Source organism: Erpetoichthys calabaricus, chromosome 10 (assembly GCF_900747795.2).
Source record: "Erpetoichthys calabaricus chromosome 10, fErpCal1.3, whole genome shotgun sequence".
Lineage (NCBI taxonomy): Eukaryota > Metazoa > Chordata > Cladistia > Polypteriformes > Polypteridae > Erpetoichthys > Erpetoichthys calabaricus.
In genome coordinates this window covers 134,418,588-134,490,676 of record NC_041403.2, presented here as the reverse complement: position 1 = coordinate 134,490,676, position 72,089 = coordinate 134,418,588, and the positions used below count along the sequence as shown (strand labels likewise).

The 72,089-nt window shown below is 39.2% G+C and overlaps 1 protein-coding gene across 1 annotated transcript; it reads right to left on the bottom strand.

The window, feature by feature from the left end:
* Nucleotides 1-25,513: 25,513 nt before the first annotated feature.
* On the bottom strand, nucleotides 25,514-57,176 carry pfdn4 (prefoldin subunit 4). Its single transcript, XM_028811922.2, has 4 exons — nucleotides 57,063-57,176; nucleotides 52,964-53,071; nucleotides 45,728-45,868; nucleotides 25,514-25,858 (listed from the first exon to the last, which is right to left on the bottom strand). The coding sequence occupies exons 1-4, from the start codon at nucleotides 57,087-57,089 to the stop codon at nucleotides 25,727-25,729; spliced, it is 408 nt and encodes a 135-aa protein (XP_028667755.1). The 5' UTR covers nucleotides 57,090-57,176; the 3' UTR covers nucleotides 25,514-25,726.
* Nucleotides 57,177-72,089: the final 14,913 nt, after the last annotated feature.

Below are 72,089 nucleotides of genomic sequence, written 5' to 3'. Positions count from 1 at the left end.
ACAAACTAGTCTCTCTTCTCTCATTTCTATCTAAAACACTGGAATATGCCGTCAGGTCTCCTCCGTTCTTTTTCTTCTTCAGAACAGACCGTTTGATTCTAATCAGCCTGGCTTCAAGAAGGGACATTCCACAGAGACTGAGAGTGTCCTCGAGTTGTTTGAGTCCTACCTCTTGGGTAGATCCTACTATGTGTCCTGGCATGGAGAGATGTCAGGGGTGCATAGAAGGACCCCAAAACTGCATGCTGCCCCTCATCCTTTTCGCCCTATACACTTCCTCACTGGGCCCTATCATTCAATCCCATGCTTTCTCTCACCAGTGATATGCTGATGATGCACGGCTGTACCTGTCGTTGCCCACACAGAACCAACTAGAGTCTCTGCATGTCTCACTGATATTGCAACTTGGATGAAAGAACATCATTTCCAGCCTAACTTGGCAAAGTCAGACCTTCTTGTTATCCCTGCTTGCCCATCTGTCCAGCCTCCCATCTCTGTTCATCTTGGATCTTTATCACTATCACCAACTTATGCAGCAAAACTCCAGTTCCTGGCTTTAGTCTTGTCACATCTGGACTACTGCAACTCTCTGCAGACAGGAGTACTGGAATGTGTCACCAAGCTGCTGCAGATAATTCAAAATGCATCAGCATGCCTGGTGTTCAACCAGCCAAGGTGGGTACATGTCACTCCTCTCTTCAGATAAATACATTTGCTCCCTGTAGTGGCATGCATAAAGTTTACATCCTTGATGCTTTCCTACGGAGTAGCCAATGGGTCAGTACCTATGTATATGGAGACACTTGTGGGGTTTTATCTCCTTCTTGAATACTGCTGATGAGTGGTGTCTGGTGTTGCTACCTCTGCATGATATTAAATATCAATACAGACACTTTTCATGTGTTGCTGTTACTTGGTGGAACAAGCTGCCCACCTCCATTCAGAATTTTAATTTCCTAAATGTGTAGAAGTCTCTCGTGTTTGGTGAATTTCTGTCTAACTGAGCTGTTAGGTTTTTATAACATATTAATTGTAACTAAATAAGATTTTGTTTTGAGGTCTTCACTTGTGATGATCAATTTTGTTACCTTGCCCTATAATACTTGTTCCCTAGACTGATGTTTACCTGATTATGCTGACCTAATTTGTAAGTAGCTTTTGATAAAAGTGTCTGCTTACATTCTATATATGAGAGGAATACTGAAACACAGAGAAGAAAACCTGCTAATACATGGGAAGAATGTGGAAATGCCACACAGAGAATGACCAGGCTAGGATTCAAACAAAGACATTGAGAAGGTGACACAAGAACACCTACTAGTTGTCAAAGGCTAGAGAAAAGAGACCCAAAAAATTCAAGAAAAGACAATGATCCTCATGGGCAAGTACTGTAGATGAGAATTTACAATGGAAAGGCAGAGACCTCTAGAACACGTCCACTGTGTCACGCACAGTACCCATAAGTATAACAGGCAGGGAGAGCAGTTCAAGAAAGTGAGTGAGTGGCTCCCTAGAAAGAAATGGGTAGTGCTCTTCAAGAATGCTAAAGAGTAGGCAAAGCAGCAAACAAAACAGTTACCTGCTTCAAATGATTAGAGTGAAAGAGAAGCCATGACAGGTGGCTAAACTTGCTAACACATAGCATTTCACAGCTTCTAAACTAAGAGTGCAGTAAATCAGTTCAGATCACCTAAGCAGAGCTACCCGGAAGAAACTGGAGTCAAGAACAAATAAAACAGCATGGGAGGAAAAAGTGACATCACTGATTTCAAGGTTTGATTGATTTCAAGGGGGACTGAATTGGATGCAACACCTGCTGCTTGATTGACTGACTGACCTGCTGCTTACACTCAGCCCAAGCCCATCTCTACAAAATGTTTTGTAACCAGTGTTACAAAACTCGTCAACTGTGTTTCATTGCTTAGCAAATTCTCCAATCCCCCAAACTCCTCGATTGTTGATCATGTGTCATCTCCTTGCACTGCTTGATGCTTTGCTGGATACCCCAAGTGCCGTATTGTCAATCGAATGTCTAATCTTCACAGGGGACACATTTCTGTATTATAATAAAAAAATCCTGGGGTGAGACAAGGCTTTTTAGCCTGTGACGAGACGGGACTTTTTCAGAGAGATACTTTCATGTCCTGCGAGACGAGAATTTGTGCCAAGAGATTTAACCACACAGGAAACCCCACCACACCGGGCCAGAAATAAATGACAAAGAGTAGATGACAAAGTAGAACATCGTAAAGAATTCAAAAACACTGGCACGATACACATACAGAACAGGTTAGAGATAATGAAAGTACTAAAATTCGAAAGTATCAAAAAAATTATAGTAAAGATCGCATTAGTGCAAACAATTGTAAATTCTTACTCGGTGAAATAACGGAACAGCGAAAAGAGACTGAGTATATTGTTCGGATTTAAACTTTAAGTCTGAGATGTGTAGATCGTCTACTTCGTGTTGCCATCAGGGAAAAGTAGAGTTTCCTCCCAATGAAGAGGCCTATCTGTGAGAATGAAAAGATTTGTTGTTTCGTGAAAGTGAAATCCACATACGTGAGTGGCAGAGACGTGAAGTGGCTGGTGCAGGCCGGGGGGGGTTAGCAAGCAAAGCGAGCAGGGGGCAAAGCCCCCTAGTTTACAAGATTATTGAGATTCATAAAGGTAAATTGCTCAGTTTGTATTCAAATTTTATCCACTGACTTAATAGTTTATTTTTTGCATTCCATTTGTTCACCTGCAGTACTGTATGTTGTTCAATTTGTTGTTCAAAAATGAGACATTTGACTTCTTCATCTTCAAATGTGATATTACTTTTGTACGGGGTACAAAAATAAATCAAACATTTTCTAGAAGTGCAGGGCAAAGAAAAAGTTGAGAACCATTAGTGTAGAACAACACCCTGTCTACTATAGACTGGTAAAACTTTTCCAGCAACTTCCCATCAGGAAGTACAGTCTACTCTGGCCCTTCTAATAAACTGCTACTGTGTTGTCAGGCTAGTCAAGTTTGTTGTTTATGTGAACCCCCAGGATCTTGTAGCTCTGTGTCACTTCCACATCCTCCCCATGAATGGTGACTGGTCTCAGGGGCATGGCAGAAGTCCAAAACAAACTGTTTTGTCTTACTGATGTTCAGCTGAAGGTTTTTCCCAGTACACCACAAGACAACATCCTCCACAAGCTCCCTGTATCCCGACTCATATCCATTATTTATACAGTGTGTTATGGAAGAGTCATCTGAGAATTTCTGTAGATGTCAAAAGTTGGTATTGCAGTGGAAGTCAGGAAGGGAGACAAGATAGTTCAATGAGGTGCTCCATTATTACACACTACCATTTCTGACACACACATAGACGCAGCCAACTGTGGAACCATACAAGGTTTGTATCTCTTCATTGCCAAATCAATTTTCCATAGCATAAGTGATTCGTCAACAGCAGCACTCTGTTCAGGTATGCAGACCCAGTGCAGTCTGCAATTCTGCAAAGGATCAGTATCTGATAAATAATCTACCTTGCTTCCTAGGGATTGGTGAACAGCAGTTTAAAATTGCCCAGTAGTCTTGTCCCACTGCACACATTTAGAAATGGCGTCAGAGTTTACCATTTGTGCCAAATCATCAACTCTGTATCACTAGAACCTGAATTTCTGAAGAATTGTCACTATTATAATACAACTACTTTATTTTTCTTCACACGCTTAAAACTTATCTCGTATTCAGCTTACTATGCTGCCGCAAATGCTTTTCCAACAGCCGTCATCTGTCGCTACAAGCAGTTCACTAGAAATGTGAAAACTTGAGGATTTTGGTGTGTGTCACTAATGGTGGACTGGTGATCTTGGGAATAAAGGTAAAGTGATTAAAGAGGACTCAAACAGGCAGTATAGTGGTAGGAATATCTCTGTCAAAAACAAAGAACACATTTTTTCACTTATCTTGATTCAGTTTGGGCCCCTGCAGCTCGTCGTGTTCTAGACTGCATAACTCCAGCTGTGGTAATATGGAGGAATGCATTACAAAACACATCTTGGACCTTTCATCCTTGGGTCAGTTGGCTGGACGAGCAGGTTCAAGAGGCCCATTTGCTTCACTAATGAGAAGTGCCCTCATTCATGTATCCAACCTCTCCCTTTGCGTTGACTACTAGACAAGCTGGCAAAATATTTGCCCAGTTTCCTCTTCACAAGGTCAGTCATCGGCCTGCAGTGTAATGACTTGCTTTGCAGGCAGAGAGGCACGCTTAGGCCACACGGAGGAAGACATGTACTGTATTGAGTTCCTCTTCACCTCTTTTTTATCAGTGTATCAGTTCATTTCCGCTTTCATTAGCAATGAATTGTTTGCATTTGCTACTCCTGTGTACTGTGGAACACTCTGTAACCTGTCATTAACCCAAACCTGAGATAACCTGATAAGAAGGACAAGCCTTTGCAAATCTAATCAGAGGGTTTGATGTCACAAAGTAAACAGTGCGTAGTTTTGAGCTGGAGGAAAATACACAGGAACTCAAAAAACACTTGCCACTTTTGAAAGGTTGAAAGGTGGCATTATGGGTCACCTGCAGTATGAGTGCTGTTTTGAACATGACTACCTCCAGCATACTGCAGGCTGTTGCAAGGCCACATTTGTGTCAATATATGCTGTTTGAGAAAATACATATTGACAGGATAAAAGGTTGCCTGGTTGGCAAAATGGTGCTAGGCACAGAAATGGCATAACAGGAGCACAGGGCAGGTGAAGTGAAGAAAGTTAGTGACATGGACAGAGGAGAGCTTCTCATAATGCCAGCTTGTGAATGCATTTGAATGTGGGTAACATTTTAGGGAGATTAAGGAGAATATGAAGTGGAAATGAGAGGGCATTGAGGGGAGTGGGGAAGCCACCTGTCTTCTTCATGTAATTTGTCATTTTGTAACCCGCTTAATCCAGACCATCGTCACAGTGGGGAGGGGGATAGGTTTTGGTGCCTATTCCAGCTAGCACAGGACACAATGCAGGAACAAACCCTGGACAGGGGGCCAGTCCGTCGCAGGGCCAATTTAATTTCCCTTGACCTGCATGTCTTTGGACAGTGGGGAGGAAACCCACTCGGACATGGGGAGAACATGGCAGGAAGGACCTGGGAAGCAAACCCTGGTCTCCCTACTGCAAGGCAGCATTGCAACCATTGCATCATCATGTTGCGTCGCTCCTGTTCAGAGCCCGATTAACCATTTGTATAGCCAGACAGGACAGAAATTTATTTGCTGTTTTAATTACTTTGATAGCACGTTTTTTCATGCAACCATCCCTCTCTTCTTTATTTTCATCAATAAACCTTTATTATTCGTGCTTATGAGCCCTCTGTAGCTTTATCATATGATTCCTTACCCAAACCTGCCTCCTGATTCAGTTTGGCCATGGAGGGGAAGGTTTTTAAACCTTCTAGCTATAATTTTTGAGAGTATCTTAACATCATTATTCAGGAGTGAAATTGGTCTGTATGATGCACATTGTAACAAATTCTTATTTTGTTTAGGAAAGACAGTGATTAATGCTTGACGAAAAGTTTGAGGTAGAATTTGATTGTCTCTAGCTTCTGTAAATGTTGCCAATAAGAGGGGAGCTAGCTGAGTGGAGAATTTCTTATAAAATTCTACGGGGTAACCATCAGGGCCTGCTGATTTCCCGCTTTGAAGTGACTTTATAGTATCTAGTAATTCTGATAGGGTCAGAGGTTTATCCAGTTCCTCAGCACTTAAAGCATCTATTTGTGGTGTCTGTAATGTATCCAGAAATGCATTAGATTATGTGTTGTCTTCTTTGAACTCAGTAGAATATAAGGATTTATAATAGTCTCTAAATGTGTGAATTATATTTTTATGGTCAATGATTTCTTCTCCATTCGTGTTGGTGATTACTGGGATTGCATTGCGAACTTCTTGTTTGTGAATTTGTTGAGCTAAAAGCTTATTAGCTTTTTCTCCATGTTCATAGTAATGATGTCTTGACTTATAAATAAGTTGTTCAGTTTCTTTAGTTGTCAAGATGTTGAGTTCTGTATCCAGAGCCTACCTTTTCCTATGAAGAGCTTCACTTGGATGCCTGGCTTGTTCTTCATCTATTCTAGTAATTTCGCTTCTTAGCTCTAACACTTTCTTGGTTTCTAATTTATTTCTGTGGGAAAGATATGAAATAATCTGTCCTCTTAAGAAGGCCTTTAGAGTTTCCCAGAGTGTTCCTGCAGAAACCTCTGAGGATGTGTTTGTCTCTAGGAAGAAGCTGATTTGTTTGGATATAAATTCTGTGCAGTTCTTGTCTGCCAATAGAAGAGGGTTAAGACGCCAACTGCGAGGTGAGTGTGAGGGGCTTAATGATTTTAGCTCCAAGACTAGAGGGGCATGGTCGGAGATAACAATTGTGTCGTATTTGCACGATTTAATCGTAGGCAAGAAATTATTATCTATAAAAAAATAATCAATTCTTGAGTAGCTATGATGCACTAGTGAGTAGAACGAATATGTTCTTGAGTTTGGGTTAAGAAACCTCCAGGGGTCTGATAAGTTGTGGTCAGTTACAAACAGTGTAATTGTCTTTGCAGTGTTAGATGTTGTCCCCCCGTCACAGGAGTCCTATCTAAGAGTGGATTTAAAACACAGTTAAAGTCCCCAGCCATTATAATTTTATGAGTGTTCACATTGGGAATGGATGCAAATAGATTTTGCATGAATTCCTTATCATCGACATTGGGTGCATAAACATTTATCAAAATCATTTTACTGTTAAATAAGTTGCTCATGACCATCACATATCTCCCTTCAGGGTCCGATACTACATCTGATGCTATAAATGGAACTGTTCTGTGTATGAGAATTTCCACCCCTCTAGTTTTCTTTGTAAAGCTAGAATGGAACATTTGGCCAGTCCAGTCTTTTTGTAGTCTCGAGTGATCCTTGCTTAGTAAGTGGGTCTCCTGTAAAAATACTATTTTACACGTTTAAGCCTGTTAGGTGAGAGAATACTTTCTTTCTCTTTAATTCGTGATTCAGGCCTTTAACATTCCAGCTCACAAAGTTAACTGTCCCATCATGGAGACATTGATTCTGAGTTTTTAATGTCATTTTATAGTCTTAACTGGTAGTGAGGCAGTTTTAATCTTAATTTCAAATTTCCCCACAAGTTATTGCCATATATCCTATTGTTACAATGATATTTATAGTTATAAGGATTAGAAGAATAGATTAGATATAGTCTGCTCTCCTTCTCTTTCCCCTTTATCCCCCCACCCCTCCCCCCATTTTGCTTCCCCACATGAGGCTTGATCCCACTTCGCAATGTTCCAGTCCTCTGACATACAAAGAGACAGAGCATGTCCAAAACAAAACAAACACCCCCCTCCAACCCCCCGCAGCGGCGTTTGAAAATTAAAAGAAAGTAGAGATATCTATTGGAAAGTTTTTAAACCACCAAAACAAAATCAGGCTGCTGTGCTAACAGCTGGCAGCCTGGTTAGGCCTTGTTGATTTCCCATCATTCCTCAATGCCATTTGTCCTTCCTTGGTGCACTTGGAAGCTTTCTGTTTGGAGTACTCTATCTTTTGGAAAGAAACTGTTCTACCCACACCAGCATATGGGGGCTCTCCACTTGCAAGTACTGTATCAGTTCATTTCTATTTAGATCGCTACTTCTGGATTTCTTTCACCTGTCCCGTGTCAGGCCATTGCAACTTCTGCTCTAGCAACTCATTCACTCACTAATTTTCCACCCCATGTACCAAGTATATAGTGAGAAGAGCTGGTGCCCACCCAGGCAGCACTGGTTGCAAGGCAAGTACCACCCTTGGATGGGGCACCAATCCATCACAGTACACACTCACACAATCACACTTACTCATAATGACCCAATTCAGTGTCACCATCAAGGCTTACATGTAGCTTTGTTATTATTTCAGACATCTAGGCAAAGGATGTGATCCTGTCATGCTAGTATTTGATCGCTATGCAAACCTTTTAATTAATAGAACAATTGTTGTGATTGACTGTTAATTCATTCTCTTCTTGAAGTCCTGTTGGATTGGCCTAGTATTCATTCCTTTCATCATATTCCATAAATCTTGGCGTGCTGAGTTTCTAGGAAGGTACGTTGTGCAGGTCAGATTATTCTCTAGTATTTGCTAAGTGACTGTGGGCACAAAGGGTTTGTTTTCTTTGGTCTCTGCATTGTTACCATGTGGCTGTAATTTAAGTATATGCTTACTGGGAAAATTATTAGGAACACCTGCACACCTGCTTCTCCATGCAGTTATCTAATCAGCAAATTGTGTGGCAGCAGTGCAATGCATAAACTCATGTAATGTCAGGTCAGGAGCATCTGCTAACATTCATATCAAAAACAAGAATGTGATTGTCTGAGAATTTCTGTAACTCCTGGGATTTTCACGAATAACAGACTCTAGTTTTTTTAAAAATCCAGTAAGTGGCAGTTCTATGGAAGGAAATGCCTTGTTGATGAGAGGCTCAGAGGAGAATGGTCAGACTAGTTCAAGCTGACAGAAAGACTAGGGTAACTCATATAACCATTCTATGGTGATGAGTAGAAAAGCATTTCAGAATGGACAACATGTCAAACCTGGCAACTACAACATCAGATTCCACACCTATCAGCCAAGAACAGAAAGTCGAGGCTCACCAAAACTGGAGAGCTGAAGAAAAAAGGGTCAGAATTTGGCATCGATGGCATGAGTCCATGCACCCAGCCTGCCTTGTGTGGCACACTTTGTGTCCAGTAATACCAATCAATCACTGTTTGAATGCCAAAGCCTATTTGAGTATATTTCTGACCATATGCATCCCTTCATGGCTGACATTTACCCACTTTCTAATGGCTACTCCTGACATGATAATGCATCATGTCAGAAAGCAAAAATCATTTTAAACTGGTTTTATGAACATGACAATAAGTTCAGCTTTCTTCATTGGCCTTTCCAGTCACTGGATCTAAATCCAACAGAACACCTTTGGGGTGTAGTAGAACAGGTAAGTCATAGCATGAATGTGCAGTAGACAAAGCTGTAGAAATTCCATGATACAACCATGTTAACATGAACCAGAATCTCAAAGAAAAATTTCCAGCATCTTGTGGAATCCATGTCTCGAAGAACTGAGGCTGTTTTGAGAGCAAAAAGAGGCAGTACCCAAGTATTGGTATAGAGGTCTTAACAATTTGACAGTTGGCTAGTGTCACGCACGAGCGCATGGAGATTGGTTTAAGGACCCGACGGACGCCGCGACAAGTCATGCCAGGGAACAATGGCGGGGTACTAACCTCTCTTTCTGTCTTTCTCCAGAAAACAAGAAGCACCATTGCCATAACTATTCCCCCCTGGAAGACTGCTGATTCCACCCACTTCTGGGGTCCTTTCTTACCTCTGGTCCCCTCCTGATGATGTCATTTACCCATCCATCACCACGGCTTCCCCATCATCTCATCACTTCCTGCTCATCATTATAAATTGTCCGCCCCTCCATTTTTTGAACTGTCTGTTGTACATAGCTGAAAACACTGACAAAATCCTTTTTGCTTTACGGTATACGGGGCCTAAAAACCCCAAACCTTTATGCTGTGTTTGCTTGTTTAACTCCCATATACCAAAGAAATGTATCTCAGCTCAATTGCTGTTTCAAAACTGTTCAAATATGGATGAATATAGGGGTGTACCTGAGAGTGCATTGTAATGGAGTGTTACCCCATTCAGATTTGCTTCTTGCATTATTCTTGATGTTGTCAGGATGTGCCAAAGATATCTGTGATACTTAATGTAAATTGGAAAAGTGTTCTTGAAAGATATCTTGTATATACAGTACACCTAGTTCCTAGAGCACCCGCGAATTGTGAAAAACCACGACTTTTGGGTGTGGTTAAAAAATGCCTTTTAAATGCCTGTTTTTATAGTTTAAACCCTAAATACAATATGCCCCCAAAGCACTTTAATTTCATTGCAAACTCAGCTTAATACATTAATACATTACCTAAAAAATTACCTTAATACATTACCTAAAAACAGAATGTAAAGGTAAACCCATTTACTGTACAGTACTGTACTGCTATGTCTCCCACAGTGCTAGAATGTAAAATACCGATGTTACTGCTATACGTACTGTAATTCATGCAAGCGCATTTTCTTTGGTATGCGCTGTCGTTTTCTTTGTTATAAGTAGAGTAAATACATAATAATTTCATTTAATTAAAATACAGTAAAATGTACAGGTACTCACCAATGATGAATGATACTGATGATGATGAAGTAGCTGTGCAGTACGATGCAGAGGATTTAAAACTCCTCGGGTGGCGCCTCTTCTTCAGGCGCTTCAGGAGGAGTCGCATCTTTTGACGGGTCTTCTTCTGGTGGGGTTTCGTGCTGGCTTTTCTTTGTAGGTTTCAGGAACATTGTGATGGGAAGTTGCTACATTGTCTCTTGTAGCGAACTGCTGGTACAATTTCCGTGCTTTCTCACGGATGATGTTACCGTCCAAGGGGATGTTCTTCTTCCTGCAGTCGGTGATCCACAATATTTTTATTCCTTACGGTCGTTACCTTTTTGGCACTATCACAGAAACTTACAGATACAGTACTCCAGATCGCTGCTTCATTCTTCTTTACGTAGCGTGCGCTGCTTTCATTAATGCCATAGTGGCACACTACTGCAGCATAACGTTTTAGTTCCTGGAGCAAATCCAGTAGTTCAACCTTCTCCTGGTGTGTTTTAAACTTCTTCTGGCACTTAGGCTCAGTGCCAGAAGCCTTAGAAGGTGCAGGGCGTTTCGACGAAATCTTGTGCATTTAAGAATAACAAAATGAATACAATAACAAAATGGAAAACACGAGGACACTCAGCTGGAGTCGCGTCACAGGGCAGCAATCAATCAGCAGCAAGGAGAAATGAATAACGCTCTCGGATTGGCTACTTTCACCATCCCAAACCGCGTTTCCCTCAGCAGTTGCTTCCTGTTCTCTCTACAGCACAGTATTGCCACGAATAAAGCCATAAAAAATTGTGGAGGATATTTGCGCTTTCCGCTAACAATTAATAGTTATAGTTCTAAGGAAAAATCTGTGAACGACTGAATCCGCAAACCCTGAACCGCAACTTCGCAGGGGTCTACTGTAAATGTCTATGTGTGGAAGTTTGTGTGTCTGTCTGGCCTGGGAGTGAGAGGTGGAGTCGGGGTAAGGGCTACACCTCTCAGGATACACAAGAGAGGCCAGCACGTCAGCAAATCGAAACCCCCGAATAAGAGCTCGCTTAGCTGCTAATACAGCAGCCAGGCGAGCACATCGGAAAAATGGTATCCCTTTTACTTTTCCTCCCGCTGCTAATACACAAGCAAGGCGAGCATGCCGGCAAAAGGAAACCTCTGAAGAAAGAGAGTCACTTAGCTGCTAATGCACAAACGATGCGAGCACATCGACAACACAAAACCTCCTAGGAGAGAGATGCCCAGAGTAGTTCCATTCAATGACCTCACATCTCTACATTTCAATTATTTTTCTGAGTGAGGGAGAGCTATACTAAAAATGGTGAGGCAGCAGTAGATTTAGCAGTTTAACTACTATGTTGCAAAAGTAGTGACAAAACACAAGGAGGTCATCCTGGATTTATTAATGTCTCTCCCAAACAGAACTTTTGTGGCAGAGAGGTATTTTTGGATATGTTGTCCAAGCACAAACTAAAGAGCAAGGATGAGGACCAGAAATGCAGTGAACAGACACATCCATTAAACTTATTTCCCTTTGAAATCAGAAGATGTCCAGTGGCACCTGGTGCGGAGTTTAAACTTGTCATCCCCATGTCCACCAAAATATAAAATGAAATTTATTGAGAAAGCAATTTTTTTATTCAATTGGTTAAGTATAGAGGGCATAAGGTTAATTATTTTGTAAACAATTTTTTATGAATAAAAAAAAAAAGTAAAATGCCTTTTTATTAATAAGCCAGTTTAATGTACAATGTAAGAAATCTTTTTTCATAGTGATAGTACCTAGTGCATAACTTTATTATTATTATAATACAATTTAATGAAAACTCAATTGTTTACTAGTTTCGTTCAATAGGCTTTAATCCAACAAACTGTACTTTAACATGACACTTGGAATCTCTTCTTTCTAACTTTTTGTTCTGCAAATTTTGAAATTGTGTCATCAAAATCGATACCTTCAGCTACACTATTTTCAATTAACAAAATGGCTAAGCTAGAGAGTCGTGGTTGGTTCATAGTGGATCCGAGATAATTCTTAATTAGTTTGGGTTTCGAAAAACTCCTCTCACATGATGCAACAGAAACACATAAAGTTAAGAAAAATCTTAATGCTAAAGTGAGATTGGGAAAAGAGTCTAAAAATTCATATTCAACCACAAACTCTAAGAATCTTAAGGAAGTCCAACCAAGAGACTCTTCTTTTGGAACTTTGATGGCTTTTAGAAATCTTCTTAGGCGTGGAATTTCTGTAAAAAAAAAAAAATGACGCCAAATTGCCAATTAACCAGAATTGTGACACATGATTTTGTTGTGTGTCCTGGCTTGTATATATAGGGGCCTTAAGATAGTGGGATGGGGAGGGAGATATTGTCCGTTCGCTCGTAGAACGATCCTAAAGTAAACTTGTGGTCGGTTCTAGAGCGGACAATACCTACCCACCCCACTGTCTAAAACGTTTTGCACCGACTATATTATTATGATGTTCAGGTTAAAAATATCATCTTGTTGCACAGAACGACTTGGGGCAATGATATATTTGTGGCAGGGATGAGACAATGAGTCACAGGACCGGTGGTTTGTTTACTTGAGCACCAGCACAGTTCAAAAGAAACGAGACAGAACACCCCCTCCCCCCATGCACCACACAATAATACTAAATCATTACAGCATCACATCGTTCACCCGCAATTTGCTGCAATTAGGGATTGTTAAAGCCCATATAAATTATTTGACATGTTATTTTATGTAACAAAAAGGTGCATTAATACAAAACCGGCAATTTTTTGCACCCCCTCAGAGCTGGTACCCGGTGCGGACCGCACCCACTGCACCCGCCTTCCTACGCCACTGGCACAGAATCGGCACAAGTCACTTGGATCCTGGTACACCCCTCTACAGTCTGGAGAAGTCTTATCAGAAGTGGTCTTCCTGGAAAAGCTGTGACCTCCGAGGTGGAAATACAGCCAAATGACTCACCTACACATAATAATACAAAGACTAGGGTGTAAAAAATGACAAAAGGTGCTCAGGACGGATTACTCCAATTCAGAAATGTATGGATTTTGGATTTTATAGAAGGCAGGTTGTCCCCCAAAGGGATGGAGAATACAAGAATAAATGTTTGCAGGCAACCGTGAAGCACGGTAGAGGCTCTCTATAGGCTTTGGGCTGCCTTTCCGAGATTTGAGATTTGGTCAAAATTGAAAGACCCCTCACTGCTGAGAAGCACAGACAGATTTTTTATCAATCATGCAATACCTTCTGGAAGGTACCTGATTAGTCCCAAAGACCTCAAACACACTATCAAAACCATAGAAAAACTATTGGCATTGAAGAGAGAAAGCAGGGAACCCTGCTGCAGGTGGTACAGCCACTACAGAGCCCTTTCGCAATAACATCAATCCAGTCTAGGAGCACAAATACGATTGCCAAAGTCAACAGTGGTGACCAGGCAAACACCTCCAGAAACTGAATGGAAGTTCAACTAAGAGAAGGCAAAGCATGGTAATACAGATTTAGGTTTCTTTCTGTTTATTGCACTTTCCTGGAAGTTTATTGATGAATACATTTCTTATCACAATGATGTGCATGTGCTGTATGCTATGATGACAAGCAGCAGTAAATTGGACAACCATATCTTTGGGAACATACGAGTAAAACTGTAGAAAACTGAAACTTAACACATGCAGACCATAAGGTGCTAAATCCAAGCCATCACTATGCCACCTGTGCTGTGACAGAGCTCTGATATTACAAATAGCAAATGTGCTTTATAAAACAAATTGATATTAACTAGAAAGTGTATTAGAAAATATTAATTGATCCACACATCTGTGTGGTCATTCTCATCTGTTCACAAAGTAAAGCCAGAAAGAACGGAGATGAGAATGATCAAGTGGACTTGTGGCGTGTCATGGGAGTGAAAGGAAGATTAATGCTGAATTAAGAGAAAGACTTAGTGTTGTGTGCTGACAAGGACGACTCCTGTGGTTTGGCAATGTGGAGTTAAAGGCAGGGGATGTGTGCATGAAGAGGAGCACCGAGATGCAGGTGGAGCAGGGAAGCCAAGAAGAGGTGAAAGGAGGTGGTGTGGGGCGATATATATAAAATGCCCAGCATCAAGTAAAGTGTAGGAAAATGACTTGTGGGCCAAATAGCTAAGGTAAATGTAAGTTAAATATGTTAGTGTGTTGTACATCCTGATTTCCAGAATATTAAACAGATGGTGCTGTAGCATGGATGGGTGTTACTGGTGAATGACTAAGAGATTGTTCTAGTAAAGATATTTGTTGGACTGGATTCTGCTATTGTGTGTGCCTCATAAATGTTACGGTGGAAAAACATGGAAAAACATTGTATGGTTTGGTATAATAATAATAAAAATTCATGTCAAATTTACCAAAATATCCATCCATTTTCCAACCCGCTGAATCTGAACACAGGGTCACGGGGGTCTGCTGGAGCCAATCCCAGCCAACACAGGGCACAAGGCAGGGAACCAATCCTGGGCAGGGTGCCAACCCCCCGCAGGACATACACAAACACACCAAGCACACACTAGGGCCAATTTAGAATCACCAATCCACCTAACCTGCATGTCTTTGGACTGTGGGAGGAAACCCACGCAGACAACATGCAAACTCCATGCAGGGAGGACCCGGGAAGCGAACCCAGGTCTCCTAACTGCGACGCAGCAGCGCTACCACTGCGCCACCCTGCCACCCTTACCAAAATATTGCTAAACTAAAATAATGACAAGATATGCGGTTTCATACAAAATAAAAATGTATTTAAATATTGCTGACTCTCCAACACAATGTAAACCTTGAAAAACATTATGCAGCCTTAATTATAAATGACTCGAAAGCAACAATAAATTAAAAAAAAAATACAAATAAGTAAAAGTGTTCAGTAACATTGACATTAACTTCAGAAGGCAGTAGTATCAGGGTGGAAACTCTCCACTGGAATAAAGCAGGGACATGTGGTAATGAAAAGTAAAAAAAAAAAAAAACGAATAATGATAACATAAACTAAATGTGTCCACTGGTCTGTGCTATAAATTTGTTTTCTGTATGATTTCAATAATTGTGGGCATTTTTATATCAAAATCGCTGATTTCCAGGGGAGAAATGCGAGGTGCGGCAGCGACGAGCCTCACCTCACCTCTGACTGCGCTTTATCTCATACTCGGGGTTGATGCATGCCATTGGCGCGTGCCTGTCGCTGTCTCTCTGTATGTCACCGATATAATGTTTGCAGACACGTTTATTATACACCCTGACTTTCCACAGTCTGGCTAATATCTTTAATGAATGTGAGTGACATATTTAGTCTTGCTGATTGGACATTAAACCGCAGTGAGAAGGCACAAGGTGAGGCAGACAATACCGTGACACACTGCTGCTGTTCTTCTACGCAGAGGCCTTCGGCGCCCAATAAGTCAGCGATATCAGAAAGTCAAGTGCACTGCAGCACTCCGTTTATTTTTATTTTTTGTTCCGACTGACTGCCAAAATGGAAGATTAAGATTTTTCAAACGAAGATAAGGATGACTTTTACAAGAAAGTGACAGAGATTTTCGTGGAAAAGGATAGGAGCGTGGACATCATTTACAAATAAAGGTAAGACTATAAACGGTTTTCAGTTTTATAAAACATGGGATCAGACTAAGAAAAAAACAATCCAATATTTAAAAACTAAATTTTGACTGTAAATAAAATATTCTTGTTATCCTTTTGTTAAAAAGACTTATTGAAACTGATTAAAGCAGCAGCATTAAAAGCTAAAACAATTAAACATTTCAATTAAGGTCAAAATTGAAATCCGTTTTTGTGTACACCACTCTATACTTTCATTTGTACTGAATGAGTGTGAATTGTGGAATTGCAACGGCAAATTTAGAACACATGGAGGGTGAGGAGCAAATGCGCTTTCTCCGCACTCTCTCTCGCCACTATAAATGTAACGTTCTTTCTAAATATGAGCCCTATCTATGTTTGTGTAAAGAACACTGATGAGATATGACACCTTACCAGTAGTCAATGTGCATGTGCCAACTGAATAGTAAATAATTTTGTGTTCATATATTTGAAAATCTGACTCTGAAGGAGTCCGTGCCTCACCAGCCATGAATCTCACCGCAAGTCAGATATTGTTGTTTAAACCACTAGCATATTAAATCACTGTTAACAAATGACAGCCTTCTTTCTTTGAATCCCGCGATAACAATTCATACAAAGTTCATCGTTTCATTTCTGAAAGCTTTTGATCAATATGCTTTTCAATATTCAACAGAGATGCTTTCTTTTCTTTTGCAGTTCGCCGCAAACTGTTGGATTTAGTGATGAAGCTCAGATTCCTTGTAGCTTCTGCTTTCTCAGCATATTCATCAGCTGATTTCTCGAGGTCAGTCTCCACCCTAGCCCTCTTCACTTTCAATTCATGTAGCTCATCAGTGAGGGTCTTCCGCTTCAACTCAACACCTTTTACTTAAAATAAGGAGCCAGTCCAAAAGTGCATATATACGAGCACGACATGCAAATCTAGCAGTAATCAGCCTGCCGGGAAAAACCGCCTGAAATAACGGGCTCGTGTCTTCACACGACTTGTAAGAATAATGAGAATTTGCGACCTTTAGCGCCCACCGTACCTCTGCAGTTGCGGCTTTGTTTCTGGACACATCGTCTGAAATCTGCCTTTGTTTGAAGGTGGATGAGAGGGAAGTACTGCAGCTGGCAGCAGGTGTCAGGTTGGAGACTTTGGGGGAAAAGCCAGTCAGGGGGTTGAGAGATGATTCACGTGCAGCAGCATCAGCAGCCTGGTGCTTAGCCTCCTTTGCATGGCTAGTTAGCGCTGCATCTTCCATGTTCAGTATGTCGAGCGTTTTACTACACAGTCGACATTTCTCACGTCCGGGGTCCTGGTTTTTGTCAAGTCATCACTTGTCCAAATGAAGCCATGCATTGTTAAATCGCCATTTACCCGGCAGTTCGCTACTGAATCTCCTGCGCGCCAGAAAGCACACGCAGTGCGCCGAGTTACTACAGTCCTGCGCGAAAATGTAACTTGTTAACGTATAAAGATGTTTCTCGCTAAATCTTAAAGGAACCATTTACTTCATTATACAGGTGTATCAATCAGATTTTCAAGTCTTTTCCATGATTTTCTTTGTTTATTTAGTTTCCCAAAATTAAACTGGAAATTGCTCTTTTCAAATCCCACGACTTTTCCAGGTTTTTCATGACCTTATGAACCCTGTAGTACAACTCGTTCTCTAATTTGGATCACTGACCTTCTCCAATTATCTCGTTGAAATCTTTTATGTTGTGATGTGGGATAGTTTTCACTGATGGAATTTGATTACAGTATGTCTCTTCTATTCATGTTGAGACAACATTTGTTTCGGATAAGCAGTGACTTTGTAAATGACAAAAAATGCAATTTGCTCTCAGATGTTAATCGATAGTGCATTTCTGTCATGCACGCAGCCACCTAAAACGAGCAACGGATGGGAGACTAAAACCTTTGAATGTTAAGAGAAAAATAACCCTTAGCTTGCCGTTTCATGTTATTTAACTAGTTAAAATAAAGAACGCTTGAGGGTTAGAAAGTTCATCATCATTATCATCATCATCATCATCATCATCAGAGAAGAAGTCCATATTCCTCGTTATTGAAGGTAGGAACAATCAGTAACCCTTCTCTCGGGATTTCCTAGCTGGCTTCATATGACTAGGGCCAGAAGAAAAGATCAGAATCAATTCCCAGTTCCACAGAAGCAGTGGCGTAGCTAGGGGCGGGCGGAGTGGGCGGCACATTTTTGGGGGCGGCATTATTGTGTGGATAGCGCTTTGAGTACTGAGAAAAGCGCTATATAAATGTAATGAATTATTATTATTATTATTGGCCAAAAGGCTCAGTACAATTCGTGTATAAGCAACAGAGCTCGGAAAAAAGCCGTATATACTAGCGTATAAGTCGGGTCTTGAAACCCGAAAAATCGCTCATAAAATCATACCTCGACTTATACGCCCGTTCAAAAATGCGACACTTAAAACCATTGTGTGATATGATTTTCCATTGCCGGCCATTAGGCAATGCCAGTTCGCAGAGCACACTTTGTCTTAGGCATTTTTTTTAATACCTGTTCTCGCCTCCTCCAATCTCGCACCAGTTTCTCAGATTCATCGAATTTTGTTGCAGCAGCGCAGTTACCAATTTCTTCTGCCACTTCAATGACTTTTAATTTAAAACCAGCTTCATATTTTCTTCTGATCGAACGCTCCATCGTAGATAAGGGATGCTCTTATGATAAAGGTGTATGAGGGTGTGAGATACAAAAAAACAAAAAACAGTGCAAACGTCGCTTTGGAATAGTTCAGGTATTACTGTGTGGTCGCGTAGGCACAATACATAGAAATAAAGGCCGTGTGCTCCGTGGTTACTCTGTCAGGTGGGTGTTAGCATGTTGTAATCTCTTGGATCAATGCCGCGAGTGTTCCGTATTCGACTTAAATGACCGACATTATAAAATACCGGAAATTATACGGTAAAATCAAGCCCCGACTTACCCGCGGGAGAACTTAAACGTGAGTATACAGTAATCCCTCCTCCATCGCGGGGGTTGCGTTCCAGAGCCACCCGCGAAATAAGAAAATCCGCGAAGTAGAAACCATATGTTTATATGGTTATTTTTATATTGTCATGCTTGGGTCACAGATTTGCGCAGAAACACAGGAGGTTGTAGAGAGACAGGAACGTTATTCAAACACTGCAAACAAACATTTGCCTCTTTTTCAAAAGTTTAAACTGTGCTCCATGACAAGACAGAGATGACAGTTCTGTCTCATAATTAAAAGAATGCAAACATATCTTCCTCTTCAAAGGAAACAGAGAGGAAAGCAAACAAATCAATAGGGCTGTTTGGCTTTTAAGTATGCGAAGCACCGCCGGTACAAAGCTGTTGAAGGTGGCAGCTCACACCCCCTACGTCAGGAGCAGGGAGGGAGAGAGAGAGAGCGAGAGAGAGAGAGAAAGAGAGAGAGAGAGAGACAGAGAAAAACAAAGTCAAAAATCAATACGTGCCCTTTGAGCTTTTAAGTATGCGAAGCACCGTGCAGCATGTCGCTTCACGAAGCAGCTGCACACAGAAGGTAGCAACTTGAAGATAATCTTTCAGCATTTTTAGACGAGCGTCCGTATCGTCTAGGTGTGCGAACAGCCCCCCTGCTCACACCCCCTACATCAGGATCAGAGAAAGTCAGCGCAAGAGAGAGAGAGAGAGAAAGTAAGTTGGGTAGCTTCTCAGCCATCTGTCAATAGCGTCCCTTGTATGAAATCAACTGGGCAAACCAACTGAGGAAGCATGTACCAGGAATTAAAAGACCCATTGTCCGCAGAAATCCGTGAACCAGCAAAAAATCCGCGATATATATTTAAATATGCTTACATATAAAATCCGCGATGGAGTGAAGCCGCAAAAGGCGAAGCGCGATATAGCGAGGGATCACTGTATAGGCCTACGGTATCACTCATGAATGAAAAAAGTAAAATTCTCACATTTTTATCCACAAAAATAATTTTCAGACTGTCCTTTTGTGACGGAATCAGACACAGCGGTTGAAATTTATGAGGCAATAACAAAAATAAACATAAACTCTACACCGATAATAATTTCTAGCAAGATAAACAACTAATTTACAATTTATAATTTTGTTTCGTTATCAATCCGAATTCTCTCTTGATCTGCGCAGAAAACATCCCCACCTGTCTATCACTTGTACACTACACTGGTTCTGGTTTTCGCAGTGTAATTGTATTAAACTAATAATTAGAACCGGGCTTATCAGTGCGTCTATACTATATTTTGTCTAGTTGATGCTTAAAATTATATGTGAAAAATTAGTGCTATTTCTCTATATATGAACAAATCTATGCAAAATGTATCTTAATTTTTCTCTATACGTCATTTTAATTTTCTGTTTAAATAGGTTAACATATTCAGATATGCTGGAGGGCGGCAAATTGAAGCACCGCCGCCCCTCTAGCTACTCACACCACTGGTACTGAAGGGCAATCATGTCTTAAACTACAGCATCAGGAGTGTGGCACAGTAGCTGCACTGTTTATTTATTTGGTCAAACTCTGCTTACAATAATGAATGCAGTAAACAGTGTAATTATCCTATACTCTGTTTAATGTCTCTGTCTCTTAAATGGGGCATTCCAGTTAAACACCGTTATACCTGATCTTCTTCTCACCAGTTGTTTTATTGCAACCGATCCCTGACTAGATGTATTTCCTTGTACATCTTAAGAATTTTGCTTCATTATTTTGTAACTGCTCACTTCATAACGTGTTAGCTGCTTAATATATCTGCAGATGTGAGAGTCCAGGAAGAATTTGTCGACAGGGCATTTTCTACAGCTCTTTATCCATTGACAATTAGCGTTAAACCAGCACAGGATGCAGGTTCCTGGCTCCCTATAGAAACTTCCACCACTGGTGGATTGACTGATAAAACAGCTCCTCAGACAAGAGTTCAATTCACACAGGTAATGCCCACTTGACCCATCTTGACAGACCACTTGCAATATGTCTTGTCTGTCTCTGTGCTTTATGGGCAAAACACTGGCAAACTTCAGGTATATAATGAAACCCTCAGACTTGCTGCTCCCTTAAAGAGGGTCTGCTTAAATTGGGCATCTTTCTTCTAACTGTTTAAAATGTGCTATATTTTAAATCATACCGTACATGGGCTCGCTTCCCGCAGATGATTACCGACTTTGTAATATGTTTCTCCTATTACTTTGGTCCAATTACTAATTTAGCTCAAATGAGTGAAGGTGGGTATTTTCTAATTCTTCTTTCCTTCCTGCAAACATCTTTTGAATCTGTATAGAAGATGGTGATAGAGTGTAATATATAGGATAAAACATTTAAAAAAAGAATCAGTAAAGATTACTGCGAAAACCAGTTTCCTATGGAACAACTGAAAAGCACACTGGCCAGTGCTACAGTCTCCCATATCTAGTATTCTGGGTCAGAACTCCTGGTAATCACCTGTGTGATGTTTGCATGTTCTCTTGTGCCTTTCTGGGTTTTCCCTCTCACATCAAGAAAGACATGCAGAACAGGTTCATTGGTGATTGCAGACTGAGCCTGTGTGATTTTGAGCATTGGTGTGTTTGAGTAGGACCTGCAATGACCTGTGAATCAGGTAAGAAAAAGACGGGGTATGCTCTAACTCATAAAGAAATCAAACGGTTAATGGTTCCTGGTTTCTGCACAGAGCTATTACAAAAAAAAAAAAAAAGTTTACATTTTAACTGTGGAAACTTTATAGAGTGAGATAGATGGCCAGGGACCTGGTCCTACCGGGAGGCCTAGAGAAGTAGGGGACCGGGAGAGGGACAATTCCTGTTGAATACAGGCATTATGCTTATGGTGGTAAAAAGATACAGCAAGTCCTGTAGTATATGGATACAATAAATAAATACAAAAAAATTAAGACATTTTTCTGCAGATATGAAAATGCAAAAATGGATGGACAGACCTTTAATGGAGTTGCACCTCTTGGCAATTTTCTCTCTTTCTGACAAGGCTAGGAAAAACGTAACATTACAAACGGACAGACTATTTCTGTTTTAACACTCTAGTTTGGCCTGGCACAAGTTTGGACGTGTGCACTCGTGTGCTCTTTAAAGGGCTGGCATCAGTCAGGTGTTGTTTCCTGCTTTGCCCTTCATGACAGTCACTTATACTTTTTGCACAATTCAAGGGGCTCCTGCTCCTAAACTGGACACAGCTGGTACCTGAGAAGGATGGATTCTAATACACATGGACATAATCCCAGTGTGTATGATTTGGTTTATAATTAATGCAATTAACGTCTCGGCATATTTGTGTAAAATGTTACACATTTATTAAAACAAAGCCATGGTCTGCTTTTAGATTCTGTGCGTTTTACTGGTACATACATACTGAAACCCATCTCTCTGCAAATATTCCTACTGTATACAGCACAAGTGCACATCTGATTGATGCCTCCAGAAAACAGGCAGGGCTAATATCTGTATCATGGAGTCCAGCTAGGAATGAAACTTGGAGAGTGTACCAGTATGTCACTAGTGATAAGACACGCATTGCCTTATACAAACGTACAGTAAACACTCTAATCAAGCTAGAAATTAATCTGGCCCTGTTTTGAAACATTTCAATAAAACTAAATGGTTACTCAATGTATTGATTGTGTATCCTTGTGGAACCTCTTTCTATATGACCCTTGAAGGGAAAAAGCATACATGATTGTATTTCTACTACTAAAACGGAAGTAATAAATGTGCAAAAAGACACAAAACATTTTTCAAATTAATGCTATTATAAGTTTAAAATAGTTTAGAAAAAATGTGTGACTGGATAGATATAAACATAGGTAATTCTTGATTAGATTCTCTGATTGCTACAAATCGTTCTTTACTGAACATGTAAGCACATTTTCTTTCAAAGAGACTGACAATAATTTGAATTATTATTAATTACTTTTTTCAAATTGAAGGTTATACTGAAAATTTGGATTAAACAAATGATTACAGTACAAAATAAAAAATAAAACAAGGTACAGTACTCTTACTCTAGATAATCTGCATTACCATATCAATGGATGAGAAACAAATATTTACTGTACTGCAGATATGCACACAATTTCCTTAAATATTCCAAAAATATACAAGTGAAATGAATTTGTCTATGGAAATTGACCAGGACTGAGTGAATGTGCCTTGTGGTCTGGTGTTGTGTTATATATTAGGGTTTATCTTGTACCTGTGACTGTAGATGTAAGAGCAAATTCTCTGCTTAAAGATCTTAGTCAAAGAACACATAGGTGCATTTAATATTTTGCTTTTCTGGTATTTGTTGTATCCAATTTGACCAATTGCACATTACCAAGATGAACATCCATCCATCCATCCATTTTCCAACCCGCTGAATCCGAACACAGGGTCACGGGGGTCCACTGGAGCCAATCCCAGCCAACACAGGGCACAAGGCAGGAAACAATCCCGGGCAGGGTGCCAACCCACAGCAAGACACACACAAACACACCCACACACCAAGCACACACTAGGGCCAATGCAGAATCGCCAATCCACCTAACCAGCATGTCTTTGGACTGTGGGAGGAAACCGGAGCGCCCGGAGGAAACCCACGCAGACACGGGGAGAACATGCAAACTCCACGCAGGGAGGACCCGGGAAGCGAACCCAGGTCCCCAGGTCTCCCAACTGCGAGGCAGCAGCGCTATCCACTGTGCCACCGTGCCGCCCCCAAGATGAACAGCTTACATATAAAGAAGCAGAAAATGTAATATGACACTAAATTCTGTAAGATTCCATCCATCCATTTTCCAACCCGCTGAATCCGAACACAGGGTCACGGGGGTCTGCTGGAGCCAATCCCAGCCAACACAGGGCATAAGGCAGGAAACAAACCCTGGGCAGGGCGCCAGCCCACCACAGACTTCTGTAAGATTGGGGCATCAAATGGCAAAGTCGAGGCTCTTAGGCTAAGACAATGTGAAACAGATGATATAAGGAAATAAACCAATCAGCCACACCATTAAACCACTGACGGGTGAAGTGAATAAAATTGATTATCCTTTTACAAAAGCACCTGTCCAGGCATAGACTATATTAGGCAGGAAATGAAGTTACTTCTTGAAGATAATGCTTGCTCATTTTCCTGCTTCCAGCACATCAAGGATCTCAGCAGCTTTGACAAGGACCACATTGTGATGGCTAGACAACTGGGTCAGAATATTTCCAAAACGGCAGGTCTTGTGGGGTGTTCCTGATATGAAGTGATTAGTTACCAACCAAAAGTGGTCCAAGGAATGAAAACTGGTGAATTGGTGACAGGGTCATAAGCTCACAAGGTCATTGATGCAAGTGTTGAGCGAAGGCTATCCTGTCTGCTCCAATCCCACAAAAGAGCTACTGTAGCACAGATTACGGAGAAAAAAAAAAAAAAAAGAGAACACACACTACATCACAGCTTGCTGTTTATAGGGGTGCATTGCTGGAGACTTGTCAGAGTGCCCATGCTGACCCATCCACTACTGGATCAATGGAAGAAGGTGGGCTGGTCTGATGAATCACGTATTCTTTAAGATCATGGGGACAGCTGGGGGCTTGTGTGTATTTTACCTGAGGAAAAGATGGAAGCAGGATGCACTATGGAAAGAAGGAAAGATGGTGGAGACAGTGAGATGCTCTGGGCAATGTTCTATTGGGAAACCTTGGGTCCTGGCATTCATGTGGATTCTGAGTGGTGGCTCTGAGGCTAGGGATCTGTACTGGCAATCGGAAGGTTTCCGGTTCGAATCCCGTAAATGCCAATAGGGACTCTGCTCTGTTGGGCCCTTGAGCAAGGCCCTTAACCTGCAATTGCTGAGCCCTTTGAGTAGTGAGAAAAGCGCTATATAAATGTAAAGAATTATTATTATTACTTGGACATGTGCCACCTACTTAAAAATTGTTACAGACCACATACACTAAATTCATGGAATTGGTACCAGTATTCCCCAATGACAGTGGCCTCTTTTTGCATTATAATGTGGCCTGCTACACTGCAAAATTGTTCAGGAAGGTGTTGACATGGCCTTAACATACCCTAGACCGAAGTCCAATTGAGCATCTGTAGGATGGGCAGGAAAAACAAGTGCAATCCACTGAAGCCTCACCTCATGCCAAAAGGTAAATTAGAAAAAAAAAATGGTAAAAGAAACCTAAGCATTTAAATATACAGAAAATAATATAAAACATCTGAACTTCTTAGAATAAAAAAAGGTCATCTCATTTAACAATAAGAATGGATAAAAGAAAGAACTGAGCAGTAAGTGTAAAACTGGTTGGAATAAAACCTGCAGACACAGTGGTCCCATCAGGAATAAACCAGTCTTCCATCCATCCATCCAATCCGCTATATCCTAACACAGGGTCATGGGGATCTGCTGGAGCCAATCCCAGCCAGCACATGGCACAAGGCAGGAAACAAGTCTTCTTTTGTATGAAAATTGTATACTAGTATGTAACAGTGGTAGTCATCGAATGTTTATAAAAAAAATCTATGAATTTGCATTACAAAATTATAATCTAAAAAAAGAATTTACATTAAACATTCCACTAATAAAATAAAACAGGGATAAGGTTTCATGGTAGGCAAGGAGGTATATATATGAAATGAAAATAAAAACACATACAATGCATTATTAACTGTATAAAGCACTTTACTTTTAACTTGTTATGGTTCGTTTATGAAGAAACACACGTTTGTGTACTACTGGCTATTTTCTCTGTCTCTGTATATGGTTTCAAGCAAGAACAAAATAAATAGACTAAATATCCAAAATAAAAAAAATTCAAAATGTGTTAACTGTGATAAAGTTCATATGAGTTTGTAATTTAAGGTGTGTAATACTTTAGCTGTCATCTGCTTCCAGGTTTATATTGCTCCCAAATTTGGCATAGAGCTGTACTTTGAGGTCAGAAAGAACTTGCTGGATACTTCCTACTTTTTCCTCCAAATCTCTGATCTCTTCTTTCAATGTTTCCTGTAAAATAAGAAGTCCAAAAACATTGACTATTAAAATAGTTGCAGCGCAAAAGAATCATGTACACCACAATCAGTACAGGATCATTGGTGTGTACAATTCTGTTCTGCTATTAAAAAAAAATCATAAATGAAGTTGAAACTGGCAAATAAACACTTTTTCATTGAGTGGAAACCAAATTAAAACCTTAAACAACTTCTGCTACTGAAAAGCTGTTAACAGATACAAGGGATCTTTTCACAATTTCTTTACAATGAATTTTCAGCATGTTTGACAAATAGGAAATTACAAACCATGGCTGCACCTTAACTTGCTACAAAACACAAGCCTCGATCCCTTGAGCAATAAAATAAAAAAACTGTGTTATGGAAATATAAATGACCTATAGCATGCTCAGACAAGAGTTTGGGATTCAGAGTAACTCATTACCTATTAGCCAAAAGAAGAGAGCAGCTTCTCATACTGTTGGGAGTATAATTACATAAGCGGAGTAGTAATCATAAGTATAATTTGAATGATATTTTAAATTAAATATTAAGTACAAAATGAAACTATTTAATGGAAGAATTAGATTTTGTGGACATTCACAAACAGACGTTTTTTGATATGTACTGTACATAAAGATCCAACCTTATGCACTGTCTCAGACAGAGAGACTCCAAGAGATGAATAGTAAGCTCCCTGACTGTTCCTTTATTTTTGACTATACTCAAACTCAGTCTTCAATTTCACACCACTATTTAATGGAAAGAAGATCAATTCATTATTAAGGTTAAAATACTAAACTTAAATAAAGGACAATGCACCAGAAGTGAATTACAGTTTAACAGAATTTTTAAAGGCTGAGGAATTCCCTTTTTGTTTTGGCATCAGCCCACAACAACTCTATTTAAGCTGTCTTAAGCCTTTAGTAAAGTGTTGAATCACTTTGTTGTTTTAGTCATTCATGCTTACTGATAGAAAAATCACTTGTTGATTGACCTAGCACTAATGTAGATGGATGCTGGAAATCAAAGAGAACAGAGAAACAAAATTCTGGTTTACATACAGTAGATTTCAGAGAAAACGCATTTCTAAGTTCCATGTTCTTTAGGAAAAGGAATAAAAAAATATAATTTTATCAAAGCCAACGGTCCATTCAGCACTCCATTCTACAGTAGAGGCCAGTGATCATGATAATGGTGCACAATGCGTTTGAGTGTCATATAGTTAAAAGCTGTCTATTACATTCTTTCTTATTAATCTTTAGCACTTCATGGACAGAGTCATTGTAACAACCCATATCCCCTAGAGCAAAGATATAAACAAGATGTGAAAGTTAAAGGGGTAGCAAGGTCATTTACAACTTTAAATATTAAAGTGAAGACTTTAAAATCATCTGTAAATTAACTGTAAAGCAAGACAGATTGTTAAAGAACTAAGCTACTGAATAAGCTAATATTTCCAAGTTCTTTTTTATGATACCAGCAGCTGATGTGAATTAAAGAGGGATTTCCAGAGCCTGACAGGAAAGCAATGCAACAGTCAGCTCTGCATGAAACACATGGGCAAATCATGTTCTATGTGCCTTTATTAAGAGAATATGGAAAATGACTGATGACTGCTTTAATTTTGCAAATATTTTTTTCTGGACCAAATTAGAAAATTCTCCACTTGATTTCGATGTGCTTTACAAAGTAATGAATAGAGACAAAATTTTAGGCCGGCAAGTAACACCCAATCACTCAATCTATTGCAAAATACTGAATGTTTTAAGATAGCTCTACTACTATTACACAAAAATTGAAAATCACTGACATGACATCAGCCCAATATTTAGTGGAATGAGGCTGCAGGACCATAACATTTATAAAATGAAAATGTTACAAAATGTTCATAATGGCAAGACTAGACTAAAAGGAGAGGGGGGAAAGCAGGTCCATTGTTAATGCAAGATCATGTACTCAAATCCATCAGTAGAACAGAGTAAACACTGCCCAATTCCCATTTGCTCCAAACCCAACATAAAAATTTGGAGCTCTATAAAGCATATAAAAGTCAGAACCTAGATGGTGCCCTTAGACAACAGTAAATTAGTTAATCACCCGTTAACCTGCAGGGAAAAGGTTGAATGTAAATTAACAATAAAAGTAGAATGAAAACAATGCAGGGAGCAACCTAAGAAGAATGAAAAGATAATTACAGTCAGGAAATTACTTTTCTTAATCAAATATTTATTGAAAACAGTATGAAATAATCTAATGTGACAAAATCTTCTAAAGAAAACTGAAGTAAATGGTGTGTTAATCCAAAGCTTATTTTCACCTTGGCAGCATGAAGTGAATATGATAGGTTTTTTAATTAATTGGATCATGGCCATCCTTTCACTTCACCATAATGGAAGTGAAATTAAGGGAGGGAAAAAATGATCCATAACCTAACAAAATCGAAACACTGCCACTTTAGATTACGTTTTTTTTAGTGTAAGGGCATGCTGAATCTAAAATGTTTTCTGAATACCCAATGTGCTTAAATAACCTTAGGAACAAGATTCTGCAACAAATCTGGGCTCATTAGTTTAAGAAAAAATAAAAACTGGGTTATCCTTTTAAGCCCTACAATCCTCATGCTCTCTCTGCATCTTGCTCAACAAGCTTCACTTTTATTCGGGCAACTTTAATTATCAGCATCATTATCTTTACATCATGGTGGGATACGGTGTACTGCAGAGCCAAAACATCTTTCTTTAACTGTGCCTGATCCTTTTTTTTAAAATCAGCCAATTCACACTGTATATCTGCATGGTTGTATTAATTGAGTCTCACATAAATTCACATCATTCTGTGATTTTGATGATAAAAATTGAAGCTTCTTTGGAGTGGATTCTCTGCCTGATGAAAACATCTCACCAGAGAAATATTAAGTAGCACCTTTAGAGCAGAGAGTTAAGAGGTTAGGTGTGTCATAGTATTGAAAAAGGGACTTTGTTTGACACAGAAAGACTAAGGCCAGGCTAAAGCCAGCCATCACCATGAAGCATCATGCAATTTACTTCTTACTAAAAAATATTTATTTAGTAAACACCATTATCCCCTAGAAATCAAAAACCATTTCTATTATTTACAGACTTTTTACAGTTAAAGAACATTTATGTTAATTGAATTGTTTGATCACTTTTGTTAGATATTTTCTAACCTAAGGCTTTGCAAGCTATATATTGTTTATTGACTTAATTACCAAATTAGAAGGAAAAGCTTTCAAATTAACTTTAGCAATTCAGGACTATATAAACTATTTAGCTGGCTAGTGAGGTGTTTAATCCTATAATGTTGTTATCTCCAACAAACCTAACATTTAAAACATACAGTATGGTTACAATAGCTCCAAACAAACAAAAAAAATACTCTCTTGCACTCCAAACAGCAACTGTAATAAGCCAGGTTTCCATCCAAGGAGTTTTTGCGAAAAAATATTTAGCGCTTCAAATTTTTTTACTGATATAGCTGATGGAAATGCTAATTATCGATAAAATGTTGTACATGTCGACATAATATTTTTCCGTTTAACTTTAGCGCATAAATTCCATATCGATACTTCAGATGTCGCAAAAACTACATTGGAAACACTTTTTGTCGGAAAAAAGGGCTTTAGCGCAAATAAATGTGTCACATTTTCATCACGTGCAATCAAAACGAGAATGGCGGAGCGGTTCTCATGGTCTGATGAAGAGAGTTTTTTTTTTGATTAAACGTCGTTATTTTGTATTAATTCAAATTTCAGTTTTAATTAAAAACCTTAAGGGAAGCAGGTTAATTCAGTTGTTATCGCACTGAGAAGGGATGTTGAAAGGTAGGCTCACCTGTACAGATCCGATGCTGCAAACACAGCTGCATCATGGGCACTTCCAGGAGTGCCAACGCAAATGTCTCGTATCATGCACCTGTCATCAACAAGGGCCTGGAGAACAATAGATGGCCACCCTTTGCGATTAATGTAATCGCGGTAGCCTTCTGTCGGGGGAAGAATAGGCACATGCGTGCCATCCAGCGCACCGTAAATCTGTGGCACAAGATGCACCAAGGAATTGCGGTATGCAATTTCATTGGCCTCCGCTACAGTCGGAAGTCTGATATAACGCCGCATTAATTTTTCTTTAATAGCGGTGCACACAGCATATACACATCGATGGACGGTAGTTTTACTAACCCCGAAAGTTTCTCCAACTACTCTATACTCGGCGCAGGTTGCCAGCTTGTAAAGGGCGACGGCAATCCGCTTTTGGGTTGGAACCGGTGGTCGGTGGCAACCTGTGATGAGCGCAACATCAGGACTGATGAATCCAAACAACATCTCAAACGTCGGCCGTGTCATTATAAAATGTTGCAGCCAGAGATTTTCTGTTAAGTGTCTCTCCACCACCTCCTCCCAGAAGGTCTTATTCCGTCGTCTCTCCCATACCCGTGGGTTTCGTCGCACTGGGGTACTTTCTTCGAGCTCTAGGGCTATCAGACAAGCAACTGCTTCATTCTGCTGTCGTCTTCGGATATTATGTACAATTCCAATTATTTGTGAAACTGAAATAACAGTAAGCTGGCAATTTTCAAAAAACTGTCTGAATAATCTCTCCATTTCTTTGTTTCTTTGTTTAGTGGAGGGGGTGTAACGTGGAAAACAAAAGGTAGATAATTTGCGACATACACAAAATTCTGTATGGAAACGGCTCAAGGGCAGATTTTTTTCGCGATACAACAAAAGTTATGCGACAGTTCGTTTTGGGGGGGGATGACGTCATCACGCACACCATTTTATCGATAAAAAGCCAGTTTGCTGAAAACAGCAAATTTCGCACATTTTTTTTACGTATATTCTGTTTGTTGATAACAAAACGTCGCAAAAAACTGGATGGAAACTTAGCTATATATATGCTGACAAAGTTAAGAGGCTTAGTTGTTCAACAAAACATTAAAAGGGGTAAGGTATGTGATTTTGTTATGATTGTTGGTGCCAGGTAATATGGCTTCTACATCTTTGAACATTTATCCTCATGGCATTTTCACATAATGTAATCCTCAGGGTTTACAAAGAATGGTGCAATAATCAAAAAAACAGTAAGAGGCAGTTGTGTGGACAAAAGCAGCTTGGTAATCAGAAGTTAGAGTAGAACAGCAGGATGCATTTAAGTTAACAGAAATGCTGCAAATATTCTCCAAACACCTCTTAACATTGGAGTGTAACAGGGTATCTCTGAAGCCATAAAAGTAGAAGATGAAGCTGTGATCCATTCCTGTCAGCGAAGAAAAGTAACAGAAGGCTGCAGAGGACATCTAAATGTCAAAATTAGATGAGTAAAGACAGTAAAAATGTTGTCTGGTTAGACAAACCTTCTGTTACAACAGGTTAGTAATGGTAGTTTAACAGTGTCTTGTCACATATCAGACCTCTAAATACCAACTGAGCATTACCTGCATGCCACAGTGTGGCTATACATTGTTTCTGGCAGTGTGTTCATAGTCTGCCCTTTGTCAAATGCACATATTCTGCAAGATAAAGTGCAATCTATCAATAGATAGATAGACTGATAGTAAGGCTGGGCGATTAATCGAAAAGTAATCGAAATCGACATTCAGAACCTATAATCGATCAAATTTTTCCAGGTCGATTATTTCGATTACTTTCCCTTTAAAAACACTATCGCGTGTGGAGTCACGTGAACCCGCTCCGTTACGTTAAGTTATTGCGCCGACATGTCGAGCATGGAGAACTTAAACACTGATACAACTGAGCAACAAGAGCAGCTTGTACCAAAGAAAAACGCAGTCTCCGTCATTTGGACACATTTTGGCTTCAGTAAGGAAGACATCGAACAAAATGAAGTCAGATGTATACACTGTAGAAAAACAGTTTCGACGCCCAAAGGTAACACCACCAATTTGTTTCAACACTTAAAGCACAATCACGTTACTGAATATGAACAGTGCATGGCTCAAAAAAAAACCAAAAAGAGACTGACAAGCGCCCAGCAACAAGTGCCTCCGCAAAGCAGATGTCGATAACACAAGCGTTCACAAATGCCACACAGTATGAGAAGAGTTCAAGAAGATGGAAAGAAATAACTGACACTATTTGTTATTACATCACAAAGGATATGACTCCCTTGGCTACAGTGGAGCAAAGCGGGTTTAAACACCTCGTTAAAACTCTCGACAGAAGATACACTGTGCCATCGCGATCACATTTTTCTAAAACTGCGCTGCCAGACATGTACAAGACATGTTGTAAAAATGTAGCTGCTGAACTGAAAAATGTTCAACACTTTGCAGCCACATCTGATCTCTGGTCAAGTAGGACGATGGACCCATTCTTGAGCCTTACTTTGCACTACATTGACGACGATTGGAAGCTGCGCCAGAGATGCCTTGAGACGGCATATTTTCCAGCCGATCACACGGCAGATATGACTGCGCAAGGTCTGAAAGATATGCTTTCTGAATGGGACCTCGCGGAAGAAAAACTTTCAGCCATTACGACAGACAACGGCGCTAATGTTGTCAAAGCTGCTGCGCTTAATGGATGGTTACGGCAGCAGTGTTTTGGACACCGCCTACACCTTGCAATTGGTAAGTACACGTCAGCTTAATTAAATATAATAGCATAAAAGCAAAAGAGGTCATTAGGAAGCTTTTTTAAAGGGAGTGAGGCAACACCTTCAGCAAGTTCAGCTACACCCACTCTGTCACTTCAGCAATCGCTAGAAGCAGAGATGAGCAGCTATTTGGTGTCCCCCATACAGGATAGTGAGGCAAATCCACTGGACTGGTGGAGGAAGCATCCTGTACACTTTCCCACTCTAAGTAAGGTGGCAAAAAAGTATTTCTGCATACCAGCTACTAGCTCCCCATCAGAGCGGGTTTTCAGTTCGGGCGGAAACATTGTTACATGCCTCAGGTCCTGCCTGAAACCTGAAAAGGTTAACATGCTTGTGTTTCTTAGTAAGAACTTAGAGTAAATTCATGTTCATATAGTGACATGACAAGATCGCCAAGATCACCTCATGCAACAGTGTTTAGAGAGTTCTATTTTCATTACAACATTAAAATATTTGTTTACAGAAGATGCAAGAAATGCACTGTTTAAAATATTATTTACAGGATATATAAGAGTTATTTTATTTAGAAGAGATACTGCTTATTTTCTACTTTTAATAAGAAAAACATTGAAAATAATTTATTTTGTTTCCAAAAGTGCAAGTTATTTATTTTGACTTTTTTTATAAGAACAAAGTGACTGTTCGTTTTAGGCAATGTGTGCTTTAATTTCAGTTGTTCAACATTGATGTTCAATAAATAATCACAGATAGTAGATAGTGTGTTTCCTTCAATTATTTTAAAATCAAGTAATGCACCCTTCATTCAAAAATCTCTCACTTGTAATATGTGAGCATATTTACTGTACAAAACTTGTCAGTGAACTATGAGGGCAAAAAAATAAATAAATAAAATAATCGTTCATTAATCGTAATCGAGTTAAAATGTTCAATTAATCGAGATTTTGATTTTAGCCCAAATCGCCCAGCCCTAACTGATAGATCTTTATTTGTCCCCAGGGGGATTTTTGGCTATAGGTGGATAAGTAAGCAAGTAAATAAATAAATACACACACTTTGGTGTGTGTTATACAGAAGCTCTGTACTTCTCACTGCCCTGTCATAAAGCATATGTCATCTCAAGCTAGTTGCACTAACATTATAATGGCTTCAGTTTACTGCCTTGGCTTGATGGCTCCTAGATCTTTAACAAAGAGAATCTGGGATGAAGTGGAAAAGGTGGTCTGTAGCACAAATGTGTGGCTGAAAAAAATCTGTCTGGATTAATATCCTTAAGGAATGTTTCAAGACCTGGGCTGAATTCATGCATTAAATAATTCGGACTATTCTAGAGGCACCTATCTATTCCTAAATTGGTTTACTTCTTAAAGTATCCACTTAATGAATTTCAGACAGTGTGGAAAAATAACTACAAACGTTTTGATTGACACCAGAGATAATGCCTTACGAAATTATGTTGCAAGGGGAAGACCAGGACCTTGCAGGACCCAGAATACAAATAAAACAGTCAGAAAACTGGCCATACAAATTTTTGCATTACTTCTTTACTCAATTTTTACTTTTGTCATTAATGACAACTATGCAGTATACTTCTTCCAGTTACTCCCACTCCAAAACTGCACTGCACTTAAAACAGACAGAATTTGCTTAACTGCATTTAGACAGCTAATACAGCTAATATACCTGAAGTAATTGTTACAGCAGAGGGAAGCTGTGGATGTATTACACAAAGAGCTCCTTGAACAGTAATTTACTATAATAGACTGAAAACTTCTATAAATAAATTTTCTTCCTTAAGGCCCAACAGAGGTAAACTACTGTAATCCTATACATATGTAATATTATATATTGCTAGCTTTACTTTTACAGTATGTGTAGTGGTTTCTTTTTTTTCCACTGTAGTTCAATGAAGTGCTTGCTCTTGAACATCCTACATACAACTACCCACGAGTAAAACATTCCTCCCATAGATCATTTCCTGCTTTTCTTAAGGAGTGACTTTGGTTTATTTATTTCGAACAGTAACATAGAATCCAGTCAAGCACATAGAATTTGCAAAATTTATGCCACAAATTGCTTCATTTAACAGAAAGAGAAACACGTGAGAGCCAAAAGCAGAAAAAAAAGAAATGTTTCCATCCTAATATAAATGCAATCATCACTTCCCTACTGAATTATAAAAGGTGGGTTGTGATTCTTCTGTTTAAGCAAGTTAAGTCTATATGTAGTTTAGGCTGTTAATTTGTTGCTATCCACTTTACGCCCATCCAGGAGTACAGCTGCTAATTGGTTAGGAATGACTGTAACACCAACATTACCTGTGAAATATTTTAAACATTTTCTCCACAATGATGTAAATTTTGGTGCATCCCCGCATGGCCTAGAGATGCTGGAGCTAGATGGCAATGAGCAAGCTGGATCTTGCACTAGGTAAATTTTGGACAATTTTAAATGAGGCAAGTGTGATTGATGAAAGGTCTTAGGTTAAATTTTTGAGTGCTTGCCTCATATAGAACTAGAGTGTAGAGTGTACTTTACTGTATATATGGATGACTTCTACTCCTTTTCTGAGATGTTGCTTGAAGGCCTTTTTTAACACCATTCACCATTCCCTAGGATTATAGAAGGGAACATTCTTGAAATGGCTTTATATATGATTGAGATGCCATCTGAGTTTTCACTTACATTAGCTTCTGTTTGTGATCTATGTCAAACACAGTTTTACAGGAAACTATATTCTTTTGAATGGAAATGGTTTCTCAGTAGTTATAATGGGAACTTGTGCACTATACTTGCTGGAAGAGGTTCCAGCGTCCTGCAGCCCTGCTCATGATAAAGCAGGTTAAAAAACATGGCTGGGTGGATTACTATTTTTATTATTATTACCAATAACTGCACACTACACGATAACGTGTAGTGAATACACTTGACTTGAGCATTCCTAGTTTTCACTCTCTTTCTCTGTACGTTTAGCATTCATTTGCTCACAGGTTGATGCGCTTGCTGCTTCCCGAGCAGCTCTTCTTTTCTCCACCCTAGCGGCCTGCTTCTTCTCTTCTTTCGTCGGCATCTTTTTGCATTGAAACTGATTAAGTCAGTATTTGTGTTGCAATTACTTAGTAAGATTTCCTTAAGTTTTCACTTAAGCTGGCACTTAAGTCTTCAGTCTGCCTCAAGAATGACTTATGATATGAAGAGGTAAGGGAAGTGACGGTGAAGGTGGTAGTGATGAGAACGGCGCCCGTACATATGCGCCACATGGCCGGCCATCCTGCTGGCCGCTGCCGAGAGTTGATTCTACAATAAAATAAAATAAAATAAAATAAAAAGAGGAATAACCTTCGAGGTCAATCATCACCCCGAATGCGGATAGCTGACGTGACGTAGTGTTTGTGTACCAAATTTCAGGTGAAACGGTTTGCGAGCTACAGGTGATTTAAAATCCTGGACAGATAAACGGACAGCCACGATAGCATATTATATAAGAAGATATATACAATTTTAATTTGTTTACATTGCTTACTTATGTATTTACTTTTCATGTTTTTGGCAGTTGTATGTTCAAGCTTCATTTTTTTTGCCTTAGCTATACAATAAATTTGTAACACCAAACTGTGCTTTACTTTTAACTTGTTACAAAAAGCAATTACACTTACAGGCTGTACACTTAGGCAGACAATGCAATGAATTAAACTTTTAAAATACTTACATTGTAAACAAAAACAAATACTCAGCATAATGAAATGTACCCCACCCCTCCCCCATTCCTTGAGCCAGAAGGCCAGGATTTGGATAAACCGGTATTGAAAATGAAAACACATACAAAAAAGCAATGAAATATATGGTGCCCTCCATAATGTTTGTGACAAAGAAACATTTTTTCCTTGATCTACTACTATGCTCCACAGTGTAACATTACAAATCAAACAATTCTGACTTTGAGGGTATCTGCATACATTTCGGTCACATGTGGAAATGACACTTTTTATACGTTCCCCACAATTCAGGGCACCATATTTTTTGGGACATAGCAATGGCAGGTATATTAAAGCAGTCTTATTTATTACTTTGTTGCATATCTATTTGATGCAATGACTGCTTGAGGTCTGTGATTCACAGACCAAGTGCTAAATATCTTCTATGGTGATGCTTTGCCAAGCCTCTAATGTATATCTATCTTCAGCTTCTGTTTGTTTCAGGGACTTGTCCCTTTACCTTTTCTCTACAGAATATGGAAGGCATGCTAAAATGGATTTAGATGGAGTGACTGGCTTGGCCATTCAAGAATTTTCCATTTTTGAACTCTGAAAAACATCTGTGCTGCTTTAGCAGTATGTTTGGGATCATTATCTTGCAGGATGAAGCACCATCCAATGAATTTGGAGGCTTTTACTAGTACCTCAGCAGATTTCTATACACTTCAGAATTCATTGTGTAACTGCCATCAGCAGTTACATCATCAATGAAGATAAGTGTGCCAGTACCTATAACAGCTATACTTGCCCAACCAATTAACACCCACGGATGAAGTGGTATGGTTTGGATCTTGGGTGGTTCTTTATTGTCTCTACACTTTGCTCTTGCCATCACTCTGATAGAGGTCCATATTTGTCTCATCTGTCTACAAGACTTTTTTTGGCATAGCTCTTATCCTTCTCTTGAACAATGTCAACTATAGAATCCACAGGTAGTCTGTTGGCAGAAGCAAGCCTGAGTATCTTATGTCTACACTAATGAAGCAATGAAACACACCTGAGCAATCACAAACACATGTGACACCAGTTGTCCCAAACATTATGGTGCCCCGAAACGTAGGGCTGCAACGATTAGTCAACGTAATTGATGACATCAACTACAAAAAATCGTCAACATGGATTTTTTTATTGTTGACGCGTCATAAACAGAACCTTCAATAGAAGCTCCAGTCACAAAGAACCACATTGGTTTTTGTAACTGCAATGCACTACATGAACGTCTGGGGGCAGTATCATTTGTTACTGTTTGTCAAGACTGCACACAATCCTACCAACGAAGAACTACATCTGAGGAGAAGAAGAATGTAGAGGAAAATAAACATGGTTGCAATGGCGAGTCAGACAGAGGTGGGGGAAGGAGATGGAAAAAAATTGAGACGGAAACTTTCTAAAGTGTGGGAGCACTTCACCGAAAAAGCAAAAAAAGTTGAATGCAGATTATGCAAAGCGAAGCTTTCTTTTCACAGCAGCACCACTGCGATGCATGAGCATCTGAAATGCAAGGATCCTGGAGCTGTGATGCCGCCGTTTCTGTAGTGGTAAGATTTAGCGAGTAAAGTTAGTGTCACATGTCAACATTGATGTCTGTACTATAATGTGTATATCAAGGTTTCGTCAATGATAGTTAAGTGAATATAATTTCAGTTATGTTTGCTAACGTGTTTGGAGCTATAGTAAACAAGTGAATAGGAGTAGCTGAGCCGTCCTAGTTTTTTTTTTTCTTCTTTTTTCGTATAATATTTGAGTTAATATGAAAAGTAAACCATCTCTAACTAACATTAAGTAACTTGTGTTTTGGAGCATATCAGTAATTAGCTTGTTACATATTTTAGTTCATTATTTTTTTATTTTGGCATAATATAGTACATGATGTGATAAACTACAACACTTTTCCTTCAGAGTGTGATGATTAAAACATCTTTCTCTGCTGCTCTTTATGTTTCAGTGATACTAAGCAAAACCGTGTAGACGAGTTTATCCTAAAGAGAGGCTCTTGCACTGCTCAGATGGTTGAAGTGTTTACAGAAATTATCCTGAACATGACTGTCAATGACATGCGACCTATATCTATGCTTGAAGATCAGCGCTTCAAGCAGATGATCAACACATTTCATCCAGGCTACACCTTACCCTCCAGAACTCATTTTACAAAGCTCATTGAGGGAAAGTATGAATCTGCTATTACACAGATGAAAACTGTTCTTAAATCGTCCAAGAACAAGATTGCCCTAACAGCTGATGCCTGGACCAGTGTTGCCATAGAGGCTTATCTTGGTATCACTTACCACTTTATAAGTGATGATTGGAAGCTCATTAGCTTCAGCCTCACAACCATGCCATTAGAAGAGCGACACACTGGGACAAACATCGTCGCATGGATTGAGCAGGCTGTGGAAAAGTTTGAGATCCCTCCAAGCAAAATTGTGGCAGTTGTTCATGACAATGGCTCCAATGTCGTCCTGGCTGTTAACATCTTGCAGGAAAAACATGGGTGGATGTCCGTCCGCTGTGCAGGCCACACTTTGCAGTTGGTGATCAATAATGCACTGAAACACCCTCAGATCAGTAAAGCACTTGGAGCATCAAGGTGTCTTAAATGAAGCGAACTGGCTTCAAGCAAGCTGAAGACCAAGCAGAAAGAGATCGGGACCCAGGAGCACAAACATGTCCAAGATGTCTCTTCCAAGTGGAAGAGCACTTATTATATGACAACTCGCCTCCTGGAACAAAGATGGCCACTGACTGCAACTCTGTCTGACCCAACAGTAACAAAAATAGGGAAACAACACCTAGACCTCAAAGCTGATCAATGGCTCATTTTAGAGGAGCTGGCTAAAGCTCTCCAGGACTTTGAATGTGCTACAGTCTACTTGAGTGGGGAAAGCTATGTGACCGTCTCTGCTCTGCCTCCACTGATCAAAGGGCTTCTGAAATCCATCCAAACTGCTAATGATACAGCTGCTGTGCAGGCCCTTCCAGGCAGCTGCTTCAGAGGAGATCACTGCACGTTGGTCAAGAGAGGTCACCTTAAAAGATGATGATCCAAACAAACTGATCATTGCAACTGCACTAGACCCACGTTTTCAAAAGTTGAAATTCCTGAAACCAGAAGAGAGGTTCAGCGTTCAGAACAAAATACAGGCTCTGGCCCTCCAGTCCATGAATGGGAGTATTACTCAAAACAACCAGCTTGCCACGGGGCACAAAGAAGCAACATGACCAAATGATGAGGGTGCTTCAACTTCAGCTGAGAGAGCTTCAAACAGATCTCTACTAGCTCTTGATTCACTGCTTGGATGTGACTCAACAGACAGCGACAGTGAGAACACTGAAGAAGATGCTCATGAACAATTGATCACTAATGAAGTAAGATTTATTTTTTGAAATAAGAATAGTGCATATTAAACATGTCAATACAGTAACCCCTCCTCCATCGTGGGGGTTGCGTTCCAGAGCCACCGGCGAAATAAGAAAATCTGCGAAGTAGAAACTATATGTTTATATGGTTATTTTTATATTGTCATGCTTGGGTCACAGATTTGCGCAGAAACACAGGAGGTTGTAGAGAGACAGGAACGTTATTCAAACACTGCAAACAAACATTTGTCTCTTTTTCAAAAGTTTAAACTGTGCTCCATGACAAGACAGAGATGACAGTTCTGTCTCACAATTAAAAGAATACAAACATATCTTCCTCTTCAAAGGAGTGCGCGTCAAGAGCACAGGCTGTCTGAAACAGAGAGGAAAGCAAACAAATCAATAGGGCTGTTTGGCTTTTAAGTATGCGAAGCACCGCCGGTACAAAGCTGTTGAAGGCGGCAGCTCACACCCCCTCCGTCAGGAGCAGGGTGAGAGAGAGAGAGAGAGAGAGAGAGAGAGAGAGAGAGACAGAGAAAAACAAAACAGTGAAAAATCAATAGGTGCCCTTTGAGCTTTTAAGTATGCGAAGCACCGTGCAGCATGTCGCTTCACGAAGCAGCTGCAAAGAAGGGAGCAACGTGAAGATAATCTTTCAGCATTTTTAGACGAGCGTCCGTATCGTTTAGGTGTGCGAACAGCCCCCCTGCTCACACCCCCTACGTCAGGATCAGAGAAAGTCAGCGCAAGAGAGACAGAGAAAAGTAAGTTGGGTAGCTTCTCAGCCATCTTCCAATAGCGTCCCTTGTATGAAATCAACTGGGCAAACCAACTGAGGAAGCATGTACCAGAAATTAAAAGACCCATTGTCCTCAGAAATCTGCGAACCAGCAAAAAATCCGCGATATATATTTAAATATGCTTACATATAAAATCCGCGATAGAGTGAAGCCGCGAAAGGCGAAGCGCGATATAGCGAGGGATCACTGTATTAAACATTTCAGATGTAGCCAACTGTTATCCCATGCCTGGTGTTGATGTTCTTTGGAGAGCAGCCCATCTTGAAGACAGAAAATCCTCTGTCTTAGTGGAAGGCGAATGAGGCAAAGTATCCCACTCTTGCCTCATTGGCAAAATCACTCGTGTATTCCTGCTAACTCTACTCCCTCTGAGCGTCTCTTCTCAGCAGCTGGGAACATTGTCTCAAAGAAGAGAGCTAGCCTCATACCAGAGCATGTCGAAATGCTCATGTTCCTGCACTGCAATTAGGAATATATGAACTGAATCTTTTATAAACTGTACATTATTGCTTTATTTTATTTGAAGCTTTATTTAAACTTTTGGACTTTAAGACACACCAGTTGTAATTTTTGGTTAAGTTAAATGCACTTTTTTTATTTAAAGACTACATGCACTTTAGTTTGTATTGTTTAATGTATTTCTTTTTATTGTGATGGTCACACTAATATAAAAACATCTGATTATTTTCAAATTCTTATGTTTCACTGGTTGTTATTTTAATTTGATTATTTTTAATTTTAATCGTGTTAATGCAGAGACATCAGGGTGACATTCACAGGTGGACAGATGTGAGCAGATGAGGTAAGACATGCACTGCAGCCCAGAATAGGATGTGCAACCACAGGTCACAGGCATCAAAATAGTCAGGCATGAAATAATCGTGACTAATCGAAAAAAATGTGAACGATTAGTTGACTACCAAAATAATCATTAGTTGCAGCTCTACTGAAATGTTGGGGAACATGGGGGCATGTAGAAAAAGTGTTGTTATTTTCTGCATGGTGTGAGCGAAATGTCTGCAAATGCCCTTAAAGACTGCAATGTACACTTTAATCATATCTGAATTGATTGATTTGTGTGGTAGTGTAGGAGAGAAAATATCAACATACTTTGTATGTATTGCCACGACAAGAGAAAGAAAACACTGGCAAAGTGAATAAGGCTCATTGATTGTTTATTGTTTATTACAACCGACAGTGTATATGTTTAGTACACAGTGTACACGTATCAGTATATACTGTAATGTAAGCATTACAGTATGTTGCATATGAGACAAAATTTCACCATATAATGTAAATTTTTAAGCTTTTCAGTATTTTGTGTATTTACTGTGAAGAATGAATTAAGTCACTAACGGTACCTTACAGGAAAGAAATAATACAGTAAACTATATGTAGAGTCACTGTAGGCATTAGCATTTTTGATACCCTATCAGAAAATGTAAATATCTCACCTCTACATGGTAGTTTTAACGGCAATGTTTCACAGGTGCAAAACTTGGGAGAATCTCTGGCATTTAGAATCCAACTCCTCCTGTATTTCTCTCTACCTCCCTTGCAGCTGGACTTAAGATGTACAGTAATCCCTTGCTATATCGCAATTTGCCTTTCGCGGCTTCACTCTATCGCGGATTTTATATGTAAGCATATTTAAATATATATCGCAATTTTTTTCTGGTTCGCGGATTTCTGAGGACAATGGGTCTTTTAATTTCTGGTACATGCTTCCTCAGTTGGTTTGCCCAGTTGATTTCATACAAGGGACGCTATTGGCAGATGGCTGAGAAGCTACCCAACTTACTTTCTCTCTCTCTTGCTCTGACATTCTCTGCTCCTGACGAAGGGGGTGTGAGCAGGGGGGCTGTTCGCACACCTAGACGATAAGGAGGCTCGTCTAAAAATGCTGAAAGATTACCTTCACGTTGCTCCCTTCTTTGCAACTGCTTCGTGAAGCGACATGCTGCACGGTGCTTCGCATACTTAAAAGCTCGAAGGGCACATATTGATTTTTGATTGTTTGTTTTTATCTGTCTCTCTCTCTGACATTCTCTGCTCCTGACGGAGGGGGTGTGAGCTGCTGTTTTCATTGCAACTGCTTTATACGGCGGTGCTTCGCATACTTAAAAGCCAAACAGCCCTATTGATTTGTTTGCTTTTCTCTCTCTCTCTGACATTCTCTGCTCCTGACGCGCACTCCTTTGAAGAGGAAGATATGTTTGCATTCTTTTAATTGTGAGACGGAACTGTCATCTCTGTCTTGTCATGGAGCACAGTTTAAACTTTTGAAAAAGAGACACGTTTGTTTGCAGTGTTTGAATAAAGTTCCTGTCTCTCTACAACTTCCTGTGTTTCTGTGCAAATCTGTGACCCAAGCATGACAATATAAAAATAACCATATAAACATATGGTTTCTACTTCGCGGATTTTCACCTTTCGCGGGGGGTTCTGGAACGCAACCCCCGCGATCGAGGAGGGATTACTGTACAGTGCACCACAAGTGTGAAAGCACATTCCACTTCAGTTTTGGCAAACCTTATTTCTTTCACTCATACCACATATCCTGTCTGTTTTCCATTGTCACATACACATCCACTTATTTGCTTGTCCGTCCACGCTATTGATGAGTGGTGCTGTTGTGCTGGGGTTGTTCAACTGGCAGCCACACATGTCTGCCCCGTATGAAGAAAAAAAAATATGGAGTGCTCGCACACACACACAGTGATTTGGAAGTTTCAATTGTCCATTACAATGTTTAAGGAAAAAGGCTGGTAGAAAATGTCACTTGGTCAGTTGGATTTTGACTTTCCATTAACCAGGACAGAAGCTGCAGTATGAACTGAACCACAGCTCAACAAAACATTTGTCACAATAACCGACTAGAGTTTACTGCATTTCTGTGTGCTACGTTCTTGACCATTTCAAATTGGCTTCACCCCTTCACACAAGATGATCAGCGGTCACTGATAACTGTCTGCCTTTTTTTTTTTTTTTTTTGGAAGGAGTGTTTAATAGTATGAGGAGGCCAAGAATCCAAAAAAAGGTGCAAACTGAACATTCTGCCAAGGTTTTTCTGCCGAGGTTTTATGAAGAGTAAGGTATCTTCTTAAATGCAAGCAAAATTTGGAGAAAATGAGATGCATAAACATCATGATTCTTTTTTTTTTTTTATAACACACCATGAATAAATGATTGGAAGCATGTGACAGAAAATTATACCATGAAAATAAGGATGCAGGACCATGAAGAATGTCTACAGATTGATAGCCAGGGGAACAAATGGTTCAGACCAAGCTGGTAGGAAAAAAATTAGAGCTGCTGATTATTCAGCCATAAAGTATGTGATTAACGCATTAAGAATTTCTATGATTAGATTTTTAACCACAACCCCTAAAGTTAATTTAATCCAGTCAATTTAATATATAATGAAACAGTGCCGAGTAACTCCAAGTCTATTACTAGCACTTGATTGTTTCCCATGTTGTTTCTTGATAATGGTTTTCATCCACACAAACTAGAAGAGTCACCACTTGTCCCTTGTAATACGGGATTTATTACGAACTGGAACATAAAATATGGCACAGCGTATTGAATCAGTAAGGGACATAATATGATCTCTTTTTTTGTAAACATCGTGTCAAATATACATACTAGCTCTTCAATGCACAGAGAATAACATTATAACATTTAAAATCAAACCAGTGAATGACCTTCATTTTCGTGTCACCTTAAAATTGCAGATGAACAAGCACTCCTTGCCATTATGTTGTGTTCACATATTGAAAGCAATAAAAAAAAGAAAAAAGTCACATCTCAAAGTACATGGTGAGCCAAAAAGAAGTACCACATTTCAAATGTTTATTCTACAAAAAAACGCTACAAGATAAAATAAATTTCATTACGACATAACAAAGGGTATACAAAACAGATTTTTTTTCACTGTGTTTTAAAAATGAGGACTTCAAAGTGGTGGCCATCATTAGCAATACACTCTTTTGAGACGATTTCTGAACGCTTGCATGACTCGCACTGAACGTCTAGGAGAGTGCAAAATTGATGCCCTTACAGCTTGGATGTTTTCAGGTGCTCGTACAGTCCAAGTACTGGAGATTCTCTGTTCAATGTTGTACCTGTCTGTCTAAATTTAGCCACCCACTGAAGAATTGTCACCGCTGGGAGGAATGCTGAAGTGTGTTCGGAAGGCGTATTGCATAGTGATGATGGATTTGTTGTTTTTGAAGAATGCATCGACAGAGAAAGCATGGTTCACACCAGACCAAGGCATGCTGCCGACTGAAAACTACAAGGGATCACCTATCAAAGGACCCCCACCCCAACCCACTCGGCTGCCTTTACTTCACGCAATGACCTTGAGAGATGTGGTACTTTTTTTTTGGCTCACCCTGTATAATGGGATGTCTGCTAATGCAAGTCTGTCTGTGAAAAGCAAGAGGCTATTGAGGTATGGGTCTGAGTGGGAGACAAAATGTCAGTAAGTGGGCTCTGTGCTTGGGGACGAGTATGCCTGCCATGGAGCTTTTTCAGTCACCCATGGCTGCTGGTGCTACCATGTCCAAGCAGCTAAAGAGCACATGACATTCCTTATACCTCACTCACACTTCCCCAGATGCAGACATGATACATTATTGTTGTTTAATTACTAGTATGTTACCTCATAAAGCCTACATTAATCTATATTATACTGTATCCAATAAAACTAGGCAATGATCAGTGCAAATTAATCAGGCTAATATTTCCATCCATTTGGGCTGAAGGTTAAGATAGACTTATTTTCTAATTCATAAATTATACTTTCTAGGACAATGTGCAGTTTAAAATAGGTAAATAAACTTTTCAGATACATATTTAGAATGTTTTTCAGTCTATTCTTTGAAAATATGTATAGATTAGACTTTGAAACAGAAATCTAATTGATGACTTCTCCTCTCCAGGTAACAGCTGCAGAGTTGACTCGTGTAAATGCAGTTAAGCACAACCTGAGCTGTAACAATACTGACTGTGCACAAAAGCTTTCATGTTGATCAATTTCAACATGAAAAAATTCTTTGCTGCACTTTAACTTTCTATTTTTTAACAGATCCTCTGCCTTCTCCATACCACTTCATTTTTTTCCTCCCAACTTAGTACCATAACAACAACTCAGTTGTTTTTGTCCCTTATGAGAGGCATCTAAACATCATGCCCAGTAAATGTTTCATGCACTTGACATTGTAACAGATATGATTATTCATTATTTTATACATAATTGCTTAAACAACGGTGGCTTTCCTTATAGTTGCTATTATGTGCAAATCCACCACCTCCAGAAAATCATGTTCTCTTGCTGCACCAGCTAAATTATTATGAAGCAGTTTACCTTTGCTGCTTCAAGCATTTCTTGAGTCTCCTCTTGAGAATGACTTATGAAAACATCTCCAATCTGGTAAGGGATTAGCAGTGAATCATCATCCAACATCATGATGTCCTCACTGGCATCTTCTAAATTTTGCAGTGATTTCTTGGTTTCAAAAAAGAAAAAAAATTAATTTCAGGAAGTCTATAGATAAATGTAAAAAATTAGCATATTCAACATTCTCTACTCAGATTACCTGAGCAATGACATTTTAGAACACCTACATTCAAAGCAGAAATAATTTTTATTCAAAACATGAACAATCAAAATTATGCAGCTAAATGATCACTTAAATAAACGTTATTCTTGACACGTTTCAGTCAGGTTTTGGAACAAATCACAGTAGAGAAACTGCACTAGTTAAAGTAGTAGATGACTTGCGGGTAAACGCGGGCAGAGACTGTTTATCTTTTCTCATCCTCTTAGAATCTGTGTGCTGCATTTGATACCATTGATCAAAATATTTGTATAAATCGCCTTAGTCAATGGATGGGCCTCTCTGGCAGTGTCTTAAGTTGGTCCGAGTCTTACTTGGCAGGTAGAAAATTCTCTGTTAGTTGTGGTAATTATACTTCAAAGACACATGATATTCTATATGGTGTTCCACAAGGATCTATCCTGGGTCCACTGTTTTTTTCGATCTACATTATATGCTTCCATTAGGTCAAATTATCTCAAGGCATAATGTGAGCTACCCCAACTATGCTGATGACACACCACTGTATTTATCAATAGCACCTGATGACCCTGACTCTCCTGTCTCATTGAAACAATGTCTGACGTGTTTCTGAATGGATGAGTAATAATTTTCTCAAACTAAATAAGGACAAAACAGAAATCTTAGAGACTTGCAAAAAATTGATATAATGAGGGTATTAGAAATAAACTTGATCCATTAGGCTTAAAAGTCAATACGGAGGTAAAGAATTTAGGGGTAATTACTGACTCTGACCTAAATTTTAAAATAACATTAAATCAGATTACTAGGACAGCATTTTTTCACTTAAGAAATATAGCAAAAGTTAGATCCCTTATAACTTTGCAAGATGCTGAAAAACTAATTCATGCTTTTGTTTTTAGTCAACTAATTTACTATAATGCACTATTCTCAGGACTACCCAAAAAAGACATAAATCGATTGCAACGAGTGCAGAATGCAGCTGCCAGAATCTTAACTAGGAAAAGAAAATCCAAGCACATCTATCCAGTTTTGATGTCACTACATTGGTTACCCATGTCATTTAGAATTGACTTTAAAATACTGCTTATGGTTTACAAAGCCTTAAATAATTTCGCTCCATCTTATATTTCAGAATGCCTTTCACATTACATTCCAAATCATAACCTTAGATCTCCAAATGAGTGTCTGCTTATAATTCCAAGAGCTAAACTTAAAAGAAGTGGTGAGGCGGCCTTCTGCTGTTATACGCCTAAAATCTGGAATAGTTGGCAGATAGAAATTTGCCAGGCTAATACGGTGGAGCACTTAAAAAGTGGTAAAACTCATTACTTTAACGTGGATTTCTCATGGCTTCATTTTAGATAGTATATTTTATTATTTAATTTAATATTTTACTCTGTATATGCATTTAATTATCTTTTTTTTCATGGCTCCGGAATCTGTACTAACCCCTACTTTCTCTGCTGTTCTTTTTCTGATTTTCTATGGTGGCGACGCCGCCACCACCACCACCTGATCAAAGCACCGTGCAAAGCAATCCATTGATGGATTGAAGGCCAGAGGTCCACATGACCATCATCGTCTAATGCTTCCACGTGATGTCTGAAAACCTGAGGACTGATTTAGATAATGTATGTTAGATAGGATGTCTAGTGGGGGCTGAGCGGTCTCATGGACTCGGAACCCATGCAGGTTTTGTGGGGTTTTTTTTCTCTCCAGCCCTCTGGAGTTTTTTTTTTTTGTTTGTTTTTTCTGTCCTCCCTGGCCATCGGACCTTACTTTATTCTTTGTTATTCTTATTGCCTAATGTTATTTTTATATTTTTCTTTTTTCATCTTATAAAGCATTTTGAGCTACATCATTTGTGTGAAAACTTGCTACATAAGTAAATGTTGTCATTACTGTTCCCAAACTGGCATCATTAATTAGTAATATTTTATCAAGAAGTTTACTTTCCAACACAGGCTTCCAACTGTGGCCAACTGGGCAGAAACATAAGTCTCAAAACAAGTTAGTGTTGCCTTTGCTTTTCATATGGTGTATGTGTTTGTATATAAATTAATAAAAGAGGAAGAGTATCTTTGAACATTAGAGAAAAGAAATACAAGGTACTCTATAAGTTGGCACATACAAAATGACCATACAACTGAAAGCAAACAAAATGTTTATCAGGTTAGTATAAACAGAGCGCAACTGCAATATTGAAACATTTCATGTAATTACGGAGTAACTTTAATTTATGACCTGTAAAATGAATATGCTTTATTTAGCATTGCACATCCAGTCTAATTCTTTCCTTTTCTAATAGACTACCTCAAAAATTAATTTTCAGGTTTAATACATAGCTCCATAAAACTCAATTAGGTATGGAGTAGTGCTGGGCGGTATACCGGTTCATACCAAAAGCCGTTTTTTACTTTTGTTATGAAATGGATTTTTCTTATACCGGAACACCGGTTTAAATAGCCTAAACAACATTCAGAACGTGGCGCAGCGGGAAACTGTTTAAGTGGGGACCTTTTTCACTGGTGCACTGCAAAATACGCATCCAACAGAGTACATGTGTTAGTGGAGGTATTAAGCGGTGAAAATGGACCGTGAACATTCTGAAACTGAAGCTGCAGCAGACGATAAAGTTGAACATGATGACACAGAAGAACTTCTGACGTAAAAAGGTGCCGTGTCTGTTGTCTGGAGATACTTTGGTTTTAAAAGGGCGGATGTGGACCATTATGTTCAAATATGTGAATACTGTTTCTATACTACTGGATAATACTGCAAGCCAAGCTGTACTTGTTTTTATTTTTTTTTTTCCAATACTGTGTAATATACCTGGTTACTGTGTAATACTGTGACGGTCCCCTACAGACTCCCTCTTCCCACATGGGAGTCTGTTGAACCAACACCGTCGATAGTTATGACCAAGATGAGCCGAGAAATCTCACTGAACCTTGGGGATGGTGGAATGTGCTCAAGTGCTTTTGTTAAAAACAGTCAAAGTAAAACCAAAAGTGTCCGTTGTGCAGTGTTCAGAAAAATACAGTACCCAAATAAATAGCAAATCTATAAAGCCAGTGAAACGTGGGGATAAAATCCATAATAAATAAATCCGTTAAAATGCAGTCTTCCTCTTCGCCCGATCGCAGCACACCACCTTCTGTCTCCACAGCTCACCCGTTGCTGGCGGAGCCTTTGCAGCACAAACTGCTTTCTGCCAACCCCTGTTTTGGCTGCCGCCACACTGCGCAGCCAGACCGTCTGAGGTAGGCTCACCTCCCGTTTTCCTTCGTGCTCACTCAGTCGCTCCTCAAATCCATTGGGAGGTCTTACATTTCGCTCACCCCCCTCTACACGCTTAGTCAGTGGGGTGAACCAGCCCCTAGATCGCCTAAGCTTGCGCTCCCTCACGAAGCCCCAGCTCGTGCTGCCCTCTCCTTCCTGGTGTCTGGATCATCTCCCATGACTGCCTTTTACCTTCTTTAACCTCCTTGTGTTCTGTCTTTTCTTTTTTCCTTCCCCCTATCCTGCCAGCCCATAAATATACGTCCCTGTGGGTGCAGCGCCTTATTCACACACTGCAGTAAGCCGACGAAGCAACTGAAAACAATCACCTCATCAACTCTCTGCAGTCGTGCAATCGTACCCACGGAGGAGACGGACATGAGCTAGATTTAAAAACAGACCTTTTTTTTTTTTTTTTTTTGAAGCCGCGGACCCACTAAACCACAAATAGCATTATAAATGCAAGTTGCAGTTTTATTATTTATGTATATTGCTTAGCTTGAAGCAAGGTCCATATTAATGCAATTTGCCTTAATGACAGTTCAGTTGGTAAAGATGTGATCACCAAGTTGCACCTTGTTTTATTTTATTTTGGTGAATACTGTGTAATGTACCTGGGCTTGAAGTTTTGAAGTAATAGTATTATTGCTAGAAGTTGCACTATTATTTATTTTATTGTTATTATTTATTAGTTTAGATATTATGCAGTTTAATGATGGTAAAGTTGTTTAAAAAGTAACTTTAACGTGTCAGTGGACAGAGATTGTTAACATTAACAGAAAGTGTAGTTGGTTTACAAAAAATATTTACCATTTATTCCTTTTCTAAAACATGTTCAGTGCAATACAACTTTTGACAAGCACCTCTGGATATTTTACTAAGTCTAAATGCCTCTGGATAGTTCACAATTTGTTGTCAAAATTTTAGTTTAAGCTATTTGCAAAATTTGTTCAATAAAAAGTTCTATATTTTGACAGCAACTGTCATACAATGTGATTTCTTCTCTTTATTAGTGCCCCCCTCCACGAAAACTATCACTTTATGGGGCCATGCAAACCTGTATTAATACTTGTGTGCACATTAAAATGTTTGTTTGTACAATTCTCATGACAGTGGAATAGGTTATTCTTAGCCAGTCTACTGCAGTAATTGCAGTGGAAAATGTGGTTAACTCACGCATGGGAAAAAAATACTGTCGAATACTGTGAAATCGGTACAATTTTGAAAAATACCGTGATATAGAATTTTGGTCATACCGCCCACCACTATTATGGAGGTACAAATAATTTAGCGCTCAGTGGAAGTTTAATACACATAGTAAACAGCAGACATTACTGTGTTCATAAAGTTTAAGAACACACTGTTGCCAAGACCTAACAGCATGAGGTAAAATGCACAGATATACAGTAGTTGCATAATATGCCAATGTGATAAAACTTTATAACAAAACCTAAGAGACTGAGGGACTCTCTTAAGATAAATATACATTCTTGTTAACCCATTAAGTGCAAATTGTGCCTTACTTTGCTAAAAGACAAGTAGCTCAAATCAACAAAGTCAGACTGCTGAATGATGCTGTGTATTGAAAAGTAGCAAAGTGGCAATTTGTACCTTTCAGCAGCGATTCATCTAGACATATTTTAAACGTACCTGCAGTTGATGTGAACTGGCACTGCAATTAACAAAGAATGTGATTCATCACATTTCAAATAAGAACAATTTTATAACATTTAAGCAAATTGTCCCTTAAACCATGACAGCACCACTACATTCTTGGTACTTTTAACTGTAAAATGTTCTACAACTTTTACATTTAAGAGTCACAAACTGTATAAGAAAACTGTTACTTTAGTCATTCAGTTCAATTCTCATTTACAAAGACATAACAGCCTGAATGTCTCTAGAAAATTATAAGAAAAATAGTAATTTACATTCTAATGTGCAAACATAACTTTATACAGTCATATGAAAATGCTTGGGAACCCCTCTTAATTCTTTGGATTTTTGTTTATCATTGGCTGAGCTTTCAAAGTAGCAACTTCCTTTTAATATATGACATGCCTTATGGAAAGAGTAATATTTCAGCCGTGACATTAATTTTATTGGATTAACAGAATATATGCAATATGCATCATAACAAAATTAGACAGGTGCATAAATCTGGACACCCCAACAGAGATATTACATCAATACTTAGTTGAGCCTCCTTCTGCAAATATAACAGCCTCTTGACACCTCCTAGAGCCTTTGATGAGTGCCTGGATTGTAGATGGAGGTATTTTTGACCATTCTTCCATACAAAATCTCTCCAGTTCAGTTAAAGTTAATGGCTGCTGAGCATGGACAGCCGGCTTCAAATGATCCCATAGATTTTCGATGATATTCAAGTCAGGGGACTGTGACGGCCATTCCAGAACATTGTACTTCTTCCTCTGCATGAATGCCTTTGTAGATTTCGAACTGTTTTGAGTCATTGTCTTGTTGGAATATCCAACCCCTGCATAACTTCAACTTTGTGACTGATGCTTGGACAATATCCTGAAGAATTTGTTGATATTGGGTTGAATTCATCCGACCCTCGACTTTAACAAGGGCCCCAGACCCTGAACTAGCCACACAGCCTGACAGCATGATGGAACCTCCACCAAATTTGACAGTAGGTAACAGGTTTTTTTTCTTCCGCCATGCAAAGTGCTTTTTGTTATGACCAATTTTTGTCTTATCAGTCCAAAGCACTTTGTTCCAAAATTAATCCTGCTTGTCTAAATGAGAATTTGCATACAACAAGCGATTCTGTTTGTGGCATGAGTGCAGAAAGAGGCTTCTTTCTCATCACCCTGCCATACAGAGGTTATTTGTGCAAATTGCGTTGAATTGTAGAACGATGTACAGATACACCATCTGCAACAAGATGTTCTTGCAGGTCTTTGGAGGTGATCTGTGGGTTGTCTGTAACCATTCTCAAAATCCTGTGCATATGTCGCTAATGTATTTTTCTTGGCCTGCTAGTCCTGGGTTTAACAGCAACTGTGCCTGTGGCCTTCCATTTCCTGATTACATTCCTTACAGTTGAAACTGACAGTTTAAACCTCTGAGATAGCTTTTTGTAGCCTTCCCCTAAACCATGATACTGAACAAGCTTTGTTTTCAGATCTTTTGAGAGTTGCTTTGAGGATCCCATGCTGTCACTCTTCAGAGGAGAGTCAAAGGGAAACACAACTTGCAATTGACCACCTTAAATACCTTTTCTCATGATTGGACACACCTGTCTATAAAGTTCAAGGCTTAACGAGCTAATCGAACCAATTTGGTGTTGCACGTAATCAGTATTGAGCAGTTACATGCATTCAAATCAAAAACTTACAAGGGGGTACCCTTGTAAATTTTTGCACAGCCAGTTTTTCATATTTGATTTAATTTCATACAACTAAATGCTGCTTCACTAAAAATTTTTGTTCGGAAAACACCCCAGTACTCAGATGTTCCTAGGAAATGAAAGACATACCACTGTTATCTTTTTTGTTGAAAGTAAATTATCTTGCAGGCTGAGAGGGGTTCCCAAACTTTTTCATACGACTGTATTTGAAATTGTTAAACAAAAATACAACATCTATTTTATAACTTATTAAATCTGTTCAAATTTAATGATCTTAGTAAGCAAAACATTTTATTGTTCTTTAAGACCCTCCAAAAAAAAAAAGAAAAAAATCTGTTTGAAAGCAAAAAGCAGTTTTTACCTTTTTTGATTCAATTTCTTCTCGCAGTTCTGTCATTCTACTTGTGTTCCTAGCAAATTTATTTATCTTTTGCTGGTCTTCAAATGTCACATTAACATCTTCTACTCCCTAGGACAGAAAATTTGAGAAAGTTTCCACACCATATCAATAACACTTGTTTCAATTTGTATTATTGTTTACTCTCAGCAGTATAAAATAATTTGACCTCACATGTTTACATTGGTTATGCACTTTATTGCTTAAGTTGCAAATGTTGGTGTATAACGCGAAAAGAAGTGGTCAGTGACACTAATCACTGATCTAACTCATGCAGTGCTGCAAAAAATTTGTCCCTTCCAAATATCCTGTTTTTGCCAGAGTTATTAAAATTAACTAAAATGTATGAAATTGCCTGCGATGGACTGACGCCCTGTCCAGGGTCTGTTCCTAACTTGTGGCCTGTTCTAGCTACAACAAGCTCCAGCCCCCTGTGACCCTGTTCAGGACTATGTGGTTTAGAAAATTACTCACTAACTCATATGACAATGCGCCATAAGTAACTCAAGATTTTTTTTCTTTTAACTATGAATGGTTTTCAGATTGTTTTATGTTGTACAGAATTGGTCACTATTGGGCTCTATTATTATGTCATAAACTTTTTCCACTCCATTTTGCATGAGCTTAAATTTTTTCTTGACCATCACTACAAACTACATTACGGAACACTAAAATAAAATAATTCTTGATAAGGTATATTCCTTTAAGCACCACACTTTTTGCAACTGTTGCTCTTTGTCCAAATTCTTCTATTCCCTCTCATCTCTCTCTGTATGGTGTATTGGCTATAAATTCTTTATCAGAGGCAAATTTTTAAACACAAAGGTTTTGTTACCACTAAAGACTAAAAGGTTGGAAAAAAAAGTACTAATCCTGACAATTACATAGGGTGGTCCACCCTGTATAGTAATATCAGTGCATGCGATCAACCTCTGCCTCTTCTTTCTGTCTATAAAATACATCAGAAAATATAAAGATTGCTGCTGAGCTTAGAATTGACAAACCGATTTCTTGGATTGGGTCAGTATAGTTAAATTTGAACTAAATCAGCCATGCATTTGGCAAAATGTTTTAACTTTTGAATTGCAGGTATCTGTAGTTCCACCAGAACTTTGCACATTATTTTCTAGTTTGTTACTGTCTTGGAGTTTTTTGCTTTTCTCTTCCTCCTTTAAAGATAACCATTTTGTTTCTTATTTTGTGTGTACATAAGTAGGCCCTGCAATGAACTGACACCCCATCCATGGCTGGTTCCTGGTTCCACACATCCTTCTGCTGATACCAGCATAGGAGAGACATCCCCACCCATAATTACAACAGCGCAGGTGAGCAGAGAGCTGAGGAGACTTCATGCAAGCAAAGCAGTGGGTCCAGATGGAGTATCGCCATGACTTTGAAGGTCTGTGCATCAGAGCTGGGGGGTCCTCTACAGCGCATCTTCAACCTGAGCCTGGAACAGGGGAGAGTCCCGAGGCTTTGGAAAACATCTTGCATCACCCCAGTCCCAAAGGTATCACGTCCTAGTGAGCTGAATTACTTCCGGCCTGTTGCTCTGATATCACATGTGATGAAGACCATGGAGAGGTTGCTGCTTCACCACCTGAGGCCACAGGTTCAACATGCCCTCGACCCTCTGCAGTTTGCATATCAGGAGAAGGTGGGAGCGGAGGATGCCATCATCTATATGCTACACAGATCCCTCTCCCACTTGGACAGAGGCAGTGGTTCTGTAAGAATTATGTTTCTAGACTTCTCTAGCGCCTTCAACACAATCCAACCTCTGCTCCTTAGGGACAAGTTGACAGAGATGGGAGTAGATTCATACCTGGTGGCATGGATCATGGACTATCTTAAAGACAGACCTCAGTATGTGCGTCTTGGGAACTGCACATCTGACATTGTGGTCAGCAACACAGGAGCGCCACAGGGGACTGTACTTTCTCCGGTCCTGTTCAGCCTATATACATCGGACTTCCAATACAACTCGGAGTCCTGCCACGTGCAAAAGTTTGCTGATGACACTGCTACCGTGGGCTGCATCAGGAGTGGGCAGGAGGAGGAGTATAGGGACCTAATCAATGACTTTGTTAAACGGTGCGACTCAAACAAACCTACACCTGAACACCAGCAAAACCAAGGAGCTGGTGGTGGATTTTAGGAGGCCCAGACCCCTCACGGACCCCGTGATCATCAGAGGTGACTGTGTGCAGATGGTGCAGACCTATAAATACCTGGGAGTGCAGCTGGATGATAAATTAGACTGGACTGCCAATACTGATGCTCTGTGTAAGAAAGGACAGAGCCGGTTATACTTCCTTAGAAGGCTGGCGTCCTTCAACATCTGCAATAAGATGCTGCAGATGTTCTATCAGACGGATGTGGCGAGTGCCCTCTTCTACGCGGTGATGTGCTGGGGAGGCAGCATTAAGAAGAAAGATGCCTCACGCCTGGACAAACTGGTGAGGAAGGCAGGCTCTATTGTTGGCATGGAGCTGGACAGTTTGACAAACAGGCTTCTATCAATTATGGAGAATCCACTGCATCCACTAAACAGTGTCATCTCCAGACAGAGGAGCAGCTTCAGCGACAGACTGCTGTCACTGTCCTGCTCCACTGACAGACTGAGGAGATCATTCCTCTCCCAAACTATGCGACTCTTCAATTCCACCCGAGGGGGGTAAACGTTAACATTATACAAAGTTATTGTCTGTTTTTACCTGCATTATTATCAATCTTTAATATTGTTTTTTGTATCAGTATGCTGCTGCTGGAATATATGAATTTCCCCTTGGGATTAATAAAGTTTCTACCTATCTATCTGTCTGTCTGTTTTATAGTCAACATGGTCAGGATAATTTCCAGCCCCTTATAACTCTGGACAGGACTGAGTGGTATTGAGTGAGTGAGATATCAAGAACATTTTTACCAGTTGAGAGTGAAATATTTAAAACACTGTGTGAAGAAAAAAAAAAAAAGCTCCCAAGCAAGTGTCAGCAAAATCATTATTTTTATAACATAGACAGTGTGTGCATCTTGGCTCAAAGGGACAACAAGACTGTTTATATTTGGGATGATTTTCTTGGTCATGTGTGGAAATCAATAAAGAAAAAAAAGCGATCAGAAAACCACACAATGCCCTTACTCCCCATGTACTCGCTGCGAAAGCTGCTCTACGAAGTGTGGTTCAAAGAGATGCCACACCCACCACTTTCTCAGGACTTGCCCCTTGTTTCCACATTCTAAAGGGAAAAGTCAGTAATGACCAAGCGTTGTTACATAAACGAGACAAAAATCTTTCATTTTGGAGGTATCACACAGATTTGCGAGCGTTAAAACAAGTGCGCTATCATTCACACGGATTATGTTTAAAGAAAAGAAAAAAATTGTTTGGTGGCACCGGTGTTCTCGTATTAGGACAGATGTACATGATATGCTTTGTACAGGAATAACATGATAAAATAGAACAATGTTATTTCAGCAGTAACAGTATACATTGCCAACGTTCCAACATATGTAAAAAAATAATAAAAAACCTCAACACCTATATTAATGCATTTAAACCATTTCACACGAATTTAGTCCGCAGAAAGGATGGGGTACGGAAGTAATGTCATTTGTGGATCTTGGAAACGTTTTGCAAATGTACTTAGAATTTTATTACCGATTAGAAGAAATTTCGATGTGCGTTGTCCGATTTCTGTTCTACGTACGTAAGACATACTTAACGGACACATTTAGTAAGTTCAAAATCGTGTACTTAAAACTGGTGACACTTTCATTCTGTATGACAAGCCTTAAAATTGACGGTCCAGAAGGACGAAGCTGCGGTTTTTCTACAACCTCAAACTGAGATTAAGTTAGCAGCATGGCACTTATCGACACCGGCATTCAAACGGTTACATACCCAGCCTTTAGTTCTTCTTAAATTACTTATTTCTGAAATATACGCTTAAATTTGACCTACGGCTCATTAAAAACTTTTGTTGTTGGAACATGCAACACATTCTATCTCTATCAAGAACTAAGTATTGTTGAAAAATACTGAAATTGCAATTCTACATACCACTTGCTTCTTCATGGTCGCTGCCATTTTGAATGGAGTGAACTACTTGCTGCTTACCGATGCAATTAACCGTTTGAATAATAAAGTTCAGTGTTCTTTATCAAAATATTTCAGAAATTAAACATTAGTTATTTGTTATATTATTATATTGTTTAAAACAATAAGCAATGTTATTTTATTAAAATAAAATTAACAACCGGCCTCCTCTTCAGAATATGGTACAGTCTGTTTAAAGGCCAGAGTCTTTTTTTTTTTTTTTTGCCGATGTTAATCGAGCGCGCCGTAAAAGCGCGCGGCCGCGCCTCCGGACACTGCTCGTTTCCATAACAACATCTCCAGTCGAGCTGCTTCATTCACCAATATTTTCCTAGGCTGATGCAAAAAATCGTTCACTTCTTTTGGTAGTTCTCCTCTTATGAGGAATTTAATAGTACACATGATTACACGCCTAAAATACAATGTGAAAATAGCACACTTTTATGTCAGCGAACAATATTCAGATATTATATAAACTTCAGGTGTGTTCAGTATAATATAAAACTGGAACCTTATAATCTCTATTTCCAGGTATTTATTCACTTCATACTTACTATGATATACTGTACAGACTGCATGAGAATATTATATGTAAAATGATAGTTGACTTTCTTCCTGTCTTATCTTTTTGCAGAATGCAAAAATGTACTAAGCCTTTCAATGGAAAGCTTGCCCTCCTTCAAAAAACTTTTTGTATGTTTGAGGAAATTGTCTATGCAAATATAAATAAATAAATAAATAAACAGAGGAGATTAGACAGGATTCCTCATGGACTATGATATTTGCTGGTGACATTGTGATCTGTAATGAGAGTAGGGAGCAGGTTGAAGAGACCCTGGAGAAGTGGAGATACTGTATGCTCTAGAGAAGAGAGGCATGAAGGACCAAGAATACATGTACATGAATGAGAGGGAGGTCAGTGGAATGGTGAGGATGTAGGGAGTAGAGTTGGCAAAGGTGGATGAGTTTAAATACTTGGGATCAACAGTATTGGGAAACAGGGAGTGTGGAAGAGAGGTGAAGAAGAAAGTGAAGGCAGGGTGTAGTGGATGGCAAAGAATGCCAGGAGTGATTTGTGACAGACGGGTACCAGAAAGAGTGAAAGGGAAGGTCTACAAGACAGTAGCGAGACCAGCTATGTTATGTGGATTAGAGACAGTGGCACTGACAAAAAGACAGGAGAGAGAGCTGGAAGTGGCAGAGTTAAAGATGTTAAAATTTGCATTGGGTGTGACAAGGATGGACAGGATTAGGAATGAGTACCTTAGAGGGTCAGCTCAGGTTGGAAATTTTGGAGACAAAACCAGAGAGGCAAGATTGTGTTGTGTCACACACAAGCGAATGGGGGATGGTTTACAAGCTCAAATAGTGTTATTTGTCAGCCAGACTGGGGGTTGGCATTCTCACCTAATCCTCTCTCCTCTTGTTCCTCTGCAGCCCAGCCGAAGACCTTGACTCCTAATGACATCACCATTGATCCACCCACTGTTGACATCACTTCCAGCCAACCCTGATGTCATAATTTCCGCTAACCAGAATTTCTCTTCCTACTACTTCAGTTCCTGTTCTGGCTGTGCTGACTCCACCTCTTCCTCCTACCCACCATATTTATAGAGCAGTCTCAGTCTGTTGTCAGTTCAGTTGCAATCTCCATCCCTGTAAAGATTTCTTTCTTTTCATTTACTGATTTTTCAGTATACAGGGTGGCCATCCCCAAACCTTTTTCTGTGTGCTGCCTAATTTTTTTTATCACAGTTGCTTTGGACATATGCTGAGGAGAGATGATGGGTATATTGCGAAAAGGATGCTAGGATGGGGCTGCGAGGTATGAGGAAATGAGGAAGGCCTAAGTGGAGGTTTATGGATGTGGTGAGAAAGGACAAGCAGGTGGTGGGTGTGACAAAGCAAGATACAGAGGACAGAAAGATATGGAAACAGATGATCCATAATGGTGATCCCCAATGGAAGCAGCCGAAAGAAGAAGAAAAAGAAGAAATATATAATTTGCAATTCCTTTTTACTTTTATACTTTCTCAACTGGGCAATGCAAGGTAACTCAACAAGTTTATTGGAACCGGATGTGTAACTATATAATTCCAGTTCTTAAAACAGTTCATTGGCTTACAGACAATTTTAACATTCTCCTTCTCACATATAAAGTTTCAAAGTGTTTAACCTCTACCCACCCCTTCCCATTGTTAATTTAGCTTATAGAACTTTTTACTGCCTGTATTTCAGGGTGCACATTTCAATCCAAAGATTCTTAAATTCTGAGGAAAAATAAAAGTAGTATAGGAAGCAGGGCCTTTAGTTATAGGGAACCCAAACTCTGGAATGATCTTTATTTTGCTTTATTACATCGCTTTTTAATTAAGTGCAGTAATTGTTTTTCTTTTTCCATTACTTCAGTAAGTAGTTTCCTTCTTTTTTTTTACTTAGCGTTCTTGGTGGCTCTCAGTCAGACTTGGTGTGAATGCGTTATCACATATATCAACTGTTTACACACATCTTGTAAACAAAGGCAAATAATACATTTTTATAATTAAAACTGACCTTGGACAGTTAGAAATAATGGCTTTAGTTAATCCTATAGATATATATGTTTATTTTTGTATGAGGTTTCTTTATTTTCTATGCAGTAACTGTAATTATTGCATAAGTGCACAGGGCACATAAGTTCATTAAAAAAGAATGAACTGAAATGTATTGAAGATAAAATATATTTGCCCCCACCTCCTGGATTTTACATTTGGTACATTCTCCCCATATTATCTGACAGGTTGCATTTCTGATTCATTAATTTCTGAATACTACTGTTGCCCTTTATCAGCTGTGGGAAATAGGCCTAGATCTCTCTTAGTAACCTGGTGTCCTGTCCATATTGATATTCTCTCTCTACACTAGTAACTCTTTAGAGGCTAGAGATTCTTTAGAGGGTAGGTGGACCAGCCACTCCATGAGATAGATATAGATGCTTATTGCCCAGAGAACTAGGTCTTTATTATTGTACTCTTTTGTGTGTTCTTTTTACTTTCAGTATTTATTCTTTCTATAAGAATGAACCCATTTTACCTTGCACTTTGGCCACCTGCATTGCTATTGTTTGGTTTAGGGATGAGAAAATGATTTTTTTATGTCTGTTTATTGTATAGGGTCAGTTACTTTGCTTTCTTAAATTAACTCTTGATGAGCATCCACTTTGCATTTTTTTTCTCTTTACTTGATATGCATTTTACTTTGTTACATTGCTGTTATAATTTAAATTAAAGTGTTTTTGATTTTTCCCTTGCTTTTACTAAATTCTGTGAACAATTCTGCATCTCACTTTCTCAAATTTGTCCTCCTTCATTATGTCTTTGTTGTCTGTTCTCTTATGTTGCTTAAAGCATATATTTTTCTGTTATCTAGCTATTTTCAAAACAAAGCTTTTAGGTAATATTTGTATTGAAATATAGAGCACAGTAAACATTCTCAAACCTGCTAAATGCAGTCCAATGTCATGTGCATTGGACAGTGTAAAGGCATATTTTTTTCATCAGTATTCTCAGTTCCTCACTCTTGGACTGTTTCATTAGCTTCTCCTTTCCCACCTGCCAAGTACTGGACACTTTGTTTTTCAAGCTGACATCACATGATTTGCTTTAGCATTTTCTCAGTTTCATATCTTTTAGTTTCTTCTTTGTTACCTCTTTCTGAGCACATTTGTTTATGATTCTTTTACAAAAAATATAGCTAATATCTTTACTTTCTTGCAAAAAAAAAAAAAAATCATTAATTACTTTGCCACTTTTGCTCTATAATAGGTTCTCTCTTTCTCTCTCTGTCTCAACTCAATAGCCCAGAATCCTCCAGTCCATGTCCATGTTTATCCCTTTTCTAGAGTCATAACGTATTTTATTCTTTCTATTCTTTATTCTTTCTAAATGAAAATCAAATGTAGCCTGTTTATTTACATAATGTGTGTAACATTTCATATTATTTTTTTAAAGTTCCAGTCATTAATATAACATGTTCACCATTCATCCATCCATCCATTATCCAATCCGCTATATCCTAATTACAGGGTCACAGGGGTCTGCTGGAGCCAATCCCAGCCAACACAGGGCGCAAGGCAGGAAACAAACCCCGGGCAGGGCACCAGCCCACCGCAGGGCACACACACACACACACACACACACACACACACGCACACACACACACACCAAGCACACACCAGGGACAATTTAGGATCGGCAATGCACCTAACCTGCATGTCTTTGGACTGTGGGAGGAAACCGGAGCACCCGGAGGAAACCCACGCAGACACGGGGAAAACAATAGCATGTTCACATTTTTGAGAAATAAAGGGAAACTATTGCAAGGCCAGAAAAATGAAACTTCAAATCTATGTAGTGTTTCTTTATCTGTGGAATGAATAAAAAGGAATTGTAGGATAATTGTGTTTTGTGCCCACAGCAGTTTATTCTGTTTCAAAACCCTGTCTAATGTAAACTAATTGTGGTAAAAACCCAGAAAGAGCTTAATTGGCACAATAAATGAAAGAACTCAGTGCCATCAGCATGACCTGAATGAACGTCTGAGATATAGAAACTAGCATTTAATCAATGAGCTGATCTAGCACAAATAAACTGGATGAACTCAAAGAATAACCTTGCATGCACGGGTTTTGTTATTACAAATGTTACATGGTTGTTACCTTCAAACACATTCTTTTCCAAAGTGGTCAGGAAGTTAAAGTGCTGCAGTAGAAAAGCTGCATTCCCTAGCTTATTTATGTATTAGCAACTCAGTCCAGACTCTCTGTCTGAATTGCTTTTTTAAAGGCCTGGACAGATCTCAGCCAATATTTCATTACATTTACAAAGACAAGGACAAGCTGCTCTGTATTTCATCGAACCTCAACCTTTTATCACATTTAGTATAATAACAGTAAAGAGCTGTGAAATATTCACAGATTTGAGTATTATCCTCAATGACAATTTCACCTTCTTCATGAATAAGTGACGCACTCATAAAGGCTTTTCTTCTTTTACATCAAAACAATGCACCAACCTGCAGTCTTACAATCAACTCTGTACATTCTTGGCTAGACTAGTACAGTTCTCTGGAATCTTATCAGTGGGTACAGCTTTCCCTTAAAAATGGAATTGCTGTCTTTTTCCCTTTAACCTTTTGTTGAACTTGTTATATAGCTTTGTGTATATTTTGTAATGGATATGCCAGTTCCACGTGTGCTATTTGCTGTCTGGTATTGCTTCGGTCTCTATCATCTGATTGGCTGGTGGAGACTCTATATTTATTCACATTGCTCCATGTTGTCTTTTTGGTCTGAACTTGACTGAGCTTTGTAGGTTACTTAGTTTTCAAATTCTTGCCAGTGAACACCTCATTGATACCTGGCTTCAGAAGTGGGTCCTGGTCTGTTACAAACTTATTCATCATTTGTAACACTACTAGGCACAAAATATCTCAGACAACATAGCTCCAAGGAACACTGGGGCACAGAAAAGTCAACCAAAACAAGGCCACAGTCCTAGGATGACTTTACAAGTATATTAAAGGACTGTGGTGAGGTAAAACCTAAATGATTTTCTTGTTTTACCTCCTAATCTATATCCATAGCCTCACCTATTGTTATTAGCTGTAGTGAAAATGAGATTTTATGCAGGGTGGCATGGCTCACTTTCAATGTGCGTATGCACAATTTAACCTTAGACTATATGAACTGCTCCTCCAGATCATGAGAAGCCAGTTGGGGTATTATTGCATTGTAAAAGAGAAGTCCACTAGACATTGTGGTGGATTGCTGGCTTTCGATTCCGGTTCTCACCCCCAGGCCGCCAGGAGGAGCTCTCCCAACAGTGTGAACGTCCCCCGAGTTCCAGCAGGGCCTCATGGACTATGTAGTTTTTATACGCAGCCCTGCTGGATACCTTGGGGGCCACCAGGAGTCGCTGTAGGAGGACTCGGAGGCTCTTATGTGCCCTATAACCCGGGAGTACGTCATGGTCACGTGACAGGAAGATACGATGTGCTCCCGGGTTGAAGAAAAGGACTGTTTACCCTGACCCGAAAGGGATAAGGAACTGTGGACGGATTGGACAGGAACACCTCTGGGTCAGGGTGTATAAAAGGACGATGGGAAATCCCAGACGTTGAGCTGAGCTGGGTGGAAGGGTGGCAACGCGTCTGGGAGTGGAGTATTGGTTATTGTTGGTTGAATTATTGATTATTATTGAGTATTGTGGAGTGGCGGGTGCTTTGTCCACTATCTATCTATCTATTATTATTATTATTATTATTAATAATAAAACTATTATTTGGACTTTTATCTGGTGTCTGACGTCTAGTCTGAGGGTTCAAGGGGTCACGGAGACCTCAATCTGTCACAACATCTAACATGGAATGTGTACCAAACACATGGGCATGGGAGAAGACCCATGTGCAGACACAGGCCACACATTGAATAGCTCTTTGAAAACACCTGGAAATTCACAAAAAAACTTTTGGAAACAGTTGCAATAAATAGACCAGACTGGTGTGACCAGCTCAGTGTATTTCATTCCTTATCAGAACATGCAGATGGCGAGTTAGTGAGATGTATTTGTAAACTTTTTATTTTTTATATTTCATGCATTCCTTTTCATGGTTTTGCTTCTGATGTTGGCTAGCATTTACTGCATGGAATCAATAAAGAAAATGAGAGTAGTTATATTCAGTGCATGCTCATTTCTCTCATATTTGTATTCACACACCAAGGATTTATAATTCAATACTATCTGCTAAATAAACAAATTTAAATATAAACTGAAAAGACTGAAGCACATTTGCTTCTTGCAAATATCTATCCATTCATCGATCCACTTTTTGTATCTACTTATCCAGTTCATGGTCTGGGTTAATTCCTCTTTTGTGTTTAGTGCTGCCAGCCAATGGAGACCATGAATTAAATAAAGCAGGTTTAAGAATGATAGGTTATGATTTTTTTTACTTTGAACCACAAAGCATTCTTAAAGCAGTTAAAATGATTTAGCTAAAGAGGAGGAGGAGGTTGGGAGCATGTGCCAATAGTGCGTTTCTGCACCCACCACACAACAGACCACCTGGATTGGGACCCGAGTGCACTGGGTGGCACCTCAGCTAAAAAGACAGAATATGCAAACTAATGCTAAGAAAAATAATGGAAACAGTGAATAATATATAAATTTTTTTGTGTACAACTTATTATTTACAGGTTGATATTAATAATTAATGCAAAATCTGGAATGTACTTTTCCATTATATGAATCGTTGCAAGGTTAACATTCTTTTTTAAAGCTCTGTAGGCCTAGATGATGATGTTCTATCAGTAGAAAAAAGGTAATTTAGCAGCTATCAAGTGTCAGGGGCAGCATTAACAACAATTCTGCAAAAGAATATACATTTAACAAAATAACCTTATCTAAAAGCATTGGTCAAAATTTATATTTTTTAATTTGTGCTTGATAAATTTGGGCTCAACTTTGTGTATATCATGGTCATGGTTATGAATTGATCTTCAGATTAAGTTACTAACACCACTGCCGGATCTTGATTTATACCATTGTGCTTTTGTCCTGCGTCAAGTATTAAAATGGATGTGGCTGACCCTTCCTCATGACTACTGCTGGAGTGCAATAGGGTATCCCCAGGTTCAGTTCCCACCGTCCCCTTTTCTGGAATTATAAATATTGTAAGCTTAGAGTTTTTAAGATGTATTCTATAGTCACTTTCATTTTAGAAATATGACATAAGGTGGAGAGATGTATTGGCCTTTGTCCAGCCTGGCACACACACACACACTTCTGTTTTTCATAACTTAGCCCTGTGCTTTGGTGGTAGTCTCATTATGTTCCAGCCATGGTCTAGAAAAGGTATTCATGCACTAGGTGATATATTTGATTAGTCAGGCCTTGAAACATTCCAATCATTAAAAACGTCTTCCTTTTTCTTTTACTTACAACGTATATCTGTTTTTAAAGATTGTGGAGTTCCAAATTCATCTGCACTTGCTTCCCATCCTGTAACAGGAAACTGTAAATGTTTTAATACGAATGGCATATCAAGATCTCCTTTGGTGTCTAATGTAATTCATGGAAGATGTACTACATTACCTTTCTTGTCACCTGTTAAAATTTTACATGTCAGAATTGTTTGACCAATTTTGAATACAGCTAATCTGTCGCATTGCATAGCCCAGGGGTAGGCAACGTCGGTCCTGGTGAGCCGCAGTATGTGCAGGTTTTTGTTCCAACCCAGTTCCTTAACGAGAACTCAATTATTGCTGATGAAGCACATATTGCTTAAGTGACATTTTGATGCTTCATTTTAGTGGTCTCGCTTGTTAAGGTTCTCCAACCTTAATTGCTTATTTCAATCTTAAACTGCTGCATTCAGTGTTTTAATTGCTCCTTATTAGCAATAAGATATAAAAGACAAAGCAGCCAGCAGTTCTCCAGCTAGGTTTTTTCCAATTACATCTGTGTGTGTTCATCATGCACTGTTTGATTTAATAAAACACTTAATAGAAAAATGTGACAGACTGAAAATGATCTGTTTTAGGCTTCATATCATTTGGATGATATCCTTGGAAAGGAAAAAAATCTACGATATAAGAGCCTTACATTGTACAGACTAACAAGCCATAAAATTAAATAAGGTCTGAGATTGGCAATGATTGGTTTCTAATTAAGCAATTGGGTTGGAATGAAAACCTGTAGCCACTGCGGCTCACCAGGACCGACGTTGCCTACCCCTGGCATAGCCCATCACTCATACATAAATTACGCAATAACATTACGATACATCCTTCTTTCTGGAAGACCGGACGGTGTTAACGTTTGTAGATATTCTACGGGATATTATAAGTTGATGTTTTCATCTTCCGCAACATCACCACCAACTGTTTCAGCATAGTCTATTGATACGCATTTAACCAATTTGCTGTGTAACCGATCGACAATTTTCGCATTAATTCATTTGACTTTATCATTTCTCTGTGCTAGGATTGCCAGTGTACTTATTTCTTCTGTTGATAACCCTTCGGGATGAAAGTCTTCAATAAGATTTGGACATAATAAGTCTTCTTTTATTGGGAACTTAAAGTGAGGAAAACGTAAAAATTTCTAACAGCTCAGAGTGCAGGAACTGTGTCTGACAAAAACATTCACATGAATGAGAGGTGAGAGGACGGTGGGCGTGGGCCGTTAACCTGAAATGGCTGAGAGGAGGGCGAGACTTGAAAAAATCTCTTCGCAAAAGTCTTGTCTCGTCTCAAGATTTTCTTTTATAATAGAGAGATAAGTTGAACAAGAAAGTGTAAACTTGTTAAGGGTTAATTTCTCACAAACATTAGGAAGTCTTTCTTCACACAAAGAACCACAGACACCTGCAATAAGTTAACATGTAGTGTTACAAATTTAGTGACTTGTAAACAGACTTGATATCATTTTGGAAGAATTAAGTGGATAGGACTAGCAAGCTTTTTTGGGCTGAATGGCCTGTTCTCATCCAGACTGTTCTAATGTAGAAATCCTTTTTATAATTTCTCACTTACTCTGTCCTCTGGACAAAAATCAGTATCAATATTCTGCTTGCTATCAGTTTAGTCAGTTTGGCTCAGAGATTTTTCTCCCACTTCACGGAAACCTAATTAACAACAAACTTAAAGTTGCCCACCAATATGTTATTCCCATAAACAAAATGCATTGGTTCTGTTGTATTGTGTTGTGTTGCGGGGGTTGGGTGTGAGCATAGTTTTTTACCTTGTTATAATTTTCTCAACATGGCCCTTTAAAATGTTGGCCCTGTCTCTCTATTATAAAAAAAAATCCTGGAAAGTAAAGCAAGGCGACGATACGTGATCTTCTCGGAAGTTCTCGGAAGACATTTAAAAGACCTGCAAGACAAAAGAGACTTGCCATGGAACGTCTCGTGGGGACCGTAAACATGAGACTTGGTGCCAAGAGATTGACCCAGGGCCATCTCGCGGGGACGTGGAACATGGGATTCTTGCAAGACATGCCCTACTTACAAAAGATATCATATAAAGCACACCCATCAAAAAACACTCAGTCGTGTAAAAGCACATAGTACACTCAGATCATGTGCTCTCAGCACATATAAAGCGTATAAGGACAATACGGAGAATAGAAACCCAAAGACGTTGGAGAGAAAAAAAAGGCAGATAAGAGATTATGAAAGCAGTGGAATTCGAAAGGCTCAAACAAACAATGGCGCGATACACATGCAGACAAAGGTACAGAATATGAAAGCAGTAAAATTAGAAAGTATTGTAGCATCCCAGCCAGGATGAAGTCTTTTTGGTTTTAAGTGACTGTTCGGTCCGATTGAGGGAGGGCGGAGTACTGAGGGAAGACTGATAGCAGGGTATTGATTGATGCAGTAAGGGGGGGCATTAGAGAGGGTGCTAGAAAGTTGTGTTTGGGGTTAGGAAGTCGGCGATTGTTCAAGTAAAACTTTTGTGACACTTTATCATGTCAGTCGCTACAATATCAAAGAAACGATAGAAAAGATCGCATTACCGCAAAGAAAAGGTGTTTAATCATCAGAACCAGGTGTAATTGAAAAAATAGCAGGACAAATCGAGGTCAGAAATAAAAGGCAAAGAGTAGACAACAAAGTCTTTTCGCATTCGTATCATTCAATGCACAAAACATGGATTTACACAATAATGGACCATACGCTATGAGAATCTGTGGTCCCGGAACAGTTAAAGCAACGACAAGTTAAATTTCAAAGAATACACAATTCGGTCAGGTGTATATTGATGATCATGGAGAAGCGATGCAAATTTTAACAGGCAAAAAGAAAGGTAATGTATATATTCCGCAAATAACATTACACACTAAAGGAGATCGTGATATGCCATTCGTATTAAAATATTTACAGTTTACCGTGAGAATAGCTTTTGCTATGACAATCAATAGGGACATCACAAATCACAGGGACAAACATTAGAAAAAGTTGGATTATTTATTAGAGAAACAGAAACAATATTCACTTGCGGGCAGTTATACATTGTGTTGTCACAATGTGTCTCCAAAAAATATTGTTTTTAATGAAGTGTTAAAGTAAAAGTGATAATAATAATAAATAATGAAATTGAAACAATTCCAAAGAAAAAAAAATTTTTAATTGTATATCCGATTAACCAAACACAGGGGTTGGCGAGCGAAGCGAGCAGGGGGTGAAGCCCTCTAGTATTTCAATAAAAATTTGATCACAGAAAAATAAGTCAGTAGAATCAACCACAGACCATGAATCAACAGCAGCGAGTATATCAGCCAATGATAAAACATGCTCACAACACTCCTAGGACCTTTTTAGAAGCCCCAAATAATGTAACATGCACGTCTAAACTATCATACTTTTAGCCTTTAATGAATGGTTGACCAGTTTTTAAACTGCAAAAAAACAGCATGTGACTTCTGTGTTTTGGTTTTGATACTTTGGTGTTCTATTAAATATGTGTCTTAATTTTTAGAGACAAAGACTTGAAAAAACATATACAATTTGAAACAAAATCACAAAAACACCTCTGCTGACATTGCTGCAAGGACTGCTTTACTAAAATGTGGGTTTAAAGACATACCACGCTCACCTTGTTGTCCAAACCTGACTACCACTAGTTCCCCAATGTAAAGGGCTACCTCTGTAGGATGTGTGATGCAAATGATCAAGTCAACTGCAGATGAGTGGTTACACAACTTTGAAAAAACATTTTATTTGAGTGGCATAGAAAAGCTTTGCAAACATTTTAACTGTATTGGTGTTCACAGGAATTTTGTTGAAAAATAAACCTTGCCTGGTTTTACTGGCGTTTCTTCTTAATAGGTCAAGTGCAAAACATTTTGACTATCCCATGTGAAGAAACGTGATGGTTATCTTGATTCCTACTCATTTGTTGATTACTATTCATAAACAAAGAATTTATTTACATCTCCTTTACAGTTTGTCATTTTATGGCCTATACCTACAAGGCTTTTAAGTCAGCTTTCCTGTTCTTGATCTCCAGTGTCATCCTACAGACCACCATCCTATGCAGCTTAACTACACTTTCCCATGCCACCACTTTGCAGTCTTCAATCTCCTTCAGATTGACTCTTCTGCATATGATGTAATCTACCTGCGTGCATCTTCCTCCACTCTTGTACGTAACCGTATGTTCCTCCCTCTTCTTAAAATACATATTCACCACAGCCATGTCCAGCCTTTTGGCAAAATCCACTATCCTCTGACCACCTTCATTCCTCTCATTGACAACATATCTACCCATCACCTCCTTGTCTCCTCTGTTCCATTCACCAACTTGTCCATTAAAATCTGCTCCAATCACCACTTTCTGTCCCTTGGGTACACTGTTCATCACTTCATCCAACTCACTCCAAAAATCTTCTTTCTCATCCATTGCACACCCAACTTGCAGGGCATATGCACTTAACAACATTCACTATCACACCTCCAATTTCCAGCTTCATAATCATTACTCTGTCTGACACTCTTTTCACCTCCAAAACACTCTTGACATACTGTTCCTTCAGAATCACCCCTACTCCATTTCTCCTCCTATCCACACCATGATAGAAGAATTTGAATCCACCTCTAATTCACCTGGCTTTACTCCCCTTCCATTTAGTCTCTTGCGCGCACAATATATCAACCTTCCTTCTCTCCATCATATCTGCTAACTCTCTCCCCTTACCAGTCATACTGCCAACATTCAATGTTCCTACCCTCAGTTCCACTCTCTTTACCTTCCTCCTCTCCTCCTGGCTCCGGACACATCTCCCCCCTATTCTTCTCCTTCTTCTTCTTCGGCCACCCTGTTGGCTAACAGTACTGGTGGCAGTCGTTGTTAACCCAGGGCTCGACCGATCCGGTATGGAAATTTGTATTGCTGTCCACATATTGATTTGGCAAAATTTTACACCGGATGCCCTTCCTGACGTAACCCTCCCCATTTATCTTAGTGTGAAGAAACACACTGGTTTGTGCATCCCCTGTGGGTGGGTTAGCCTTCCTATTATCATTATTAAATGTAAATTCTGCTTCCTATCTATATACCCATAAAAAGTCTTCACTGTGAATGTTTATAATTTAGAAAATGATTCAAAAACAAAAATCTATTCAGAGCATCAGTATCTTGTATTTGTCAAATTAAAACTAATACATATTTCCAGCCTCATTTGCTACCAAAAAATGAAGCAAGTGTACGAGTTCATTCCAAATCAAGAAGGTGGTTACATGTATTATGAAGACTTCATAATTTGACATTTTAATTTAACCACTGTGTTTTGTGACATTGCCAGTTTCTCCCACAAAAGAAGACCAGGATGCAGACATTTGTAATTACTTATCTGAACTCTAAATAATGGTCTAGAAGTAAGTTAATGACACATCATATACCACTAAATGGAAAAAGAATGACCTTTGTGGATTTTGAGATTCCTTATGAATTGTTCTATTTACAGGCTCTTTTTCTGACCAAAAGCAATGTTCTGGGCCATGGCACTAGCTAACATCTGGAATCACACCCACTCTGAAGGATAAAACAGCCACAACTCAGTTTTTGGACTTTAATCAGTCCCTGGCTAAAAACTAATCCTGTCTTCAAAAGAAATGAACAGAAGTCAATGGAGATATCGGAATCAGTCACACAAAGTAAACTGTGTCATTTAAACCACACATGGAAACAAACCAGCCATGATAATCCATTTATTATGAAAATACCACAATAAGGTTTATTTAGCTGTAGCACAAATGAATAACAATCCTTCCTTCCTTCCTTCTCTTCTCTCTCTCTGTCTGTCCACCTCCCTTCAGCGAGTGTTGCTTGCCTGCCTGCTTCTCTTCCTTCCTCCCAACTCTGACTCTGACTGAGGGGGCTGGACGGCTTCCTTTTATGTCTGACCTGTGAATACTTTTGTGCAAGGGCATACCCCTAGGGAAGTCAAGAAAAACAGGAATCATAAAACCCCACAGCAGCCCCAGTGGCACCTATGAAACCCAGCAGGTCCAGTTCACAGCACTACAACTCCCATCATACCTTTTCAGATGTCCACATGGCTACCGAGGTCTTGAGATGCTTCCATCTAGTGGATTGGGGATAAGCATATTCTGGAAAAGGAGCCTTCCCCCATTGCTCCTTTGTTTTGTCCTCATGCCTGTGTAAGGGTCCCATACCCATCCTGGATGGGATGAGAATCCATTGCTGTCCTCCCATTCCGGCTTCCCTTTTGGGCAAGCGTCCGTTTTCTCCTGGGCAGGATGCCAGATAATCCTGCCTGGCACTTACACCATATATTATCGAACTTGTTTAATAAAATTCAGGGTTGCAGAGACCAGTAATGTTAATACTGAATCAACACTAATAGTTCATTAACACTAAAATAACAAAAATTCTGAAAACTGCTTGGACCAATTTAGTGTTGAGGAGAGGAATTCATGTGGGAGTGGGAAAGGGGCTGGCTTTGGAAACAACTCTTTACAGAGCTCATTTCCTTTGCCAAGTTGTTCTTACCCATACATTTATACTTGCATTGAGCCAAATAAATGACTGAGAAAAATGGTCAGCATCGCATTTACATGGTTCCAGTTCTGGAGCCTCACAACAATTGAATCCCAGTTGGGAAACCCTCCATACATTTTCATAGTGTTCATATTAATTTCCTTCAACAGTCCAAATGTACAGTATGATTGGAATCTTCTATAAACGAATGTGATTTTATATAAAGGGAACAGTTTTTTCATAAGTTGTGGAGACTGAATATGGGAGATCAATGATATTGTATATGGTGTGCCTCAGTGGTCAGTTCTCATCTCATTGTCATATTCACTCAACATATTCCAGGATTATTTTGAAACACAAGGTAAATTAACACAGATACGCAGTTTTCCTTTTGTATCATGTTTGTTAACACTGAGACCCTAAGCCTTCTTTTCCAGTTTCTT

Coding starts and splice junctions, on each gene's coding strand:
- pfdn4 (XM_028811922.2), bottom strand. CDS start 57,089: ATGGCAGCGACCATGAAGAAGCAAGTG. Junction 53,072..57,062: donor CGACCATGAAGAAGCAAGTG/GTATGTAGAATT, acceptor TTTCTGTCCTAG/GGAGTAGAAGATGTTAATGT. Junction 45,869..52,963: donor AAGAAATTGAATCAAAAAAG/GTAAAAACTGCT, acceptor TTTGAAACCAAG/AAATCACTGCAAAATTTAGA.